Below are 72,089 nucleotides of genomic sequence, written 5' to 3' on the forward strand. Positions count from 1 at the left end.
AAGCTGAAACTTGAGTAAAAGATGTAATTTGTTTAAAGTGAATAGTCATTAATCTTTATAGATTATTAAACCAAGCAAATTACATTAGGGGTGAGTGTGTTTTGTTGATTAAGTGGCCTTTTAGAGCATAATTAGAAGTTGAAGCGGCAGCAGAATATTTATTTATGTGGCCTTTGTTAAAGTTTGGCAAATTCCATTTATTCATGGTGTTGGGAGAGAGTTGAGTTATAAGGATAGAGGGAAACTCTCTAAAATTGATAATTGTGAGTTTCATTATCCAAACTTGAGTGTTTGTCGTGTGTTTATCCTCATCTCTTGCTACATATTTTTTTTATATGTATTGAAATAACTTCATTTTTATACGTACTAAAATAATTTCTGTTATGCATATTTTTTGTATTAAAAATTTTACCTAAATATATGAAAAATTGATATATATATATATATGATAATTTTTGTATATACTATCAGTGAAAACGTAGTTTACATTAACAGTTAACAATATTGTGACACCTCATTGAATCACTTACTTTACGGATTACCGACCTTCTCTCAATTATTTCGTGCTCATAAATATCGATCCCACATACAACTCTTCCAGTTAGCAGCAATCTTCTAAGACTTTCATATGTGCTTGTCACTACTTGATGAGCATTTGACTAGAGTACTAGCATGTTTAAATTTGATTCATTATCTAATTTATTTTAACGAACACACTCAAATTTAACTCGAGCTCGCTTTTAACCTGGTTCAATTGAGTATTTGATTGATCTGCAAGCAAGTAACTTGGTTCATTTACAGCTTTATTCCCGTTTGCAAAACGTACCTGACCATAATTTCCATATAGATGTAGGAAAATGGTGCTAAGGCATAGGTGCTTAAATAGCTTAAGCGCATTAACAGCAGGATTAGCTCCTATCCATTAGAATGGAGTGAATTCCTTTCAATTATGCCATAAGTTTCAAAATTCTAAGTTAAACCCTGTTTGGCACTTGAGTTTTTTGCCAAGTTTGTCTGTTGCAAGTTCTTTAAAAACTTTAACTACAGTAATATCAAAAAATTTTTCTAAAATTTTAAACTATGCACTTCAAAATATTCAAAAATTTACATACTTCAAAAATTTTTTTAAAAACTTCTATAGTAAGTTACAGTAAAGTTTTAGACAAATATCCAAAAAAACTCACTTACCAAACGGGGCCCAAATTCATTCATAAAATACTTCATGTGATGTTTTGGTTACATAGAGCATTGAAATTATATGGACCAAGTTTTGCTGGTTGATTAATGGTAAAAATGAAAACTTGGTTAACATATGGGCTAGAGTGGCTATTTGTGGGACTTTTTTATATTAAGGAGCCTCTATCTCCATGAATCTAAGCCACTTCAATTGGCCACGTCACCGCTAAAAAAATCTTTGAAGCATATTCAAAATTCTTTTTTGTTTTGTGTATTAAGTCGGAAGAAATTTCTTTATTGGAAGGGCGAAAAGTAATTGATTATTATTCTTGGTGATCATCATTCCTCGTTCAGCTAAAAAAACGTTGTACTTAACAAAAAGTACATTTGATGAGCATAAACATCATCAGTTGTCAAGGAAAAAAGTCTTGATCTTCCGTTTTGTTGTATGATATATGTATTTGAAGAAACACGGCATCGTTTCGTGTTGGTAGATAGTAAAATGGAATAATTGTACGCGAAAATCGTTCAAAATGTCCTTCACATTTTACAAGATAACTTTTTTCGTCCCTCACTTTTAAAAGTATAATTTTAAGTCCCTTACAAATTCACAGTGACCAAATTTGGTCCCTACCTAAGTTTCCGACTAGTTTTTGGCCGGAATCCATAATGTGACTTGCATGTGATCATTTTTTAAGGGGCAAAATTGTCAAATCAAATTTTTACATAATCTGATTCATAGTCCCTCACATTTCACAAAATGAATTTTTTCGTCCCTAACATTTTACAAAATGAATTGTTCGGTTTCTCACATTTCAAAAAATGAATTTGTCCATCCTTCACATTTTTCAAAATGAATTTTTCATCTCTCATTGATTATGTGTATGAATAGCTTTTCTTCTATAAGCCCACGTATATGTGTGTTTGATTTTACCTGAATAGTACGAATAACATGTAATTTATCTCTATTGGATTTCATCTAAATATGCTAATCGTAGTTATACACATGCTATTCAATAGATATATATAGGGGTTTTAAGCTAATAATTTTGTTTGAAACCCATGTATATATTTATATGATTTCACCATTTGAACCTATCCAATATTTGTGACTTTTCTCTTTTGGTAATAATTTATTTATTGAGTTGTATAATAAGTTCATCTAATTAATGGGTCCTAACTTGAATTCTATAATTTTGCTAACAAATTTCAGTTTAAATCTGAATTTCTACTCGACACTTTTAGACCAACTGTTGAATTACTTGCCTTGTGATTGTCTTAAAATTTGAAAGTGCCAATCACTTATTTCTTTTTGTCATATTTTTCTTTTGTTTATTTTTTCTGTCCAAATTTAATTTGATATAAACACTCGATAATATTTAGGATTAAAGTCTTTTTTATTTTCAAATTTTGAATAAAAGAAAATAAATATAAGTGAAAAACTAACAATTTTTTTAAACTCATGTATATATCTATTTGATTTCACTTGAACAGTATGAATAGTATGTAATATATCTCTATTTGATTTCACATGTTATTCGTACTATTCAAGTGAAATCAAATAGATATATACATGGATTTAAAAAAAATTATTCACACATATGATCAATAAAAGATGAAAAAAATCATTTTAAAAAATGTGAAGGATGAAAAAATTCATTTTGTGAAATGTAAGGGACGAAAAAATTTATTTTATGAAATGTGAGGGATTATGAATCGAATTATATCAAATTTGATTTGACAATTTTGCCCTTAAAATATGATCATATGCAAGGCACTTGGTGCATTCCGACCAAAAACTAGTAGAAAACCTAAGTAGGGACCAAATTTGACCAATGCAAATTTGTAAGGGACGCAAAATTATATTTTTAAAAGTGAGAGACGAAAAAAGTTATTTTGCAAAATGTGAGGGACGTTTTAAACGATTTTTCCTAATTGTACAAACCTCTCTCTTGAGGTTTATGATAATTGCAGGCAACATATTTTGAGTTTGAAAAATTATAGAAACCTCCCTTGAAAATTTGTTCGGGCTCACTTTGCTGGTATAAGTGAAATGTACCTATTGATAATGTTCCTAAATTGCCTTTAAGTGATTTTCCTCATAGGCATAAAATTCCATAGTAATTTTAAACAAAAAAATATACCTTACATATCGTAAGAAAGTTATCTACCGAATTCATTCCTCTTGAATCAGAATAGAAAAAACACTCACACCTACTGATCTTAAAATTTTTTTTAAAAAAAATTCTTGGATACTAGTCGAATAAAAACCTACGTTCAGAGGAATCTAGAATTTTTTTCCCTTCCCAAATTATGACTAAATTAAATAAGATTGGACTAATGTGATTTGAGTGGTAAGGACTAGATAGAATCTATTGCTCTTGCTCTTCTACTCTCTCTCTCTCTCTCTCTAACGGTTTGGTAAATTATATCCCTCCATGAAGACATTAAATCTAGTAATTTATCAAGGTTATTATTCTTAATTTACACTATGAGGGGAGGACGGTGTAATTCTTGGAAGGTACTTTCTGTAATTGTTATAAACCTCAAAGGAGATTTGTGAAATTATCCCTACTAAAATTCCAATACGATGCTTATTAAAAAGAATAAAAATTCAAACTGGGATATACTCAAAAGTATCAATATATTTTAACATATTATTTTCATTTTATTCTTTTTTACCCGCTTTTGTTACACATGTTTTTATATGATTGCTTTAGTTAGTAACCTTATGGTTCCTCCATCGAAAGAAAATAGATTGAATGGTAACTTGTTGTACCATCAGTTAATTAACCATGATTTTGAAGATCTTACTTTAAGAATTACACTGAGAAAAAGTTAAATGTGACTCCTTTTATCCTTAATAAAAAGGTGCAAAAAATCAGAGTAATTCACCTTACAGTGTTCCATAGGCAACAATGACCAACTTATTTCTCTTGTGTATCTCACATTATTACAAGTACCATGATAAGTGAAACAATGGAATTAGATTTTATAAACGTACCTAAACCTATTTTTTTTTTTTTTTAGATTTTTTTTACACACTTATGTATTCGCAGCGCCGCATACAAGTATTTTTTTTTCCGATTTTGTCTGGCGTCTGTTATTATTTGCTTATCAGACCTTGCACTTTTCTAATCATACAGAGGCTTAATTGGAAGGCTATTTATAAACTCGAAATTGTCTTATTCTCTGGACAATTAACATTGTTCTTACTAGCAGGTGTCGACAATGTCTACTACAGAAAAGACATGATCCCATGTGAGTCTGTTGATTGCATTGCCCCATCGATCCAATCTTATTTAGTTAGTCCTAATTTGCCATAAGCTTGACAAAAAATGTTGTTACTTTAATCAAATAAAAGAAATTTTTTAAAAAATACACAATCAATCTCCCGTACTTTGTTTCTGAAAACTAATTGAATATTAAAAAAAAAAGTTTGCAGACCTAACCTCATGACATGACATATCTGTTTCTGTAATTTTTTTCCACCTGACTGGACAATAAAAACAATTGCCTATACTTATTCAATTTAAAATTTGAATGGTTATTTTACTTAAAAGGGATAATTTCAGAAACCTCTCCTTAGGTTTCTGACAATTTCATTGCTTTCCCCTGAGGTTTTAAAAATATCATTAACCTCCCTTAAAACTAACGTTCTTGTAACAAATTAGCCCAATTCAAAAAAATTGACAATACAAAAATGATTTCAAGAGTGAGAAGAATATTTCATACCAAAAGTATCCCTTAACTTATTACAAGTTGGTTGACTTAGAATCAAAAGGGAATATTAGTTAAAAATAGAAAATAAAGACTAAACTCTAGCATGAGCATAATAGAATTTATGGTCTGTTTGGTAGGACGTAAAATATTTTCTTTGAGAAAATAATTTCATTGGAAGTCTTTTTCTTGAAAAAGTTTTGTTTTCTTTCTAATTTTCATCTATTTGGTTACTTTGGAAAACATTAGTCCTCACGAGTAATTAATTCAATTCCTCACCATATCAAGAAATCCTCTCCCATCGCCGTCTCTGCCATTCCTCTCTCGTCTCCCCTACAAAAAACTTTCCTTCACCGCGTACACCACCCCTGCCATCATTCTTTGACCGAGAAGAGATTAAAGAAATAGATACATGAGTGATCAATATCAGTTTTCCAACTCAACCATAATCCAGTCATAAGACATTGAAGATGACAATGAAATAAAACCAACTCTCACAAGAATATTTTTGTCGCTAAAATTCTTTCAAAGATCTAGAAGATCTCGGATTGAAATTTCCAAAGCAAAAGCTGGACATTGTTGGTGATGTATAGAATTAGTTCATCTCTCTCCTCTGTGGCCAATCTTAAAAGACTTTCTTCCTCCTGTAAAAGTTCCTCTGAGATCTCTTCTTTCTTTATGCTGCAAATCTCCTTGTTTTGTCTCTCTAGATCCCCCCCTATTTCTGTAGATCTTAATTGTTTTTGTAAATCCAACACAGATGCAATGGGATGTGCGATAGGTTGGATTGCGTTTGTATGAGAGGAGGGAATAACATGGAATGAACAGAGGGGCGATGAAAGGATCGATGTTTTGCTGAGAGATATCGGACAATTCCACCTGAACTATTTCCTATGGCCTTTTACATCGTACGTTGATGAATGTAACTAAGGACAAAAGGGACAGGATTAGAGGGTGGAAAATAACTTCAGTAAGTTTATAAGTAAAGTTATTTTACACCCACTTATGGAAAGGATTTTACAAGAGAAATCATTTTCTCAGCGCTAAATTGAACCAAACAGCGGAGATCTTGGAAAATATTTTCTAGAAAATCTTTTCAGTAACAATGACTATTTTTCATAGAACTACATAAAATAGAAAAATCAAAGTATTGGAGAGGAAAAATTGTTAATTTGGAATCAAGATTTACACATAAAATTCCTAAACTCTTAGTATCAGAATTTGAAAGATTTGAATAGGAATTGAACAAGACAAAGTATGGCATTTTCAAGAAAAAACATCACAATAGATGGCTAATGATAAAAAGTGTAAAATATGGTAAAATATATTATGTTTTTTGAATTATTTTTTAACTTACATGGTCCATTATTTCACATGATTAACAAGAAATTTCCATCATTTGTAATTAAAAAAAAACAACAACTCTCAAGCAACATTTGGATTAATAAAAAGTGTATGATTTTAATGGAAAGGCAAATAGATCAAAGTAGAAAATTTTTTTTCTATCCATCTTCTTTGGATTATGTATACAAAGAAAAGAAAATAAACGCCAAATATTTTGGAAAAGAAAGGAAAGGATAGATTATGTACAGTTACATTTTATTGCATTTTATCCATAATAAAATCTAATTGTAAACATATTTTAATACTTTATCCTCTTTTTTTTATGTATTTTTCATATTCATCTTGTTATTCTTATGAAAAATTCATGAAATAATAATATTTTAATAGGAATTTTAATCTTCTTTAGGAGAAAGAAATTACAAGAACTACTAAAATACAGAAAAAAATTTTAAAATGTTAACAATTATTGTTATAAAATTTAATATTCAAGATTTTTAAATTTTTTATATTCCAAAGTCATGGTTAATTTAGTTCAAGTGACTCAATTGTTTCCGTCCATATAAATACATAATATTTCCTAAGTTGAATGGATAGTAAAGTCATTTGACCATCCATGAGGTAAGCATTGAGCCCCAAATCGCTTATAGGGGAGGTAAGTGATATTTTCAAAATTTTGAAGAAGGGCAGTGAAATTGTTAGAAACCTCAAGGAGGTTTCTGAAATTGTCCCTACTTAAAATTGAGATAAGTTGGTAATTCTTGAAATGAGAACAAGAAAAGAACACAAAGAAAATGCATACTTGACCCCCTAAATTAGCTACTTAAATAATGGGCTAAAAGGTGCTCGGCCTCGGAAGTTAATACCTTGGAGTTTTAGAGGACTGACTCTCCAAGACTCCAACCATTGTTGAAGCCATTGCTCACAAGTTCTATTGCTTGGGTTACCTTTATAAGGGAGAAAGTCATGACACATGCCGTCGATGCTAATCTTTACAAGTCATCCTTTTAAAGATAAAACTGAAAGTATCAAAATAAGGCATAGGTAACATGTCAACTTGACTAGTTTAATAAACTTCTTAATTGGTCCAAGACGAATCATATACCATATTCTGTTGCAATTAGTGCCCACGAATTCTATATATTTCGGGCCCACCTTAGATTGCTTGTTTATCGGGCCGATTTATCCGTTAATTTTCGTACTTAGTCTAATTAAGTGTGTGTGTGTGTTTATTTCTGTATCCGGAAAAAAACAAATCCATATTTGGTGAGGGTGTGCACGAGGGGTTGGGCTTCCATCCCACATTAGAAGATCGTGGAGTCTTCATCTTGGATTTAAGGTCCATGGGGTGTCCGTCCTGTCACCAATTGACTGGATTGAATTGCTCTGTGGGTCTCCCTTAGATTGCTTGTTTATTGGGCCGGTTTATCCGTTAACTCTCGTGCTTAATCTAATTAAGTGTGTGTGTGTTTATTTCTGTATCCGGAAAAAAAAAGAATTCTATATATTTCAATCCTCATAAATTAAGTCGTCGTTGTATTTAGCTAATCCTAACTCAGTTTTTGACACATGCTCATTCATTCACATGACTGAGTCAAAGGAAAGTTGCCGGTTCTCCACTTAGCACTACAAGATTTCAAACGGCACACAGGCCTTGAACGGGGCCGAAAATAGAATTGGCTTAAACTGAAAGATGATGATATATATATCAAAAGTAAATCAAGTGTAATCCAAAACATAACTGACTACAACTTTTTCAGGTACAAACATGACTTGACATTTGCATCCTCTGAACTGATGCGTACGACTCTTAAGCTTGAATTTGAATTCATGTTTCTGTCTAATGATTTAGGGACGACTTCGAAAACCTCCCTAGAGGTGTCTGATAATTTCAATTGGCTCCCCTAAAGTTTCAAGTATTATACTTACTTCCCCAATTTTGAGTTTTAGTACAGCAATATTAGCCCATGTATGCCATCAAAATTCATATAAAATCCTAAAATGTATTCTCATCCTCAAATTATCCTTCCACGGCTTATAAAAAAAGACAACAAATTAACTAAACAGAATTAAAAATTCATTCAAGATGTAAGATAGTTATTTGCCAAGAAAGAGTTATATATGGCATGTCACGATGATTAGGTACATTTTAGGTTTAAATACATTTTACCCCCTTACAATTAGGCGTTAGTAGCAAATCGCCTCCCATATTCATGAAACTTATGAATTGACCCCTGATGATAAAAGTCTAATGTATCTGGATAGTAAAAAAGACAATTTGCCCTCATTGTTATAATATTGTCCAATGACTATTTGTCTTTTTCTCTTTCTTCTTGTTTTTTTGCTTATTATTGTTTAAATTTCTTTGCTACTATGAAATACAAATTTTCATAATAATGTGCTAAAGAATATCTTCTAAACAATTTAATTATCATAAGAAATTAAAATGTATATATTTATTCTAAATAACACCTATTTTATTAACAAATTCTTGTCATGTATTCATTGTTACTAAAAATAATTAGTATTTTATTAACTTCTATTTTCTCTTTTTATTCATCTACTTTTATTCTTTATATTCATCAATGGTTCATTTGACACTTAATCATATACAGTTATTTTTCTATCAAATATTTAACTATCATAAATTATTACAAGAAACTAAAAAATGTATATTTAGTAATAGTGCGCTATGTAATTTCTATTTTTTATTAATAATTAGTGCATCATCAACATCTTATCAATAATTAATACACAAAAAGAAATAGTTAAAGAAAATAGAAACTAGTTCAAGTTTTGTATTAAATATGCACTTTCTCATTTCATATGATAATTTGTGATTGTTAAATATTTACATAAATAAATAAGGATAAATATATTTACCTATGAAAAGAAATTATTGACAAGAAAATAATAGAATATGTTAAACCATAAAATAAGGATTCTTAAATATTGTATTATAATCGGTGGAGTAAAAAGAAATCTAATATATAAAAGGAAAAAGGATAAAGAAGAAAGAGGAAAGAAAAAGGATCATCTAATAATGTCTAATAATGAGAGCAAAATTGAATTTTTGTTAGAGACATACATTTGCCTAATAGTCAACAAGGGAAAATTAATTTGTAGGTTTGTGAATAAAGGGGGTAATTTTCTCCTTGACCCTAGTTACAAGGGGGTAATACACGATTAAACCTACGCTTTAACCAAATCATTGAGAATTAAAATCTAAACCTTGATTATTAAAAATACTTGGTGTTAATTTAGAATTATAAATTGAACTTTAGAAAAAGTGCTTGAAATTTCAAAAGGAAAAAAGGGAAAGATATATCCCTTATGAGCAATAATGAAGTAGGCCACATTATCACACTTAGCGGTATCTAAAAAATGAGTGTCTTAATTTGATGAGTAGAATTTGGTAATTTTCGAAAGCATTTCAAAGCATGAAATGGAAAATTTTTTTCGACTTTGTTATGATTCATCTAAACAGTTTACTCTAAATAATTTTGTAAGATTGATTTATCTCATTTATACTGCATTTCTCTAGTCCTTTTTTTTTTAATTTTAGTATGCAAACATAATTTGGAAAAGCAAATGATTTTCAAACTCTTATATGATTTTTTTAATATATGGACTAATTTTGTCACACTAAAATTCAAAATAGGAGAGGTAAATGTAATATTCAAAGTCTCGGGGAAACCAAGTGAAATTGTCAAAAACCTCAAGGGGAGGTTTCTTGATATTATCCAATTGTAATGTTCATATTTAAATTTCACATTTTTGTGAATGGATTGGTTGATAAAGTATAAACATGTATGTAAGACAAGTTTAGCTTTCATTTCAATATGATTTTTGTGCATATAAATTCTTTGGAAAGAAAGAGGTGACAAGAACTTTGTTCTGTTTTCCTCATGTCACGTGTGGCGGTTGCTGAGATCATAATAAAGTTTCTTTTATTTCCCTTTTAATTCATATTTAAATTGTACTGTTCATATTTAAATTTCACATATTTGTTAATGGATTGGTTGATAAAGGATAAACATGTATGCAGGACAAGTTTAGCTTTCATTTCAATATGATTTTTGTGCATATAAATTCTTTGGAAAGAAAGAGGTGACAAGAACTTTGTTCTGTTTTCCTCATGTCACGTGTGGCGGTTGCTGAGATCATAATAAAGTTTCTTTTATTTCCCTTTTATTTCATATTTAAATTGTACTGTTCATATTTAAATTTCACATATTTGTTAATGGATTGGTTGATAAAGGATAAACATGTATGCAGGACAAGTTTAGCTTTCATTTCAATATGATTTTTGTACATATAAATTCTCTTGAAAGAAAGAGGTGACAAGCACTTTGTTCTGTTTTCCTCATGTCATGTGTGGTGGTTGCTGAGATCATAATGAAGTTTCTTTTATTTCCCTTTTAGTACCAATCCAACGACATTACATGTTTGGATTCAAAACGAACTATGGAGTCGACTTTGGTACATAAGTCAATTTTATTGACTCACAACTAGCGTACATACATGTACATATACATATATATATATATATACACACACACATAGTGTATATGTATGTATATATGCATACATGTACACATGTATGAGTATACATTTTTCTCAAACAAATGAAATAATGGAAAAAAATTTTATGCTATATTTTACCTATATCGAATTAACTCTACACATCTCATAAGTCTTGTTTTGAATGTTTTACTCAAATTATACTATTGTTGCCCTCTCAAACATGTATAAAACTTATATGTTGTGCCCTCTCTCTCTCTCTCTCTCTCTCTCTCTTTTTTTAAGGATTAGTACAATGTAAACAATAGCATCCGATAACAAAATAAATTACAATTAAAAAATAAAGATAAAAGAAAGTATAATCCCATTAGCATTTTACTTGTATTACATCAAATTGAAATAATTAGGGGTATTAATTAACATAACTTATAGAAGTTACATAGATGATAAAAATAGAGTACTAACTTTTGGGTCTTTGTATTTTTTTTTTTGAAGTATCTGGGTTTTCGGACTGATAATATCTATTGACCCAACTAATCCTCTGCGGATCGGGAGAGGCTGCCCAGCTTTTTCACCAACCGCTTTACCCGGGATTCGAACCTTTGCGGAGGTACTTCCCCAACTGGGGTACTACCACCAGCTCTAGCCCTGGGGGGGCTAACTTTAAATCTTGTAATTTGGTCCAATATATTTTCCTTTTTAATCAAATGTTTTTGTTAAATTTCTTTTGATTTGGGTATCATTTATTGGTTACTATGAAATTTTTTATTGATATTTTTATAGTTCATAGTCAATTTAATTTTTAGTATTCATTTTAGACTGTCTCTATTATTAAAAATATTTAAATGCTAGTTATCTTCTTGTAATTTTTGAACTTTGAATTTTTGTACGTTTGGTGGCTTGCCTCCTCAACTATAAGACTCTGGTTCTGTTCATATGTATAATGCATACGATGAATGATCTAAGTTTTTTCATAACAAAAGATTTTCAAAACATTTAATAAGTATCATATATAGTTACTAGAATATTCTTTAGGCAGAAGAGGTTTTGATCCTGTGATTAAAGTTGAGAGACAAAGACTTGAGGTTTTGGATTCATATTCTTCTCCTCCTTCCCGTTTTTTAAATCTTGTACTTCTTCCGTTAGGAAAAAAAATAAAAAAAAATTACTAGATTATTCATCACCGCTATCTCCAAAATAGGCTGTCCATTGGCCTGTCCCTCGTAATCCTGACGATTACTACGGTGAGCATTTTGAACTTTATCGTGATTGTAATGATAATATCGTACCAGATGTTATGTAGGGAGTCGTGATTCATATATGAGGTTAAACAAGGAGTTTCATAGTTGGCTTAGAAAAGATTATTAAACAAAAACCCTTAATCAAGAGCGTTCTTCGTGCAATTACCTGAACACAAAATAAGAAAAAAAAATTACATAGGGATATATTATGAAAGTCATGAACCACATGAGAGAGTTTGTTTTTAATTTACACTTTCGGGCTCATATTTGCATTGTACCTGTATAAAATGAACTCATTAAAGAAATGATCATTACAAATTCTAGAACTGGGTGAAACATATTATTTGATTTGATCTTTTACATGCCTATTTTATCAATCATGGAAGTGAATGTCATTCAATTTTCAAAATAGATTTAGATACATCTATATCTTTTAAACTTATAGTTTGGCTAACGAGTATCCATTCGACACTCAATAAGAAGGGATTCAAGTGTTAATTTTAGAAAAAGTATGGTTAATTTGAAAAAGCATTACAATTCAAGGGATCCAATAAATGTGAGTCTATATTTACATGGTAATTTAGACGTGTTTCAAGTGTTTTAACAAATATCCTACTGGCACTCCTCACTGGAAAAATTTTATTTATATGTAGGATTCTACATTTGCTCCGAAATGACTCGCATCTTATTATTGAACTATTTAAAACATACAATTCAAAGATTAGGTTATAATATGAACTATTTTGTTTTAGATAATGCAGAATTAAGATTCTGCGATTAGATCATCGCCATTAAGGAGTAAATGAAAATCATCCAGACACGCAGTAATTCTTGGCAAATAATTTGACGCAAACATAAGGCATATATATAACAAAAAATTTAATAATATATGCTCGGATGCTCAGGCTACAACCATGCAATTAATTACTCTTACGAAAAAAAAGAAAAAGAAAGCATGTTGTTGTTTTGTCAGAGCCGCAAGCTTTGACTTGTGGCATAATTTTTTCATTTCCTTCTCATCCCACATCGGAGCCTGCTGAAGAGAAGCCGGCTACTCGAGGCCTATAAATAGAAGGGTCCATTGAAGGATTTAATTTGCACCACTCAAGAGAGTTATATGGGCTATTAGCTTCTTGAGTCATATAGCCCATTTAGTTAAATATTTTAGGCTCTCTTGTTTTGAGTTTAGGAATATTTTCTAAACTCTTTTGTAAGTGCCTATTGGCCTAGGAACCACTTTCCTACGGCTTTTGTATTTCTTCTTCATAGTAGAAATATTGCTCCTCCCTCGCCCGTGGACGTAGGTCAATTTGACCGAACCACGTAAATCTTCTGTGTCTTTTATTTGCTTTGTTATCCGTCTTTATATGGTCGGTTTTACCGCCTAATTATTATATGGCTGGTATCTACCGCCTATCTATTATATGGTCGGTTATACCGCCTACTTTGTGCTAACTTGAATTTGTCTACTTCCTGACCCGATCCTAACAAACTGGTATCAGAGCTGGTTGTTATATTTTGCAAGACAGGTTCATCTGGTGGGGCCCGTTCATCTGGTGGGGTCCGTCCATCCTGTGGGGCCCACTAATCCTGTGGGGTTCGTTTATCCGTGGGGCCCGCTCACCTTGTGGGGTCCGTTCATTCCCGTGGGGCCCGCTTATCTCGTGGGGTCCGCTCACCCTGTGGGGCCCGCTTACGAGACTTGCATATTTGTTTGGCCAGTTTTTTTGAGACAAACTTCAGGTTACAGATTTTGTGGCAACAATGACGATAACAAAGACGGTTGTCGAGAAATTCGACAGGAATGTCAACTTCGGCATGTGGCAGCTCAAGATGGAGGCCATTCTTGTTCAAGACGGAGTTGATTTGGCAATTCAAGGAATTGAGAAAAAGCCAGAAGATGTGACAGATGCAAATTTTGCTGAGATGGATAAGAAGGCAAGATCCAGTATTATCCTAAATCTCTCCGATGAGGTATTGCGTGAGGTAGCAACGGAGACTTCGGCCAAGGCTATGTGGGATAAATTGAAAGCCTTGTATATGAAGAAGACAGTCGAGAATCGACTATATTTGAAGCAGAGTTTGTACATGCTTCGGATGTCTGAAGGTACATCTATACTCTCCCATCTTGATAAATTTGATTCCATTATTATGGATTTGGAGAATATAGATTCGAAAAATGATGTTGAAGATCAAGCCCTATTACTTTTGTGTTCCCTTCCCCAATCCTTTAAGTATTTTCGTGATACTATGATATATGGAAAGGAAACAATTTCGTATCGGGAAATTAAATCTGCATTAAAATCTAAAGAGCAGATAGATAGGGATATTACTGGGGAAACTAGTGGGAGTCAAGCTGATGGCTTGTTTGTTCGGGGTAGATCTGAAAAGAGAAACACAGAAAATAGAAATAGATCCAAATCCAGACATAAAAATGTGGTGTGCAATTATTGTAAAAAGAAGGGCCATGTTATCTCTGATTGCTTTAAATTGAAAAATAAAGAAAAGCAAAAGGGAAAATTTGTTGAGAGAAATACTGAATCCGCTGAAGCTAGTATAGCAGCTGATGAGAATGATGGAACCATTTTCTGTGCAACGGAAAATAATTTTAGGTCTAACAATGAGTGGATTTTAGATTCGGGTTGTTCATATCATATGTGTCCCAATAAGGACTGGTTTTCAACATATGAATCAACTGAAGGTGGAGTTGTCTTAATGGGCAACAACGCTGTTTGTAAAGTTGTTGGCAAAGGCACAATCCGGATTAAAATGTACGATGGTATTGTGAGGACGCTCACAAATGTTAGACATGTTCCAGATTTGAAGAAAAATCTCATCTCTTTAGGCACTCTTGAGTCTATCGGGTGCAGGTATTCAGGTGGAGACGGAGTTCTTAAAATCACTCGAGGAGCTCTTGTTGTTATGAAGGCACACAGATCTGGTACTTTGTATATTTTGCAGGGATCTACTGTGACAGGTGCTGCTGCTGTTTCAACATCATCTTTGTCAGATACTGACATCACCAAATTATGGCATATGCGTTTGGGGCATATGAGCGAAAAAGGCTTGGGCATACTGAGCAAAAGAGGACTTCTGTGTGGACAAAGTACCGGTCCATTGGAATTCTGTGAACATTGTATTTTTGGGAAGCAGAAAAGAGTCAGCTTCAGTTCACCAGCAATTCACAAGACAAAAGGTACTCTTGATTACATTCATTCAGATCTATGGGGTCCTTCTCGTGCTCCTTCTAAAGGTGGTGCCAGGTACATGTTGACTTTCATTGATGACTATTCAAGGAAAGTTTGGGTCTATTTTCTTAAACACAAAAATGATGTTTTCCTAACTTTCAAGCAATGGAAAGTTTTGATGGAGAAACAAACAGGAAAACATGTTAAGCGGTTGAGAACAGATAATGGCATGGAATTTTGTGGAGGTGAATTTAATGAATTTTGCAAAAATGAAGGAATTGTTCGGCATCACACCGTCAGGATGACGCCTCAACAAAATGGTGTGGCCGAACGTATGAACAGAACGCTTTTGGAGAGAGCAAGATGTATGATCTCCAATGCAGGGTTGACAAACGACTTTTGGGCAGAGGCGATCAATATGGCCTGTTATATTGTCAACCGTTCTCCTTCTGCATCTCTTGATTTCAAAACTCCTGAGGAAGTTTGGTCAGGTACTCCTGCTGATTACTCCAATTTAAAAGTTTTTGGGTGTCCAGCATACATGCACGTGAATGATGGAAAATTGGAGCCTAGGGCTAAAAAGTGCATTTTTCTTGGGTATGCTTCTGGGGTGAAAGGATACAGATTATGGTATCCTGATCCCAAATCCCCAAAATTTGTAATCAGTAGAGATGTTACTTTTGATGAATTGTCTATGTTATCTTCCAAGAAGGAGTCTTCTAGTCCTTGTACTATTGATAGTACACAGAAGCAAGTGGAGCTTGATATTGGCAGTTCTGGTCCTTCTCAATCCAAATCTTCTATTCAGCAAGTGCCAGTAGATGCACCTGAATCTACTGTTGAAGATAGTTCAGAAGAAGATGAGTATTCCATAGCCAGAGATAGAGCAAGGAGAGAAATTCGACCACCACAAAGATATGCAAATTTAGTTGCATATGCTTTGTCTGTTGCAGAAGAAACTGATGCAGTTGGTGAGCCTTCCACCTATTTAGAAGCAGTTTCTTGTGATGATTCTGCAAAGTGGTTGATTGCGATGAATGAAGAAATTGAATCTCTTCATCAGAATGAAACTTGGGTTCTTGTAAAGCCGCCGTCAGCTAAGAAAATTGTTGGTTGCAAGTGGGTCTTCAAGAAAAAGAAAGGTATTCCAGGGGTTGAAAATGCAAGGTATAAAGCACGATTAGTTGCAAAGGGCTATAGTCAGGTACAAGGTGTTGATTTTAATGATATATTCTCACCTGTTGTTAAACATAGCTCTATTCGTGTTTTGCTTGCTTTAGTTGCCATGTATAATTTGGAGTTAGAACAGCTCGACGTTAAGACAGCTTTCTTACATGGCGAACTTGAAGAACAAATTTATATGAGACAACCCCAGGGTTTTGAAATTGAAGGTAAGGAAGACCATGTTTGCTTGTTGAAGAAATCCTTATATGGATTGAAGCAGTCTCCAAGACAATGGTATAAAAGGTTTGATTCCTTTATGTTGGGTCATGGTTATTTGAGGAGCATGTATGATAGCTGTGTTTACTTCCGGAAGTTAAATGATGGTTCTTTCATTTATTTGCTGCTTTATATTGATGACATGCTCATTGCTGCCAAGAATTTGTCAGAAATTCACACCTTGAAACTGCAGTTAAATAGTGAATTTGAAATGAAAGATTTGGGAGCAGCTAAGAAAATTCTTGGCATGGATATCAATCGAGATCGAGGAGTAGGAAAGTTATTTTTGACCCAGAAAAATTACCTTGAGAAAGTCTTGGAGCGTTTTGGCATGAAAGATGCTAAACCAGTATCTACTCCTCTTGCTAGCCATTTTCGGCTATCTGCTGCTCAATCACCAAAATCAGATGAAGAGGAAGATTATATGGCACGGGTTCCTTATTCCAGTGCAGTCGGCAGTATTATGTATGCAATGGTTTGTACTCGTCCAGATATTGCACAAGCAGTCAGTGTTGTTAGCAGATATATGTCTTGCCCTGGTAAAACACATTGGCAGGCTGTGAAGTGGATTCTCAGATACTTGCGAGGTACTTCAAATGTATGTTTGGAGTTTGGAAGAAATAATAACACTTTGGTTGGTTTTGTAGACTCAGACTACGCTGGGGATCTTGACAGGAGAAGATCACTTTCAGGCTATGTATTTTGCATTGGCAGTTGTGCTGTTAGTTGGAAAGTTACTCTACAATCTGTCGTAGCTTTGTCTACTACTGAAGCAGAATATATGGCTGTGACCGAGGCAATCAAAGAAGCCTTGTGGTTGAAGAGTTTATTTAGCGAGTTAAGTCTATATCAAGGTGTTACTGATATTCACTGTGATAGTCAAAGTGCCATACACTTGACTAAAGATCAGATGTATCATGAGAGGACAAAACATATTGATGTGAAGTATCACTTCATTCGGGATATCGTTGCTGAGGGAAAAGTCCTTATTCAGAAAATCAATACTAAGGACAATCCAGCCGATTTGTTTACGAAACCTCTTCCAATTTACAAGTTCAAACAGTGCTTGGACTTGATTGGTGTTCGCTTGTGATTTAAGCCCATTGGGGCTTATGTGAAGAAGGTGGAGCAATTTTTACTATTGTCGATGATAGAATTCAAAATTATGCCAAGGTGGAGATTTGTTGTTTTGTCAGAGCCGCAAGCTTTGACTTGTGGCATAATTTTTTCATTTCCTTCTCATCCCACATCGGAGCCTGCTGAAGAGAAGCCGGCTACTCGAGGCCTATAAATAGAAGGGTCCATTGAAGGATTTAATTTGCACCACTCAAGAGAGTTATATGGGCTATTAGCTTCTTGAGTCATATAGCCCATTTAGTTAAATATTTTAGGCTCTCTTGTTTTGAGTTTAGGAATATTTTCTAAACTCTTTTGTAAGTGCCTATTGGCCTAGGAACCACTTTCCTACGGCTTTTGTATTTCTTCTTCATAGTAGAAATATTGCTCCTCCCTCGCCCGTGGACGTAGGTCAATTTGACCGAACCACGTAAATCTTCTGTGTCTTTTATTTGCTTTGTTATCCGTCTTTATATGGTCGGTTTTACCGCCTAATTATTATATGGCTGGTATCTACCGCCTATCTATTATATGGTCGGTTATACCGCCTACTTTGTGCTAACTTGAATTTGTCTACTTCCTGGCCCGATCCTAACACATGTGATGATAACTCTAGCCTTAAACTAGTATAATGTGTGTATGCAAGTTACCATGTTTTGTAAGATATATTCCACTTTGAACTTTTAGATTATAAACACCTTTCTACTTTAGATACTTAGCCCCTAAATTATGAAATTTATCTTATTTTAGTCCTTAAATTTCAATTCTAGACACTTTATCCTTTAAAATATGAAATCTACTCTACGGAATTGTCAAAACTAATGAAATAGTAGTCAAATGTTGTTCAAAATTTAAAGATTAGTTTAGGGTGCATTCTATACTTTGGATGGTAAAGTGTTCAAAATTGAAATTTAAGAACTAAAATAAGATGCATTTCGTACTTTAGGATGTATTGTTTCCAAATTTAAACTTTAACGACTAAAGTGGAATAACCTCTATAGTTTAAAAACACATTAAGTTATTACTAGAAGAAGAATAATTTACTTGGTGAGGCAGCCTGACGAGTCGACACATGCATGGATGTCTTCCGCTCCATTCTTCACCTTCTGCGCTCCATCAAAGGAACCTCTCTCTTGACAATGGAGGGCAGAAGGCTCCTTTTGAAGCGCTGATATCAATCGTCGTTGTCTCGTGTACTCCTTGTACATTTTAATAGAACTCAATCATTGTTCCTTTAGTCACATTTGCTATATATAAAATGCCAAAACTTCTTAGGATTTTCAGAGAAAAGCTCTAAGCAGCCGGAGTTGACCAGCAAGATAGCCTTCCTACTTCCCCTTGACCACTAGCTTCACATATCTTCCTCAAGATTTGATGGACAATTCAGTCGGTTCATGGTTCTCTGAGCTGGTAAGAATTGTGTTTTTAAGAATTGCGTTTTTCCTAATCAGTTAAATCGCTAGCTATTTGAACATTATTCACTGTTTCTTGAAGCTGAGTCAATACCATCTCTTATAGATGAAAGAAAGAATCTATCCTAAGCAGTAGTCTTTGAACTCATAAGCACCATGAATACTAACAAGTTTATACGTTCGCCTGGACTCTGATGCCATACATGCACGTAGAGGGAGAATATCATTTATTAAGAACCATGCTAATGATTTATCCGTTTGCTATTGTTGTTTATTATTTTCACTAATATATATCAATCATGCAAGGGATCGAAGATGATAATCACCACATCTTTTGTGATGTTTTAAGTAAACGTAAGCCTTAAATTTACATATTTCATATTCTCCTCAACTGTTTTTAGATTTTTGTTTCATTTTTTTTTCGAGTAAACCTAAGTGCTCTGTTAAATTCTTTCATTTTCCCGTGCAAGTAGAGAACCAGCATCTCACATACGTTTCTTTATTGACTTGTTAATTTTTGGTGGTACAAAGCATCCCTTCATCCTTAGCAAGCTGTCAATGGAAGATTAAGAAACAAAGAAACGTAAAAAGGAATAACGGCATAAGAAGTAGCCTTCATTACTTCCTCAACATGTTTTGGTTACCGGAAGAAAACAAGTTTACTTCGATATAGTTGTTGATCCTTAGAAATTTCTGATTGATGTATGGTTGATCCGTATCCTATTATTCAAATCCATTTTAAAAAGATAGATTACTCAACGGACAAATCACACACAAAATTTTAGTCTTACTTTTGTAAAATCCAATTTGCTATTGCTTAGGATGCAAAATTTAGTCTTGCAAAAGTTCAAAGGCTCCATTGATTACTGAAAAAATGATTATGGTGCATCCCATTAATTCCTATTTCAACACAGGGGATGGATGATCCACATTTCGATGAGCAATGTGATATCATGGACTTTTTCGATGAAGAGTTATCTGCTGCACTAGGAGAAGATTTGCAAAACACTTTGTCCCAAGAAGACAATACATATTCCTCCCAGGAAGTTCCATTTCCCCATTGCGGGTTTCCTGAAATTAACCTTAAAAATACATATTCCTCCACCTTAATTCCAAGAAATAGTTCCACAACCAATTTATCTGCACTTTCAGCCATGGAAGCTCCTCTAGTTAGTACTGAAATACCAACAAAGCAGAAAATTCTAAGAGCTCTACTTCGTCCATTAATCTTAATCAACCTTGCTGCTCCCCAATGGTTCTAACTTTTGGAAATTGTCAACAAGTAACACTAGGAAGTTTTAGTCCCGAGGGTGATACAATGTCTGAGGTTTTATTATCCCAAGAATCCCATATGAATCTTAAGGATGCAATTATTAAAGATACTCGAAAGAAAAAGAAAAAGAAAACTGCCCGTCGCGTGAGGCCAGCATCGCAAACTTATGATCACATAGTAGCTGAAAGAAAGCGAAGGGAGCAGATCAGCCAGCGTTTTGTGGCTCTCTCAGCCTTAGTCCCTGGCCTGAAGAAGGTATCTAGTATTTTTTTTCTTTTTATTTAACGTCTATCCCAACATTTTTGTTCCATTATCTTGATGATAGAAAAGTTTGATGAGACTTTAAAAATTGTGATGTCATGCCTCATGTCACACGCGACTAATTAAAGTAATCACTGTACTAGACAATAATATCTCGTGGGCACTGATAAAAATTTTTGCTCCAATGTCTTTTTGCCTAAAGCTAAAGAGGTCAAAGTTGAAGCGAATTTATCATTGGTCAATATAAAATGCAGAGTTTTTTGTTCTGATTCCCATTAATATAAAGGAATGTATAATGTAAGCTTGTATGTGCAATTGCTCTATCCTCAAAATAGAACCATTCAATCAAATTGGTTTAGCTAGTTTTTAGGCTACACTGCAGATGAGTTCAATTCCTATACTAACTTCGGTAGGGACGAAAAACTTTCTCATCCTATTTTCTTTACGGCTTCAGATGTTTTCCACATGGTTTGTCTGATGATGAGATCTTAATTTCTTGCAGATGGATAAAAATTCTGTTCTTGGAGATGCAATCAACTACTTAAAACATCTTCAGGAGCGAGTGCAGACGCTCGAGGAACAAGCTGCCAACCAACGCAGGGAATCTTCCGTGCTTATGAGGCGATCACAGCTCTTAATCGAAGATGAAGGATCATCAGATGAGATGGGCTGCACCGATGAGCAGATTCTACCTGAAATTGAAGCTAAAGTATGCAATAAGAATATTCTTCTGCGAATCCACTGCAAAAATCACAGAGGGTTGCTGGTAAAAATACTGTCTGAAATTGAAAAGCGCAATCTCTCTGTTGTCAATACAAATGTTGCACCTTTTGGAAGTTTGGCTCTTGATATTTCCATTATTGCTGAGGTGAGCTTTATCCAGTCTAATCTTATTAATTGGGAATACTGCGTTCTTATTTGTTTCTTTTGAACTAATGATCCCTTATAAAACTTTGTTTCAGATGGACAAAGAATTCAACCTCACAATGCAGGAACTAGTGAGAAGGCTTCGATCTGCTCTCCGGCAAGTTCAACAGTCTGATTGAATGCAGAATCATCTCCAATTCTGATGGTGTAGGACTAGGAGTGGCTGCCTGGTTTATCTAATGAAATTGCAATGGACTGAAGAGTGAAGCCCAGTGGTTAAGGACTGAAAGAATGGTCACGAAGCCAGACTAGTGACCAGAATGCCAATCATTCTTGTATTGTCAATAGGATAACTTTTGGCAACATTAGACTAAAATTTGCACCCACGAGGGTCTCGTGGGCCTTTGATTGCTTCTGTGGATTTTGTTTTCTTGTATGTTCATTATATCAATGTCCGGCATGATGAGGAGCTTTCACCTACAGTGGTATAGTATAATATACAATGGCTTGGTCCTCAAATATTCCTTCAACTGGGGACCATTATTTAGCTTGTCATTTTATGGGCATGATGAAGCCTTAACCGCTAAAGAATACTCAAATTAACACTCTACCATTTTTTTTTCTTTAAAGTGATCAAATATCTCATAAAAGCATAGTGTAGAAGTTGCATTTTGTTAGCTTTTGCAATTAATCTTTCTTTTTACAGTTAGTTTTGGGGTTAATTAAGTTCAACAGGACTTTATTACATCATTTACTATATACTTCACGTTTATGTAACCTCTATCTGACTGTTGGGAAATTTTCATCTACCATGTTTAGGACTAATTTAGGAAGAAAAGAAGTGATGAAATTCAAGTGGGTAAGCTAAGTGTACAACAGTTCGATGCACACGCTGTAATTGGTTTGTGTAACATGTGATGATCAGTTTCTTAAATGCTGCTTATGTATGCAAATTGACTAAACTATCAATCAAAAGCAAAAGGTAGTCCATCATATTGCAAACCACTGGAACCTTAAGAAAAGCAATTGAACTTCTGCAATAGATGGGACTCGTTAAAATCAGTAATTGAGGAATGTTTTAGTAAAATATTGGTGCATGAGAGTGAAGTAGCATCTGAAGAGCACGATCCAAGTGTAACTATAGAAACCTTTCGCCTTTTCCTGCATTTGTTTGAGGTTAACTACTGAAAAACCCGAGATAAGCAATTGAACACCTCCAAACAATAGGGCTAATCAAAATTAGTAATTGAGGCATGTTTAAGACAACATTAATGCGTCAGAGGTGAAATATCATTTGAACCTTGGTTCGAAGACTTGGCCGAGTCGTCTCGGTCTCGGCCCAGTCCGATACGATATCGTGACGAAAAGATACTAAAATACTTGACTCGCCGAAAAATAGGTCGAGACGTCATCACGACGGGTTGAAACAGCCCAGTCACATCGAGTCACTCCGAGTTATCCCGAGTCAAGTTGAATTCAACAAAAAACCTTTAACAAAAAAAGGATTAAAAAGGGGAAATTCGGGGACCTCTCTACCGCCTGTGTCAATCTCCTGTCAAGTATGCTAATACTGATGCTCCTTTATACAGGGAAAGAAATGCGACTGATGGGCACATCATAAAAGACTTCGTGGGGCCTTCTTTAGATTAATCATAGTGGTTTCCTATTCTATTACCAGACATAATTGGGAGAAGCACTAGGACCGCAGCTCAATTACATCGACCCTTGGAGTAAAAACTATAGCTAGATCCCAACACATGAGAAGGAGAAGTCAATATCAAAATCATTCATTGGAAAATAGAAACAAATTTGTCAAAGTACTGATCATGTGAAAAGATGCGTTTATATTATTCCAACTTGGTTCAAGTATATGTACCTTCACTTTATTTTTCTTTTCTTTCAAAGGCTATCACTTCCAACTTTCTTTTCCAAAGTTATCACTTTATTTTTCTTTCAAAACTGGCAGGCATCCAAGGTGATAGAATAAGTGAGAGGAGAAATGCCCAAAAATGAACTGGAAGACCACCCCAGTCATGGTACTCTTCTTACGAACTCTTATGCCACGGTGGGATCCGCCTGGAGTTTTGTTCTTCAAATAGGATGTCCATAATGCGGCTGCCATTCTTATATCGGTTTTGCTTGGCTTTTTCCTGCAACTTTCTGGAGCTTTGACACTTTTGTACGAAACTCTTTAAATAAAAGACTAGACTAGTAATTTTATGTGTCGGCGCAAGAGTCCACAGATTTAAAATTTTTATGCTTTCTCTCATCTCTGTTCTTATTTGCACTACAAGAATTTTGGTCATCAGTGATAACTACTTTTCGTCACAAATAATAAAAAAGTCGTCACTGATGACCATTATTGACAACATTTCAGTTGTCGCAAGGTCGTCATTGAATCTCCGTCGGTAAAAGTATACAGTGACGACTTTAAAGTCGTCAGTAAATAGAACCTTTTTTATGACAATCTATGTTGTCAGTAAAAGATGAAATTATACAGTGACGACTTTAGAGTCGTTAGTGAATGAAACTTTTTATGACAACATATGTCATCAGTAAAAGCTATAAATTTAGTGACAACACCTTCTCTTGTCAGTGATGCAAGTGATGCATGAAGGGACGATAGTGAGGGCATAGGAGAATTAGTGACGACTTTTGTTGTCGATAGTGAGGGCATAGGGGAATTAGTGACGACTTTTGTTGTCGATAGTGAGGGCATAGAGGAATTATTGACGACTTTGTTGTCAATAAACCCCTGATCAACTGTGGCAACATTCCCTTATCAATAGACAGTTTTGATTGAGTGACAATAACAATTGTCAATAAAGACATCCTGCCTAGAAAAATACTACTCATTTACAACACCTTACACATGACTTTCCTACTACAATAATATCTAAAAAATGAAAATATCAGCAATGTTTAATAAATAACAAATGTAGGCACCGTTACAATAGAATATGCCAAAATAATATATTAAATATTCAAATGTCATAAATAAGTGCAACATCATAGTACAAATAGTTTCATAAGTTTGAGTAGAACAAATACTACTCATATTAGTCAAGGCTGCACTAAAAAACATATTCCAAGTCCCAAAACATTTCCTGCGCTTCTGAAACATTTTCTAAACTTAAGACAGCACTATAACCACAGTTTTTGAGCCGACATGTAAGCCGTACTGCTAATCTTCTTCGAAACCTCCAAAATGAGCAATATATCTGCAATAAAGTAGTAAAGTTATTAGTAAAGTTATCAGGTGACAAAAGCAAAACAGTCTCTAATTGCTAAATAAACAACAAAAGTAACAAGCATTCACTAATCTGATACCACCGTAATGAATGCAGCAATTGCAGCAGAAATAGAGTGATAAGGGGGAGAGAAACTAGACTTGAGAAAGAAGAAAGAGAGATATTATTCAAAATGATTTTTCCATGTTGCCCAATCTAGATTTCTGCATTCTTATACAGCTCAAGAATAACAAAATAACTACTTGATTGTTGACTCAGCACAACAGTCTAACTAACAAGGAAGATTCCCTTTAACTACTTGAAGGAAATACATTTCGCATGTACTATACTGGTATTCTTCAGGTGAAATACTATACTAGAAATACATTAATTCTTCAAGTTGAAACTGACAATCCACTGCAGAGAGACCAAACAGTACTATACTGGTATTAAAGGCTAGACGGACACAAATTAATGGAAGGGGAGAAGATGGAGAAGGGGAGAGTATGTGTAACAGGTGAGCAAGGAGGACTAGGTAGGTAGGTGGCAGTTCTTCTCATGGCTGGTAAGACATAACAAAACTGTTTACCCCAATGAAGAAAAAGCAATCTTTAGAACTGAAGTCTGTAGAGCTGAATCGGATTCCACCCTGCATGCCATTCGGAGGATTGTAAATGGATTGGTGGTCTGTGGACAAAAAAAAATTAGTGCACAGGAGTGTGTGTAGGAGGAAAGAGTTGGTGGATTGGATTGATGATCCGAATTTGATTGCTGAAGACATCGGTGGGGTAGAAAAATCTTGTTTCTGCAAATTTTGCCTGGATGTCAAGAAATGATATGTTTTTGCTACAATGGATGGAAACAGGGAAAAACTGGGAACTGTGATAATTGCAGGCCTTATCTACTACACAAGATGCCGTGGTTGACTACCAAAGAACGAGGAGTGTTAACGGTTGTAAAGAGGAGGTTTGTCACAAATGAAGACCAATTTTGGCATTAGCAATGTTTCTTTAATCTGTCAAAATACTATCAAAGATGAATAAATCTTCTGTTTTGCTCGTCCATCACTACTATACTACCACTCTGCTATACAAGAGGAATATTCCTTTTAGAATAGTCACGTAATCAAATCAGTAATCTTACAATACAAGTCAGCGATTGATAAAATGTTCACGTAATCAAATGCAGTATTCTCCCAACCCAACACAAGTCGGAGATTGATTAAATTGTTCACTTAACACTTGGGACTGTATATCTTGTTCCGTCAAAAGTTTTTAGCTAACTCATTGGCCATGAAAAGTTTTTAGCTAACTCATTGGCCAAATGACAATAATAATCTTTTCTATTCTTTAGCCCTTCTGTGCTCCTCAAATTAATATCATGAAACAGAAACACTATTGAAGCTTTTTTTTTTTTGTGTAATGTTATTGTTTCATGATAACAAAGCTATGATAAAGCCACAAATGTACTCCCAGGATCAAAACACCATCTGATTAGAACCTTGTGTTGACAGAAGTAATTCTTAAATGTCCCTCCTCAGTCTTGATATTACAAGTTAATATTGTCACCTACCAATAACTAATTTGCAATAACTTATGTTAACTTTAAACCATAGCAGCCATTATATCTATTTAGACAAGTATATATAGTTGAAAATTGCTTACCAATCAGTTCGTTCAGATGTGCCTTCATCGTCTTACTTGTTGGCTTGCAGCTGTGCTTTCAAAGATTTAAGGAGATCTTGCATTTCACTTTGTTGGTTCTGCATTTCACTTTGCTGGTTCACAAGCTTCTCCATAAGTTGTTGTTGAGATTGGACCGTTGTTTCCAACTCAGCTGAGCGCTTCTCTGCTTGTTCTGCTCTTTTCTTAAAATCATCTATCTCTGCAAGCTTTTGGGCAATTATTCCAGCTTTGGAGGGACCACGGCCATGTACGTATCCGGTTACACGTCCAGTTACTTCAATGGAAATGTCTTCTTCAGTCCTATTTGCACCACTGGATTCAGATTCCAACTTTTTCTCCTTCATCATGCTCTGTCACAAAGGTAAATTCTGAAGTTAGACTTTCATAAGAGTTGTACAACAATATTAGAGTACCAATTCCATTTTTCTTACTAAGTTCATAGCAGATGTTTCGTCAACCATTGCATTCTTCTTCTTGCTGTAATGGGTGATGTCATAAAGTTCTATTGGTCCAACTTCCCTCCCTTCTTGTGCTTCCTGTTACAATAAGAAGTTAAATAACCTGCCTAAACAATCCAAAAGACATGTCTTCAAGATAATCAAATACCCGGTCAGCTTTATGACGAAGAAAGGATTTTGTTCCAGCTGTATGAGCAGTTTTTTGCTTTGATCTATTGATCTTGTTCCTCTCACTTATCTTCTGCACTTATCAAGTTCAGCCGTGATCAAAATTTAACACACAAAAAACATGAGAAAGAACAATAGTAAATGATCAAAAGTCGGCCTCTATACCATAAAATTTAGACTACAGAAATAGTCACAAAGGTAAATCCAATCAGATTCTTCAACATATTGTGAACGATTTGCAAGTGCTTCCTCTTTTGTACTAAATTTCTTGAAAATCTTGTGAAAATTGTATCGTCGACTTCTGTACTGTGTATTTAACTGCTTAAGAAGTGCTGGCTTAACATGTTCTCCTTCTTTTACCATTTTTCTGCTTTCCATTTGCCATATTTACGAATGACACAACTTGCCTCTGAGATGTACTGTTGTGCCCCTCCTCCAATTACTCTTCCACTAACTTCAGAGACCTGGACTTTTACCTTTTTGCCGGCCTTCTTTTCCTTGGACAGTGCAATATTGCGAGTATATCCTCTTTTCCTAGTTACATTGATACTACCTACCCAAAACATAGTACACAGTTATGAATGTGAGTGGAAAAATCTGAAATGAAATTAGCTGTGTAATATAAATTACAAGTAAATCTCATATACCGGTATCATTCTGTTGAACATCATTGCTCTCATTATTCCGGTCACTTCCACAACCAATGGACTGGTTAGATCCGACTTGTACTGAAGTAGGAGTAGTATTTTGCTGGTTAGATCCAACAATTGCAGCTCAAACCCAAACAGATTCAGCAGCCAAACCGACATTAACTTTCATAAACTCATAATCAAAATGCCATGTTGTACATACAAGAGGATAAGAGCTAACAAAGTGAAAGTTTGCAAATTCTAATTCATTCAAAAGGTCTTCACCAGTTCTGAATTTACCTATGGGAGTTCACTTAACAAGTTAACACTCACACTTGGTCGGCATTATGAAAAGGAAAACAGCAGTGAAAGTCTTGTTTCATGGTAAAGCAAGTCAAAATCTCTCAAACGGGCTCTTAAGCAAAACTCCGCAGAAACGTAAGAAAATAGTTACTTAAACAAGTGAACGAACAGGAGCACAACAGAAGGTAGCAGGCTTACTGATTGCTGTTTTAAATCGTAGCATACTCATATATGAGATTATTATCAAACAACAAACCAACCAAAAAGGAAATTCAAACCATTCCAGAAACTTCAACAATTCAAAAGATCAAAATTTTTATTGCTGCAATAGAGAATAGGGCTCTAATCTGTCTACATTGCTGCAGCAGGACAAGGAGCACCGTCCTTGTTGCAGCAACTCTCAGCTACTGGAATTGCTCGCATAACAGCGAGGGAATGGGAAAAGAGGACAGTGTGCCTTTAGTTCAAGGCTAATGACTTTCTAAACACAGCCCTGATAGTTGATATGTTCATAGTATCCCACTCCAGTTGCAAACGAAAACAAGATTATCAAATGAAACCACAACTTTAGCAATCCCAGAAAGAAAAGACTGCTGCAACAAGCCGATAACTTCGAGCTTGTCGCAGCGCATCCTTCGATTGGACTCCAAAGGCCCTAACAGACCCAGGTTATGCAAATAAGGACCAAAGATGTAGTCTTTGGCTTACCAGATTGGAGAAAGTTAAAACCTTTGGATCAAACAACAAACACAGCATCACATCAAACGCTATCTCAGCGACCGAAAGGCCAAAAAAGATTAAAAAAAAAAGTACCGGAAACAGTTGCAACAAGCAAAAGGTTTCATCTTGTTGCAGGGGTTCTAACAAAACCATTAATCACTACCACAAGTAAAGGAATGGAACATTGAAACAGGAAATTTATGTGATTTTTCTGATTTTGGCCTGTCAAAACATAAGAGGGCAACCATAAACATCCAACGAAAGACCTCATGGGTTCATCATAGACTGTACCAAGAACCTTAAAATCATAAGTATGGCAAGGCTACCTCGTCATCGTCAAACAGATAGATAAGAAGTAACATACCTGGACAGCAAAAAGGAAGCGGATTGGAAAGATCTTTAGCGGACAGAGTTGCCCTTCAACGATGATGGAAACCGATGATGGAAAGCGATGGTTTTCTCCTTCACTCGCTGCTTTCCCTTTCCTTTTGCTTAGAATTTCTCAGCCTTACTCTCGGCTCTCTCGGTTTCTCTTCTCAGTTTTTCCTTCTTGTTTCAGTCTTTTTCCTCTCAGCTCCAACACCTTGCTCCCCTGTGCTTCCTCGACATAAATAGAGGGGGCAAAAGATTGGAAAAAAAAAGGAGAAAAGCAAATGTAGTAGGGATTTGGAAAAATTGGGGAAAATGTAGTAGAATATTAGGGATTTGGAAAAATTGGGGAAAATGTATAGGAAGCTCTGTTTCAGCTCAGTGCAGAAGCTTGTTTGTGTTTCAGACCAAGTGTTCCGTTGCTTTTGTTTTCAGAATGTGTTCCACTGCTTTGGTCTTTGCTTTGCTTTGGATATTGTTTTTGTTGCGCGGCACTTTCCTATGATTTGATCAAAATTTTGACTTCACTCATTTTCCCCCCATTTGATACCAAAAATCATGTTTTTTTCTGGATTTGTAATATGGTTTGAACCATAGATTTTAATCCTATAGTATTATTCTTTATTTTTTAGCAAAAAATAAAAATTTTCATCAACATAGGTGGCAAAATTTGTTAATTTCATATAATTGAAAATGTACTTTTATAATTTGCTAACATTTTATACTAATTTCTTATAATTGCAGCACTAAAGAACATCATGTAATTCAAAATAATTAAACTCAAATTATATCGTTATAACATAGTTTCAATAAAAATAATCATTTTCCCAACATTTGAGACCAATCATCATGCTTTTTTTTTATTTTTAATTTGGTTTGAAGCATAGATTTTATTGCTATAGTATTATTCTTTATTTTTTAGTACAAAAACACAAATTTTCATCAATATAGGTGGCAAAATTTGTTAATTACATATAAGTGAAAATATACTTTTATAATTTGCAAATATTTTAGCCCTGCAATTTTTTATAATTGCAGCACTAAAGTACATCATTAATTGAAAATAACAAAAGTCAAATTCTATGGTTATAACAAACTTTCATTAAAAATAATCAAATGCTATTAATAAGACATTATTGTTAAGTCAAAATCAAAGAAAATTTAGTGATGACATAATGTTATCACTAATTTATTCAAGATTATAATGACAAGAAAAGTCGTTAGGAATTAAATTGCTAGTTTTTAATATTGTCAATTGCTAGTTTTTAATACTTTTGTGAAAATATTGATAATGGTTGACAAAATTTTGTTACGTACATTACTGCAAGTGATAAATGTACTTTTGTTTTTTTTTCAAACATTTATTTTAATGTTTAATTTTGTTTAAAACTATTATACTAGTATAGATTTGCAAGACAAAACTTAAGTTCTCAATAGTTAAAAAATTCATTACAAAGAAAACACAAAGTAGTAGTTGCAAAATGTGTATAAATTACAGATATTTTAATGTGTATAAAATACAGTTTATTTTAATGTTTAATTTTGTTTGAAACTATTTTACTAGTATAGATTTGCAAGACATAGATTTATGGGTAATTTTTTTTTTTTGCTTTCACATATTTAATTTATGTTAAATACAAAACCTACCAATTTCCCTCTCATAAAAATATTAGTGCAACACTTTTTGAATTTTACTTACAAACATTTATGTATTTAACATAAATTAAATGATTAAGAGTGAAATGCCCATAAAGAGCAGAATATTTGTTCATGTAATGAAGGAAACCCACAAAGAGTTGGTACTTTATGGGCCATTTCTTTTTTTAAAAAATTTTAATTTATATTGAAAAGATAACCTACCAGTTTTCGTTTTGTAAGAAATCAGTGTAACACTTTTTGAATTTTACTTACAAACATTTATAAATTTATCATAAATTATATGTTTGAGAGTAAAATGCCTATAAAAAGTTGGTACTTTAAATAGATAATGCTCATTTGCCCATAAACTACACTCCCTGAAGGCTATTTTGTTAATTACTTTGTAGTACTTTGTTATTCCTTTGCTAATACTACTTGGCATGTAGTACAAAGGATAAATCTGGCATAAATTTCTTATTCCATTGATAAAAAGACCTGCCTCCTTATAACTATTGTAATGAAAGATATATCTTTAGAGTTTATAACAAATTATTACTTAAGTTTGAGAAAATTATAAAATATTTATGCATAGTTTATCAAGATACCATTCGCAATTTCCTAATAAAAAAATAGGGGCTAAATTGTAAAAGCTAGGGTGCCATAATAGAAATAATAAAATTGGTGTATTACACATGGGTGTCAAATTGCAAAAGTTAGAGTGCCATAGTAGAATTAATGAAATTAGTGAATTACATATGGGGCTAAATTACAAAAGTTAGGGAGTAATAATAGAATTAAAGAAATCGGTGTATTACATATGGGGCTAAATTGTAAAAGTTAAGGTATCATAATGGAATTTTTTACAACATTTGGGGCTAAATCGCAAAAGTTAGGGTGGCACAGTAGAATTAATGAAAGTGACTTAGAAATAAGTACTTTAAACAGTGACGATTAATTCTTGTCACTAAATCTGCATCGGTAGAGTGACAGTGACGATATTAGAAGTTATCACTATATAAATCATTTTAGTGACAACTTTTTCAAGGTCGTCACTGAAGACTTAGTTCCTTTGAGCAATTATGACAACTTTCCTTGTCGTCACTAAACAACCACGTTTTGTGACGACTTTTTTCGTCACTAAAAATGTAGTCACTAATGACCATATTTCTTGCGGTGTAGTTTGTGACGAAAATAACGGGTCGTCACTAAACATTTAGTTGCTTTGATGCAATTGTGACAACTTTAGGTGTCGCGACTAAAGAAGCTCTTTTTGTGACGACTTATTGTCATCACTACAAAAATGTTGTCACTAATACCTTTTTTTTTAGTGATCAGTGACGACAACAAAAAGTCGTCAGTAAATAGGCCAAGCAATAGTGATGATGTTCTTAATGTTGTCACTATTGTGTGTTCTAAACACTCCCGCGCTCTTGCTAAATCTTGGCGGGAATTTACTAGTGACGACTAAGTCGTCACAAATAAGTTGGCTCCCTTTAGAGGTTTGTGACGAGTTAGAAAGTTGTCAATAAAGGATCCACTTTTGTGACAACTTTTTTTCGTCACAGAGAAAAGTTGTCACTGATGACCAATTTTCTTGTAGTGTTGGATGTTCTTAGGGAAACTAGATAGTACCTAACATAGGAGGAATCAACTCCGATCAAGCTTCTCTTTCCTATCAGAAATAGCTAGTCGACAACTTTAGTTGCAGCAACGGCCCTTTCATTGCCCTCCCTTGGCCTTTCCTTTGAAATAAGGACTTTTCCCGTGAGTCAGCAGGTATGAATTTATTTCTTTAAGTTTTCTATACTTATAGTAGGTATGAAATAGAAACATATTTGGATTAATTATAGCCCTTATGTAATAGGCCAAGGTTGGATTAATTATGATTGTGTCCAAAATAAAATTTAGAAATTTAGATTTATCTAGCTAATTTGTGTTGTTGAAATTTATTTTGGGCCAAACATAAGTTTAACACTTATCTCACATATAATTCAAAGTTTAGCACTTTTGCAATTATTAGTTTTAAAATTGTGGTCTATGTTATTTTGATTTTATTTGTGATGCCATTGTCTTAAATAATTAAAAGTACTTATTGTGTTTAATATGTATAAAATAGTACATTTTGCAAATTTTTTTTTGCTAGCTTTTTATTATTTTTGTTTAGCGTACTTTTTTTATATTATTAACAATTTTTAGAATATTAAATGTTTTAAAATTTGCTTCTCACTGAAACAGCGACCGATATGCTGAGACCGATGTGGAACGTTCCGAGCCGCGACCGCGACTTTGAACCATGATTTGAACAGCACGTTACAAGTGTAATTGCAGAAATTTTCCCCCTCTTCTGCACTTGCTGATAAGTCTATACTCTATAGAGCTAGATGCAATAATGGAGGCTCTTACTACAAAACAGTGGTGCTTCAGTTGCTTGTGTTTCATGCCATGACACTGGCCTTTGAAGAGGTCTTTTGTTTACTCTGTTTCTTTCTTCAGTTTTTCGTCTTTAGTTTTGAGAATAGGTACTTTTAATTAGTCTTTGTATTATTCACTCATTTGCTACTGTATCAATGTTTATAACATTTTTTAAAGATGCTCTAAGTATATTCTTAATTTTGAAATTTGTGTGGGGAACCAGGTGAGGTGTGGGTAGGGGTTGTTGTTAGACTGCAGTTTGGTGATCAAGGTACGCTCTAAATATAAATTTAGGCCTAATGTCATTAGCATCATTTGTACTAAAGTCATTGATAACAATCCTACAGATTCATCCTCACAGATGGATCAATTTAGGCCAAAAGTTTATTAAAAAATATTGGAATTTGTTCTTCAATACACTCTTTTGGAACCTAAATTTTTGGGACAATGTTAGTACTATGGCAAGTGAAGTTGACAAGTCGCAGAACACTTTTCCTGTAGCACTTTTGTGTGCTTTCATTTTGACTTGTTCAGGCTATGTCATACCTCTTCTAGCTATCACTGGGGCAATATTTGTTGATAAAAATTTATGATTAACTAGATACATGGCTTATAAATTTTGTAGCACGAATGATTTCTGGTAAATGGTTGAAAATTTGGATTGAAGTCGGAGTTGTTTTATCAGCAATTGGCTGATGCTCAGTTGAGCAAGTTGAGAGGAATAGCAAAGATTGGATTCTTGCCTAAGTTTATTAAAGTAATGTCAAAATGGTTCATGCTTAGCTGTTGATATTGTAATCAACTGCTTTTTCACTTGGTCTTTTATGTGTAAGCTACACAGATATGATATCAGCAAATTTCTTGCATGGTTTAGGGATGCTTTTGGAATTTCCATCCTTTCTTTGGTTGAGAAGAAAATTTCCAACCAGGAAACAACCTTATCAGGTTTCGCGGAAGATGCTGGCTCTTGATTGTATGCCTAATTCTATCAAGATTTTTGGTGTTTACAATGGCTATAGCCACCAAGATCGTGTATTTGGTGAGTCTTCTGATGACTGTTTGTGGGATTGCTTCATGCTTGGTATTTGTTGCTGAAGTTGTGTGAGGCAAAGAAGTGGTTCAAATTTAATGTTGGGGAAGAAATACAAGGACAAAGATATTTTTATCTTTTGAAGATTCTTGTCAATATAAGTACAGAAAAACAAGCTAATGACTTGTCTATCTCCATGAATTCACTAAGTGGGACACATGTTTCCAAAGATTTTATTACTCTTGCCATTGATTCCATGTTTTGGAAGATTTCATAATTTCGCTCTGTCTTTTCTTGCGTTACTTTAAGCATCACTAATTGTTACACTTAGAATTTGGATACCTATCATCGAACTTTTATCTCTATTACTTTTCATCCTTATGATTTCTGTTTGTTATACACCAATTTTTGATTAAAATTGTCACTTACTCAACATTACCAGTTCCCTCGCCATGCGCGAGTCTCACCCCTGGTATCTAACTAAGATTGACACAAATAATCCTAGAACTATCTAAAAATAGTAAATCTACCAGCAAAATCAAACAGAATGACGACTATTATATTTATATAGATTGAATGTACGGTTGGAAACAAAAAATAGCTATTTTTAGCAAAAGCAAAAAAAGTTCAGCGGCTAAAAGTATATGACTTGAGTAGTTTAATTGCTAATTAGGTTTCTTTTCCCTCGTCTTATTTTCATTAACCAATTAAAGCATAAGAGATTTCTCTTTCTTTTTTAATAATTTATTCCATTTCCTCGAGACATCCAATAGCTTATGGCTCCATAATTGAAATTTGAAACCCATGACCAAGTCATACCCATTTCTTCAATCCGGTAACTGAGTCACAACACTGGCCAAAATAAAGGACGGTAGAAAAGCAAAATAACTGAATAGAAAAGGACTACACAACAGCCATTGCTACCTTGTATCTTTTCGATCCATTTTGTACGCCTTGCTAGTCATCTTTGGGAGCAACCGAATTCCATTGAGGAGGTGATCATTTGCAAATGAGGGAGACAACTGAATGGCTATATTTAAGCGGCATTATGATCAGTATTGCCTGGCATAGTGGCAGAGCATATTCCCTATGAATGCCGTGCTAACTGCTAATGAACATGAATTGTTCATTAACAAATAGAGGATTATAGTCTCAAAAAATGTGAGTTTTATCTAATTCTGTTCTGGTGTTTATCCCATTGTTTAGCAATTAGTTTACAATTTCAGTTTGTCCTATCTACAAGTGATAGGCTGGCTAACATATGCCAGTATGCCACATCTCTTCTTTCTGTACGTATAATCTGAAACGTGGAAATCTTATCGTTATCATTTTTTGTAATAGACGAGACGTGTGTGATTATGTACCACGAGTGGATTGTGAAGTAGCCATCTGTAAAAGCGCCACCAGCCAGTTTTTGGAAGTTAGAATGGCTTGATTAGCTAAGTTCCATGGGTGCAGTCAGAATTCAGCAATTACCTTTTGGTTGTACTTGTGGAGTTAGTTTAGGTGTAGTTTGTGAAAATTTTTACTAAAAGAAAAAATGACCTGTTGGTGAGGTTTGAAGACCAGAGTGAATGAGTGTTATTTAGCACTTAGTAGAGAGGTTCCCTGCTCCCTTGCCCTGAGTCCCACATCGGTTAGTAAGAGTGTGCGTGAGTTCCACTTAAGTTCTATAGGTGTAGCCAGAAGTCGGCAATTGCCTATTGGTTGTACTTGTGGGGTTAGCAGTTAGCTTAGGCGTAGTTTGTAAAAATTCTTGCTAAAAGAATGGCTTGATTAGCTGGAATAGAAGAGGAGGGATCAACTGATTTCACCCAAACAAAGGAAGCAGATGGTCTCTAGAAGCATTTTGCGCAAAGTTTATGCGATAGAATCTCTATGCTGGTTTAATCCTAGCTCTTTTAATGGGTAAATTATTCATAACTCTCTTGTACTTTTGCATAATGACACATGACTTTCATAAGATTTCAAAATATCGATATAACCTCTCTTACAGTTTTGGGTAAAGTGAAAATTTGACGATAAATAATGTCATTAATTGGCATGCCAATAATGCTTTTACTTAAATACTAAATTGATTAATGGTCTAACTAATTTGTATAAAATTATAGGGGATTATGTGGATAGATACTAAACGACAAGCTTGTTAAGTGGATATTTATGCAAAATCAAAGAGGGAAGTTAAATAAATATTATAATTATAATTTCATCACACATACTTTTTGAATGCGTCTCAGCTAATCACCATAATTGGAGATGCTTTCTATCTGTTTTTCACTTTACATAAAATGACTGGGGATTATATGGATATTTTAAAACTTTAGGGAGATCATATGGTATTATAAAAAATTGTAGGGGGTTATGAGTAATTTTCCTTTTTTCAATGATTTTTTAAGGGTAAATTATATTTCATCCTCCTATGATTTAGTATTTTACCACATAAACTCTTTTATAATTTTAAAAGTTGTACAAAACTTGCTTGTAGTCTGGACTAAATGGTCAAACTGGCAAACACAGTCTTGTGTCATATAACCAATTTCAAAATCTATACATAACCTCTTTACAGTTATCTAATTATTTCCATCTTGAAACTGGGTTATTTTTGAAAATTTAAAATTTTAGTCAGCTTTGTTACAGATGGAAAATTCCTCACTTTAGTCTTTTACGACAAATAATAAGGGCGTTACATGTAATTTTGAAAATTATAAGAGAGCTATGTAGAAAGCACTATTTCATAAGAGTGTAAAGTATGATTTACCATTGTTTTAAAAACTGCGTATTATGCTCACAATTAGTGATATTTTGGTACACATATTTACTTTTGTTGGCATACTAAATCAAGTCTAAAAATAAAAGTTTATAAATTGTTATTTAGCAATATTTTGGTCAAGTCAAATTTTTAGTAGTTTCATTGGAGTCAAATTATGGTAGTTTTATTGTTTAGGAATTAGTATTTTATTAGAAAATTCTTATGGTTGTAAAACTTGTTTACCAAGTCATGTAGTTTATAAATAGGGAGTCTTATTATTGTATTAGTAGAACAGTAAAATTTGAGAGATTTGTTATTTTGGTGTGTGATTAATATATTATTGTTAGTATTATTCCTCTTCTCTCACACCTACTTGCATATGTATAAATTGGCTCCCCATCTACACTGATTTCATGAAATTTATCTCCTGTAACTTGTTGATTGATTTTTTGGATTCTATATCTAATATCAGAGACCTAGGTTCAAGAAATTGATTCTATGATGCCTGTGAATATTGAAAATTGTTCTGACTATGAGGTTAGTATTGGACATTTTTCACTCTTAGATGGAGCATAAATTGCTTTGACGAAGTCAGTTGATCGAGTTAGACCACAAAATTGGTCATGGAGTATCTAGTTGATGCCGGTTGGACCATAGGATTGGTCCGAAAATTGTTAAATTGATTGTGATTGTGAAGTTGTCAGTTGAATTGTGATTATGAAAATCATGAAATGAGTTGTCAATAAATTGATATCAAATTATGTAACAAGAATAGTCTATCCAGTTGGGTGAATTATTTTAGCGAGTCAAAAACAAGTTAAGTGAAGAGGTAAATCTATTCAGGTACATGGAATATTATAGTAGCAAACATTTTTGTAGATGAAAAATTCAAAATGATACTAATAGAATTTTACAAGAGAGGTTATTGATCATGATGGTGGTGAACTCGATCTAAGAGAAAGCTTGATTTAAAGGAGGCAATGTTGGTACACCAAATCAAGTCTAAAAACAGTATTTTCTAAATTGTTATTTAGCAGTGTTTTAGTCAAGTCAATTTTTTAGTAGTTTTGTTGGAGTCAAATTATGATAGTTTTATTATTTAGGAATTAGTATTTTATTAGAAAATTCTCATGGTTGTAAGATTTGTTTACCAAATCATATAGTCTATAAATAGGGAGTCTAATTATTGTATTAGTTGAGAAGGGTAAAATTTGAGAGCGTTATTCTTGTGGTGTATGATTAATATATTATTGTCGGTATTATTCCTATTCTCCTGCATATATTTTTATGTGTGTAAATTACCTCTCCATGCATCTACATTGGTTCTATGAAATTTATCTCATCCTACAACATTTTGATATAATTTTTTTGGGTTCTACAACTTTAATTTTTCTTTCAAATGTATTTTGTGGCTTAGTACGTAAGCATCAATATAGCAATTTGTCTTATTTTACTGGACATTCCTCTTCAGCTAAGAGGTGATAACTGCCAAAAAAATAAAAATGTGCTAAAACAGCAAAATTTGAAAATTCTGACCATTGTTAAGGATCCACTATCCATCCGTGGATCCAAGTTAACAAATTTGCACAACTCTCTGAAATGAATCCGATTCACTTTCTATGGAATCCAGGGACTGATTCTTAATCCGTGGATAGATTCTCAATAATCCATGACCGGATTCTGAATTTTAAAATTCGTCAACAATTGTGTATATATAACTCATCTCATTTTAGTATCCACAAAAGTAGTTGGCTGTGCAAAAACTGAAAGGATTATAGTTACATTACATTAGGATCTCATGTAGTTCATGGTTTCAAAACTTGCTATCTGATTTTAATTTCTTTTTACTCACATAACATATGCTCTTGGTATCTAATACCAATGCAAAATCATTCGAGTTTGGCAACAGTTTTCTATCTTTAGAATCATTAGGGTTCTGAAATTTAATTGTATTTACATTGCATGAGTTCGCATTTAAAATTCGTGATGGTGACTTGTCAAACAAAAAAAAAAATTTTGTGATAGTGACCCGACCAATTGATGTATCAGTGGCAGGGAAAGAATAAGTGAAGGATAAGCAGTGGCAGACTGTCATATTATGATATTAATGGGCACTAATATAAGAATCCAATAGCTAAATTTCAAAGAAATTACAGGCAACATCTGCATATACGTACTATATCATAGTTTCGTGACCCACGAGGTGTATTATTTTTCATCGACTAAGAGCATCACAGCTTCCTCCAAAAACAACAAAAAAAAGGGAAAAAAAAAATCCTGGGCCATGATATTGGTCTGTCTGCATCCTCCACTAGATCGACAGTCTTGCTCCAGATCTTTCTCAATTTTTTTTCACATAGGACGCCAAATCATCGGCAGTTTTATTATTAGTACAGATCAAGGCATTTTGAAACAATTTCCCTCGAAACTCAGCACTAAGCAGCCTGCTTGCCTCTCTCGTGATATTGATGAACAGACACAAGAATTCCCAACTGCTTCCATGATTATCAGGTTGAATTCTTTCTCCATCTAAAAAAGATTAATTCAAAGGATCATTGCTCGAAAATCTGTTGCAATTTTACTGAAAAATCGTTCCATGGATCAGCAGTAATTGTAATGTCAAGAGCCCAACTTCCAAATGGTGTCACACTAACAGCAAGATTGAGTTTCTCTACCTCAGAAGCAATTTTTGTCAGTACCCTTTCTATGATCTTCACAATGAACAATCAGAAAAACGTTCTTGTCTTAAAATTTAGCCTAAATTTCAATCCGTGGCTGCTCATCAGGGCCAGCCATATCATCTAAATAACCTTCATTTTCAACTAAGAGTTGTGGTTTCTTCACAAGCACCGCTGGTTCCATGGTTTGTTCCTCCAGCTTCTTTGCTCTCTCCTCAAGAATGAAAGTTTTATGCATCTGCAAGAACTTAAATGTCTCGTGAACAAGAATTCTATAAGAACTTCGGTTGCAAATTACGTGCTGAGATTTCAAAATCTATATATAGGTTGGAAAACTTGCACGCCCGATCAATTTATTTAGTGTAGTCGTCACTGTCTGCCTGATCAATTTATTTATCTAACCGATATTAGCAATCAACACAAACTTGTCTACTATGCTGGTTTTTTTTTATCCCTAGTTTAGGAAAAATTAGATAGTACCTTCTTGAGACCAGGAACTATGGTGGAAAGAGCCATGAAACTCTGGCTGAACAGCTCGTATCGCTTTCTTTCTGCTACTACGTGATCATAGTTTTGGGTTCGTAACCTTGTACGACCGCCAGGTTTCTTTGCTTTTGTTTGGACAGTAGTATTAGTGGCCTCATCAAGTTTTACAAATGAACCTTGGGATGTCAAAACCTCAGACACTGCATCATCCTCAGGGTTCAATGTTCCTAGACTCACTTGTTGAGGATTTATTCCTAGCATATTTGGATTCCCAAAAGTGAGAATCAGTGGACAAGAAGAAGCTTGATCAAAATTTGGCACATTGTGGATGCTTGACAAGTTATAGCCATTAGGCTTGTGCTGTTTGGCTGGTCTTTCAGGAACAAATAGATGAGCTACCATCACTGAACTAAGAGATCCGAAAATCTGGAGAAGGATGAATTGCCTTTTGGATACAGAACTAAGATATAGAAATAGGTGGAGAAAGATGAATTGCCTTTTGAAGACAAGAGAATATTGAAAGTAATGGACAGCTGCGGCAGATAACTCTTCATCAAAGACGTCCATTATTGATCACTAAAACTGGATCCTCCATTCCCTGTTAATTAAGACAAAGGAGAAGGTTGTATAAGCTTTTCATACGTACTTGAATTTTTCCTCCTAAGTGATCTTTGTAGCTTCTGAGATGGGTGAAACATATCCATACCTTAAAAAGCAAAAGTGGGAAATAAAGGAAAAAACAAAAGAAAGAGCAATAGAGAACAAGAGGCGTACAAGTCCAGGACATTTTTATCAGTGCTTCAAAAGGATCCCCCCTCTGCGCTCCATTGTCAGGGAAGGCCCCTCCTTCAATGGAGCGCAGAGGATGATGAATGGAGCAGAAGACATCACTCAACCATTTATACACGGTTGTACGCCTGATTCATTTAGGGTTTGAATGTGCTCAAGCTGCACGATGACTAGTTCATGAAATATTTTATTTGAAGCGTGTAAATTGAGAAAATCGTTAAATATTACTATATTCGATGAACGATTATATGCCATAAATATTCACTAAACTATTCTACGTAACTCTAGTACCACAAATCCACCAAACCTCCCCCATCCCCACCCAAAAAAAGTTTATTTTTTGGGTAAAATATCCAAAAACTCCCTGTAATGTGCTAAATATTCAATTTAACTCCCTCTAATTTGAAAATTTATACTATAACTCCCTGTGGTTTCAACTAAATTGAAATTGGATGGAAAGCATTTAATCTAACGGTTATACTTGAAATATCAATATTGCTCTTATATAAATGAACTCCCTATGATTGGTTGAATGTTCAATTTAACTCCCTCTGGTTTGAAAAATTACACTTCCTACGATTTTGACTAAATTAAAAATTGAATGGAAAGCATCTCACGTATAGCAGGGGCAATATTGATATTTCACACACAACCATTAGACTTTATGCTTTCTGTCCAATTTTCAATTTAGTCAAAATCACAAGGAATTATAATGTAGGTTTTCAAATCAGAGGGAGTTAAAATTGAATATTTGTCAAATCGCAGGGAGTTTTTTGGTATTTTATCTTTTATTTTTACTGCTTTTTGTGATATGAATGGATAAAAAGATTCTTTTTTATCTCAATTAAAAAAAACACAAACATCGGGTAATCGAAACCATTAGATAGTAGATATAACTTGAGTAAGTCCGATTACATATCTTAGTTGTACTTGTTATAGAATTTTATGCAAAATTAAAATATCATTACGATGCAAAAATTAGTGTATACAAACAAAATATTTTATGTAACTAAAGCCCATTAATATATTATAATTATACTTTGTACGGTAAAATAAGTTCATTAACTATCAACAATTGTACATCATGTAACTCTACTATCACTAATCCAACACCCCCCATTTCCACCTACCGTACTCGCATTACCCCACCTCCCTTCTGGAAGAGGGGCAAACAATCGTTCTTGACAGTTCACGGCTAAGATTTGACAAAAAAAAAATTATATGATCCAGATCTCATTTTGTATTTAATTTTTAATAACATTCATGAGATCTATAAAATTTTACTCTAAAATTACACGTTATTAAAAATAAGTTACACCATATATAAATAAAATTATACCATATATAAAATACACATAATCTTCGTCAGGAACTGCAATCGTTCCTGCCCTGGTCCCTCCCTCCCCCCCAAACCGACGCCGTAAAGCCCGAGCCCAACTTCTGGTACGAAGATTCTCATATCTGCGACCTCAGCCTTTCCTTTATTGTTTTGTTTTTTAAAATGTCGTACAGAGATTGTGGGCCTTTGACTTCTTCAACTCTCCCCTATTTTTTCAACAGTCTGTCTCATGAATACCCGATCCTTATGATATACTATTTTAAGTATTATATTTTTAAAAATATAAATTTAATTAAAAAAATAAATAAATATAAGAAAGGGTAAACAAGATTCAATAGGAAAAATATATAAATATGAAAAAATATATATAAATATTAGGGATGATAATAATTATTAATATGTATATATATATACAGTAGATTAGGTGAATGATAAGTGTATTAATGTGTCCTAAGAATACTTGCTATAAAAAATCCTTTTTTCAACCAAACATGGACAGAGTTTGTAGTACTTTCTGTCTGTGGAAGTGAAACGGGATCGCTTGAGAGAAGGGGGAAAATAAAATTAAAAAAAAAAAACAGAGAAGTTTAGTGAAGGCTCATGACATGAACCAAGCAAATTTGATGTTGGAAATTCATGATTTCCTGCCCAAATCCCTGGATTCTTGAACCAAATTACTCCTTAGTACTTAGGAATTCTAATGCCATCAAGGATTTGAGCTGAAATCCCTATGTATGCGATACTTCAAATTTTGATAAGTGCAAGTACAAGGGATAATCCCCAAACATATATAGGAAACCTATGACTGAGCCAAAGGCTATACTATGTATGTTACACAAACCAAGCCAAAACAGCCTAACTAAATTTGTGCAGTCCAATGGATTGATGAAAACCAACTCATTATAAGACCCCAATTCTTTTTCTCGCTTTTGTCACATTCTCCAACTATGCACAATACAATACATCCCGAATAAATTCTTTGCACAACCGGACAGGCCAATCTAATGTTTGAATACCACCAAGATTTGAGCTCTCCAAATGTGATAAACAGTCATAGCCAGTCAAAGTTTGCTAAGCTGATGACGAAAAGATCAATTAGACCTGGCATTGCATCTCAACCAGGCTATTTTCATTGGTCCAGCCAACAGATCAGCCATAAGCATGATAAACTCCAATATTTGCCTCGATAAAACTTCAAATCTTCTGCTTTATTTTCTCCTTCTGTGTTCCAAAGCTTTCTCTTTCCTTCTTTTGTTTTCTGAAGTACTACTCTTCCCTTTTTCTTTTCCTTTTTCCGATTTTGTCTTACTAAAAATAGGCAAGTTTCGATTGGTAACTTTTACTAATGAAAAAGTAGTATCTTTTACCCAAAAATGGTAAGTTTCATTAAAAAGGTGAAAAGTTTGTAAACAAATTGTTATAAACAGAATGATGTGTTTAGTAACGAAATCGTATGTTTTAGTTAAAAAAAAAAAAAAGAATCTTATTGCCGTAAAAGTTTGTCATTTTGCTAAAAAGGAAAGCTTTATTAGAATACTAGTCAGCTCAGCAGGTGTAGTAATACCAATTAGATTATGTGATATTAATTCTGCTGTAAGTCTTGCTAATGTAATCTACTCAAGAAGTAGTAAACTTTGCTAGCAATAGTAAGAAGCAACTTTTTTTTATCAATTACTCACTTTTTCTATTAACTGGTATCCCTTTTTTTTTTTAAAAAAAAAGGAAGGTAGTGCCGTTTTTCTATAGAGTCGTAGTCACTGTTGAAAATAGATAGATTTTGTCAACAAAGTGTTGAGAGAAAGAAAAACGCATAATTAGTGAACACTAATGTCAAGGGATGTGGTCATCACCATCGTTGAAGTGATTTTGCTCATCCTGAGAAAGTGTCCGACAATGGTACAAAAGAGACCTCACATGCTATCTCTGTTGAAGAAGTATTCAACGGCTACCTTAATTGCGTGCACTCGCAGCCAAGGCTTGGAGATTGTTAGGACGAGTCAATAATAGAAGAGGAGTTCATTATCAAAAAAAAAAAAAAATTAGAAGAAGAGTTTTGTCGTGTGGTATGAAAACGGTGATTAATTAAGCCATGATCAGTTAGCCTTTTGTTTTGTCGGAATAATAATGTTCTTATAATATAATCAATTCTATTTTATAGCGGGCTAGAGAGGAGGTTAAAGAGCCTTATAACCTAATCTATCCTATTTTACAGGGAGGTATCTATCACTTCTGCAGGTGGGATTCGAACCCCTTAACCTATAGACAAAAGAGGGATTTAATCGCTTTTTGGTGGCTACTAAGTCAAAACTCGATGGTTATAATTAGTTAGCCAATTTGAGGGTAATTCTAACATAAGTCCATTGACTAGTAATTAACACATCTAAATTCACCTAACATGACATGTATATACACTGTACATACTAATAATTATTATCTTTCTTTGAATTCATATACTTTTTCTATTTAATTTTTTCTATCATTCATTGTATTTATTTACTTTTCTTAATTAATTTTACATTTCAAAAAATATAACATCTAAAATATATCTAACGGATACCCAATGGGCACCTGTTAGATAGACCCTTAGGAAAATAATTGAAGGAAAATTCGAAAAAGCGCATTGACTAAACAAAGGGACAAAATCGATGTGTGATTAACTAGATGAATTCATAATGCAGGGGAAGTTTATATAAGGAAACTCAGTTTGTTTGGATAAGAGTTTATTTGGATGATTTATTTGAGATAATTACTGTAGTACTTTTTATGATGTGATTAGAGGTGTCAAAATGGGTAACTTGGGCGGGTTTGGGTTGGGTAAAATAGGTAATGGGTATAAGTGAATCAACCCATTTATACTCATTTAATTAAATGGGTATAAATGTGTAAGTTAAAAAATGAATTTGGTAACCTAATTACCCATTTATAACCCATTTATTTTAACTTTTTGTAAACTCATTTAAATTCATTTTTTGCAAACTAAGTTATCAATTTATACCGTTCTTTGTACCCATCATTAGTTTTAAATATTTACTTATAATGCTCAATAAGTCTAATTACCAATTTTTTTTCCATTTATACTCTATGTCACAAAATTGCATATTATTTAATAATTGAATAATAAGAATATAAAAATGTGAACTAAGTACTATAAAAGTTAATATAAAAACTTAATCCAAAAAATTTTGAACTCCTAACATATTTTTCATATGTAAATTTAAAATTTCATTTTAGAAAGATAAGAAAAGATGCTAAAACTTATCATAAATTGGTAATGCTGAAAAATGAGCAAGTTAACAAATTAAGAGAAAATAAAATAATAAGATAAAATCAACAAATAATAATAATAATGAAACAAAAATAGTTAGCATCATGATGAAAAGAAAAATCTGAAAAAAATGGGTTGGAGAAGAGAAGAGACTTGGGGGAAGAGAACTCTAAATGGGTTAATTGGATTTGATAGATTACCTAACAATACCCATTTAATAATACCCATTTAATAAATTGGTATTATTGGGTAATCCATTTATACCCATATATAAAAATTTAAGATACCCATACCCATCTATTTATGGGCGGGTATGGATAAATTTAGTTAAATGGGTTGGTTTGCCGGTAATAGATGTGATGTATGTGAGATAAAAAAGTGATTGATAAGATAAAAAGGTGGTTGGAATTTGTAAAGTAAATTATTTTACTTCAAATCTTTTTAATCCAAACACACCCTCTATTTGAACTAGAAAGGAGCTAGCTTTGACGCTTTATTACTTAGAAGATGACGTTGTAACTTATTTCAGAAAAGCAGTACAATTTCTTATTGACGTTGTAATACAGTTGTCCAAAGAAGTAAGTTTTTGTTTTTAGTGGTTAAACTAGCAAGTCAACACTGAGATAAAGTGGTCAGTTTTCTCAACAAGATTTTTCTAACGAGTAATAGTTGCACTTGCTAACAAAGTCATTTTCACCTAATTTAGCATTTAGACACTTTTTGAGAACTAACTTCACTTTTGTAATCCAAAAAAAAAAAAAAACACCTGAGATTACTCTTAATGAGTGCCAAGTTAGTACCACTAGCCAAATCCTTGGAAGCATTAATAAGGTTTTCAAACAAAGTGCATAAGAAAACATAAATTTTTGGATATTAAAAAAGTAAGCGAAAATAATTTCTATATAATTAATTACAACAACTAATTCCACTTTGAACCCTCTGATAGAAAAAAGTTAACCATTCTTATTTTCCACCCTCAATTTCAGTTTTGAATATGTTACATATCAAAGTTTCAAAATCATTACAATTTGATCTTTTCGTAAACCACATTGACAAAATTGATGAATTTTATGTGCGTGCAGACCAAGAATGCTAAGCAATAGGTCTCAAATTCACTTTTCATGCTCAACTTTTTTTCTATTTTTACTTTACACCACATATATTAATTCTTTAAGCATTATGCCCTCAATTTGGTTTTGATGCATTGTCATAGATTTTCTAAATGTGCAATAGAAATAAAAGAATTTTTACCAATACCTTGCTCCATTCAATTTCATGAAATTATTTTTTGTAGAATTTATATTTCTCTAATTACCTAAATATTAGTTAAATAACACATCACTACGTAGATATCCAAGTGTAGAATAGGGCGTGGTTTTATAAGTTTAGGTGCTATTAGAAGTAAAGGGCAATAAACTTGGTTTTGAGTAAATGTATTAAACTTATTGTTAATAATCCTAATAAAATACTATATGATAGCAGTTTGGTTTCAACTAGCTTAATCCATCACGAGTAGCATGGTTTCTTTGTTGGTTATTAGAAGCACACTAATAATGATCTTCATATATATATATATGCTAATATAACACAAGTTCTTTGTCAATTAAGCGTTCATTTGTGTCTAATTGTATGGTCAATTCATACAGCTGTAATAGATGAAAAGTTATGCAGAAAATATATGCACATAGAGTAAAAGATTCAAAATACTAATTTTATAAATTTGAGGGGACATGGTGTGCAAAATATTAGATAAAAATCTATATATACCTATTGCACAACTAAAAGTCTATAACATTACATTAAAAAATGAATTTTAGATGAAATATATCCAAATACTGGAGTTAAGGGTACAAAGTAGAAACAGGGGAGTAAGTTAGCGTGCAAAATGACATAGGTATGCCCCCGCGTGAATGGTCCAGTGGTAGTGCCTCTCACCAGTGAATCTTGAGATCACAAGTTCGAGTCTCCGCTCCACTGGATTCCTCCGTGCACTTAACGTGTTCGGGCCGGGTTGGAGCGCCGGGTCCAGGCCAATGGAGATTAGTCGGGTAAGTTTTCTTCTTGTTACAAACGCAAGTACTTCTAAATTTCATTAGCCTTATCCACTATTAGTACAAATATTAGTATTTTCTTTTAATCAACCGTACAAAAACATGAATTTGGTGGACAGAGCTGATACGTACCGGCTGCGTATGGCACCAAATTGTCTATTTATGTGACGCAGAGCACTGTCCAAAAATATATTATACCCAATTTGTTTGTTCTGATTGTTTAGACTATAAAGAATTAGGGTGGACTGGTGTTGGCTCCACAACAATAATTTATAGCCAGCCTATCAGGTCTAGTGAACTATCCTAGCTTTTCTTATTATTTGACAATTCGCAGGTCATATTCTTAACCACTTGTCCCTTTTGCTTCTCTTTCTTGCAGATTAAAAAACGTCAGGTCTAGGAGATGCCATGAGTATTTGAAGCATCTAAAGGAGAGGTAAGGACACTAGAAGACCAAGCCACGAAGAAAAACCATGGAATCTGCAGAGCTTGCGAACAAGTCAGAATTTCTAGCTGAAGGTGAGGGATCTTCAGATGAGATGGGCAGCACCAGTGATCAGCGGCCACTACCTCAAATTGAAGCCAAAGTTTGTGATAACAAAGTTCTTCTGAGACTTCACTGTGAAAATCAACGAGGAGTGCTGATAAAAATACTCTCTCAAGTAGAAAAGCTCAATCTTGCTGTTTCTAACACTAATGTCTCACAATTTGGAAAAAATCGGGCTCTTGATATAACTATTATTGCGGAGGTAAGCTAAACTATACACAGTTCAATTTCTTCAAGTTTTTTTTTTCCAAGTGAATATTAAGGGATAAATTTTTTTTTGGTGTGCAGATGGAGAAAGAATTCAACCTGACAATCAAAGAACTGGTTAGAAATCTTCAATCAGCTCTTCAGCTTGTGAACTAAGAAGCCTGGGGTTTCGTCTGGTCCTCAGGTTCAACTAGATGGATCAAAGGGCCTTACGAGTCAGCTTTCGTGGCCACTAGATCCATAAGTACGTGTTTCACGAGTGCAAATGTAAAAGAACTGTTATGTTTTCCAATATTTCATAGGTATATGACTAGTTTACTTCAAGGTGTTTTACTATGACTTCATTCAGTTCATTGTGGTTTTGTTCTGTTCGGTTCACGAAAGTTTCTATCTGATGTAGACATTATTTCTACCTTCGTAAAACATTCATTGGCATTTGTGAAAAGTATCAGGTGGCCCAAATTACTTCCACGGCCCCTTAATACAGATACGGAGATGCTTTTTGCAGTACCAATTTTAGTGTTTCACTCGTGTATAATCTGGGTTTTTTTCTATTGGTTAGAAAAAAGCATGAAATCGACAATTGAGGTCTACTCATTTTCTTCGGTGTGTTTCTCCAAATCCCAAAAATTTCCAGGTGTTTCCAGGTGTCTGATACTGCAAATGCAATGTTAATTTTGTTTACATCTCAAACTCCGATTATTTGAGCGGCTGTCTTGAAGCTCGAGAGTCGAGACTTGGAAAGATTTCAGTTATACACCCTCTTTATAACCATATTATTGCAAACGAGATCGTTAAATGTACCTTGTCAAAGTATCAATAAGCAAAAGATCCACTGCTGTTTCCTTTAAGATATACTCCATTATTCATGCACCAAAACGGAATTCAGAAGTGAAGGGGCATATCCATGGTTCGAAATCTCGGCCGAGACCGAGACGACTCGGCCGAATCGTCACCGTCTCGGCCCCTACCGATACGATACCGTGACGAAACGATACCGAAATACTTGACTCGCCGAGAAATCGGCCGAGTCGTCACCGCGACGGATTGACTCGACCGAGTGACACCGAATCACTCCGAGTTATCCCGAGTCAAGACGAGAAATCAGTCGAGTCACACCGCGACGGATTGACATGGCTGTTTCTTTTGCTATTTTTTAATTATTTTTATTTAGCATACTTTTTTATATTATTAACAATTTTTAAAATATTGAATACTTTAAAATTTGCGTCTCACCGAGACCGCGACCGATATGCCGAGACCGATGTGGAACGTTCCGGGCCGCGACCGCGATCGTAACCGTGACTTTGAACCATGGGCATATCCCTCAAACTAGTATATAAAATGAAGCATTATGCCTTGTAGTAAACAACTAATGTGATCTGAGTTTCTATCAAGGTACAAAAATAGAGCAAGAGATGCCTAATTCACCGCAAATGCTCAAACCTTCCTGGGATTTTTCACATCTTCCAAGCATACATCTTCGACAGCTAAAACATACACTCAGTCAGGAGAGAACAATAAATTCTTGAGAACTTTCGAATTTCTATGAGGTCACAAGTGCTAAACAGTAGCTGGAAAAATCATCCCTTCATCCGGCAGAAAGAAAAGAACTTTGGGGAACAATTTGGAACCATCAATAGCAGTGGACAGTCACACTATGTAACTTGTCCATACAGCAGACAAGCTCTGGCTCCCAATCATAAGCAGTAAAACAAGATGGGATAAAGATTCATTGGCTGATGATGGAAGTTTGTGTATATTGGATCAGCCTCAAAGTCCGCAGCTCTCAACACATAATGTTTTCTCCAAACAATTCTAAAATGAGGCACTAGGGTAATTAGCAGAAGCTAGCTCATGCATAGCAGGCTTAGCTGAGTATACACCTTCCTTATCTAGCCGAGTATACAGCAGAATTAGGAAGGAAGAGAGAGAGGTAGTTAATTTGTTGCTTCGATTGATTATATATATATATATATTTGCGTCATATTTGATGTATTTTCCTATTTATGTAGATATTGAAATAAAATTATGTTTTAAAAAAAAAATCCAAGCACATACACCACTAGGCAATATGGTCTCCAACCAGTAAAAGGTGTAAAGAGTTCGAGAAGAATATGCTTGCAATTATGGCCCCTTAGGCCACCAGTCGCACTAAAATGTGACGTGCTTGTCGTGCGGCAGAACCATTTGGTGCCGCCCTTTAGTTTGATCTTTGATGGCTGTGTCTGGACAAATTACCTAGGGTAAAATACAGAAAACTCCTTATGATTTGACTATTTGACACGCTACCTTTTCATTATTTAAAAACATCCACACTATCCCCTCGTGCTTTGGACTAAAGTGAAATTTGACTGGTAACTGTATGTTACCTGCAAGTGATGCATTATTATTTTTTTAATATTTTTTTATTTTATTGTCATTTTTTCTTTCAATTTTGGTGCTTTGACTTAACTATCATAGGTATTTTTACAAATTTGAGAAATTAGTGATGCACTTTTAAAATTTTCTAAAAATTATTCATACCCTCTTACTATTTTGCCCTGTCGTCTCTCTCTATTGATGTCAGTCGCCACCACCGCCCACGGCTTTGTCTCCAAAGATTCTTCCAACAACAATGCCCCCAAAATCCAAATTCACCCAAATATCCAAGAAAAAATTTCATGAATTTCATAAGCTTCCATCATAAAATTCTTGAAAAAGTAGACAAATCAGATGAGTGAAAATGGCATCCCTCTTCATTTTTCGTTTTTCGTCGCATAATCCGGTAACCGCCGGATGATCCACAAGAAAAGCGGCAGGAATCAAACATAGCTAACCAGCTTTGAAAGCCATTAAAAGAAATCAAATTCGAGGTAATTATCAGAATTTTACTAAAAGGGCATAGCTCCAGGAGCAGGCTTTTCACCGGTTGACGCTGTTGGGACCGGAATCTTCTCAATCTCGAATGGCCTTGAGATATCTAGAGGGCTTGCACAACGAATTAGAGCCCAATTTACACCTTCAAAGAAGGGATGCTGCTTAATTTCGATTGCCCCACGTTTGTATGCCAACCTATGTTGTGGCTCTTTAACTAGCAACCCTCTTATAAGATCTCTAGCTGAAAAACTGATGACAGGAGACTTTGGAAATTGAAGGGGCTGCCCGACAACGTTGAATAAGGTCGCTCGATTCCCAGTTCTGGTGGAGGCGATGATGGTGTGAAGTGGTGGAGGGGGAAGGGGAGCAGGAGAGAGGAGGAAAAAGAAAGAAAAGGTGAAAATGAAAAAAAAAAAAAAAGAATCAAAAAATGAGCAGATGCTAAGACCACCTTGCTTCGATGTTGTGACTTGTGGAGAATGTGAAATAGAGGAAGAAGGAGAGGAATAATAGAAAAGAAAAGGAAAAAAGAGGAAAGGAAAGGAAAATAAAATAAAAAGAAAAAATTTAATAATAGACAGGCTACCGGTTCACAGCAGGTCAAAAAGCGTAATTCTACTCTAGTCTAAAGCATGAGGGGGTAGTGTGGGTGTTTTTAAATAATGAGGAGGTAGCGTGTCAAATAGTCAAACCACAAGGAGGTTTTCTGTATTTTATCAAATTACCTATCAAGTTTTGGTGTTACAATCCAGTGTCCTAAGCTCTACATGAATCAGATGTATTCGATTATTTTCAATATTTATGTATTTTGTCAGGTATATTACACATGTTTCAAATTCTATATTGATATATACAGACACATGCATGCATTCATACATACATATGTCTATTCTTTTATTGAAATTAATGTGATTTAGTTTGTACGCATTTTTGGGTTAGTTCCAATAAATCTCCTCAACAATACTCTTTCTAAATCAACTTGCCCACTAAAGGTTAAATTGTACGGTTTCGAATCTTCTGTTTCCAAATTACTCTCTATCTCCTGTCTCTTCTTGTACAGCTGCCACGTATTTTTAACTTTTTGATAACCCAAATTCAAACAAGCTAATAGGTTGCATTTTTGTTATTAATTTTATGATTATTTCCCTCTTTATTTTACCAAATATTGTATTAATTGATAGATTCTGTTTATATTTGGTGTTTTGTGTTAATTATAGGGCGTTGGAGTAAAAAGTGCTAAAAAAGGGTGATTTTCTTGGAATTGATTGTCAACCGCAAGTTTCCCAATTCAAGATGAAGCCTACGTGGATTATTGACTGAAGATTAGGAAATTACCATTTTTTTTAGATATTTTATTTAGGAAACAATTGGCATTATTCTTGAAGTTACCTTTTTCAATTAGAATTCTAGTTTCGGTTGCTGAAGTGAGAGCCCAAATTTGTTAGTAATTGGTAGTCATTTAGGTTTCTTATTATCATCTTTTTTGCGGGGTTGGCTGCAATAGGGAGGATGGCCGGTTGGCCTCTCAATTCGTCTTGCTTTCATTAGTTTTAGAGGAAAACTAATTGCAACCAGATTCCACGAAGTCTGGCGGAATTTCTTCTAGATGTGTTGCTAAATCTCCATTTTCTAGTCAAGGAACAACGGAAGTTTTGGTTTATTTAAAAATTGTGAGATCGAATTAATTTTATTTATTCATTTTATTTACTGGTATTTGCATATTCTCTGATTGTATTGCTTATGGTTGTTTTATTAATTGAGTATCTTGGGCCCGGACGTTGAATTAATTTAGCAACCTAGTATCAATTGGAACATTAAATCTGTAATTATTTAATTACTCTAAAATAGTGGCAACTGGCATGATTGGATTTGCGTCAGGAGAATACGCGAACTAATCTAAAATAACTCTGGTAGTGTATTATTTGGTTAGAATAGGGCTTCTCTAATACGTAAGGCAACTGAAAAATTAAATCTTACGGGCGTACTTAGAATTATTTCTCGATTAGAGTAGTAATTAATGGGCGTACCTTAATCACCGACACAGTAAAAAAGAGTTGACTGTCATCACTTGTTTGGCAGTTATAACTTATTTATTAGTTAATAATTAGAATTACCTTTGCATCGATAATCAATTAGGAAAACCATTACCGAAATTATTTCTTGACTAGAGCTTAGTTATTATTAATTTGATTTTAATAATTTGTGATTTAATTTTTAGTTGGCTATTTATTGAACCATTTAATTATTACCAAAAAAACCCCCCTTTGTTAGTTTGAATTTCAAAAGAGACAAATAACCCCAGTCCCTATGGTTTCGACCCTACTTATCACTATCTACAAAAATTATATTTTATTTGAGTAGGTATTTATTATTGCACAGACTCGACAACTTGTCACTGCCACGTGTTTCTAACATTTTGATAACCCAAATTCAAACAAGTTGATAATAATCAGTTGACAAGTTTCCTTAAAAGCAAAACTTGCAGTTTTCTTCTTCATGTAAACTAGAGTTGAAGAAATTCTGATAGGGAACCACCGCTTGATTTATCCAAAGAAAAAATAGTTTTGAGTTATTGGAACAGTTTGATTTATTCAAAGGCAAAAAAGTTTTGAATTATCTGTTTTAATTGATTTTGAGTACATTTGTCAATTGATTATTATCGGTTTGTTTGATTTTGGATTATCAAAAAGTTAGAGACACGTGGCAGCTATACAAAGAAGGGACAGAGGAGATAAAGACTAATTTGGGGACAGAAGATTCGAAACCAAATTGTACTAATCCACTCCTTATAATATCACAATACAACTCAATTGGGTTCCCCCTCCTTTGTAGAATAGGATAACATAGACATTACCAATTAATCAAAAAAAAAAAAAAGAGGAATCGGGTAGAACAGTCCAATTTATGGCTAATTTTGTCATGTGAACCTCGCATAATTATGAGAAGTGACCAAACTATCTCCACAGCAACTAGTCAATGACATGATCAGAAACATCTATAAATGAAGTGGGAATACTATAATATTAAATAGGTAAATTAGCTCAATTCAATCTTTAGTGGGGCAAGGGGTTACTAGAATAACCCTATTCGAATAATCTTATATTTGTCATTTCAAGAGAGACTAAGTGAAATCTGGTCGGCAAATCAATCCCTACTACATTTGTCTCAAAGGGAAGTCAAGGGGCACTGGGTAAGAAGGATCGAGACGCTACTTGCAAAGCCCTAAGCCATGTTGGTGGGGTCCTTTTAGCAGCAGCTTTAGTGTTACGCTTGTGTCTAACGTGGGGCTTGTATTGAATAGAAAAGATGGAATGGGCAATTGATGTCTTTTCATTTTCTTTTGATGTGCTTTACCACCACAAGATTCCAGGTTACTCATAGTGCTGTGTCACGGTCATTGGGTGTACTTGATTCCTATTTGGATTGTAATTTTCTAGAATTTTTATAGAAAATATATCATAACGATTTAATATATATGATATAAAAAAATCTATGTTTTTAGACTCAGACCGGGAGTCGACTCGGCCGAATTCAGGAGTCAGGGATCAATGGGTTCGACCGGGGTCAAAAGGGGGTCGAACCGAATGACATCATATATACGTTGAGGGTGGTAGTTTCGGCTTGGCCTTCTCATCTCGACCCCCTCCAGGACGGCTCCCCCATCCTGCTTGTCTATGCCCCGTATCGCCCTGCCGAGATGAGTCTCGTACCGACTCTACCGGTCATCTCGAGCACCTCGGCTACCGAGGTGCTTGTCGTGAAGCCCCTGATACCTGATGGGACAACTGGGGCCAAGTCACAGTCTGATGCCTGCAAGGGGGAAAGACACTTGATGGGATCTACCTGACAGACCTGATGAGACAGGCTGACATGCCCAGTCTGTCAAGGCATGGGAAGTTGATCCCAACTGCCATTTCTCTCCGATTGTTCCCTATAAATACAAGGAGGTTACTTAGAAGGGAGGATTTTTTTTTCAGGGTTTTACAAGATATATTGTCTACAGGCTTTTTAAATAAACTCTCCCCTGATAGAAGCTAACTAGATCGTCGGAGGTAAATCGGGGGACTTTACCCCACCTCTGACACTCTGAACAGGTGACTTCCGCGAGACCGTACCCACTTCAGGAGAGTTACTCTCACACTCAGTACCGTCTGCTGAACCCGAAAATCACCTCTTTAATTGGCGACGTCCGTGGGAACCGGAAAACATCAAAGACTGAAGCCCATGCATTCTAGGAGCAGGAAGGTTCTCACTATTGGAGCTGAGCCAAGTGCTGCAGCTCAACACGAAGATGTCTCTGAAGGACAGGGGTAGCTAGAGAATCAGACCACAAACGGAGAAACCATAGCCCGAATGGCTGAGTTTGTATCTGAGAATCCTAATATTTTTGAAGAATTAGGGAGGTACTTCAAGAGGCAAGGCAAGCAAAAAGTTGAATCCTCTAAGAGAAAGTCAGATGAGTCTCCCGAACTCCCATCTGATGAGGAATCCAAGGGGAGACCTTCCATCAGGAGTACTCTGAAGTGGGTCTCCTCTAAGATCACCTTTATCTCTAAGGCATTCTCAACGGGCCTGCTGGGGAAATGAGCCGAGGAGGAACCTCGGCACTTGGGAAAGCCAGGAGTGGATTACATGATGGTTCCGCCTTTCACAGATGATATCAATGAGGAGAGGCTCCCCTCAAACTTCGAACTGCCTGCCATACCATCTTATGATGGCCAAGGTGATCCGGAGGACCACATTCATGCCTTCATCTCGGCATTCCGATTGTATTGTATTCCCGATCTAGTCATCTGCTGAGCTTTTCCAGTATTCTTGCAGGGAACAGCTCGAAAATGACTCTGAGATCTGAAACCTAGGAGCATCTCCACTCTGGGAAAATTGGTGGACAAATTTCTCCATCGCTTTATCTCTTCCAGACTGACGAAAAGGACCTCGGCTTATCTGTTAAATATACAACAGAATCCAGGGGAGTCCTCCGATCTTATGTGCAGAGGTTTCAAAATGAAAACGTGCAGATACCTGAACCTAATGAGCAGGTAACTATAGTCGCCTTCACAAATAGATTTGTTGTCAGGCTGTTCAACACCGCAATACACAAGAAATACCCCTGAACGTTTCGAGAGTTCTGGAAAAAGGTCGAAAAAGGCATACGGCCCGAAAATCTGAACCGCATGAAAAAGGAAGCTCAGGTGGCATGCTCAGGACATGATCCCCGAAAAAAGAAGGAATCAAGCCGAGGTGATGCTAGTAGTTTCCAGAGCTCTGGCCGAGACCGCCGGAGCATTTTTAATTGAATTGCCAATGGAAAGTCAGCCGTTCCAGATTCCAATCTGACCTCTCTGAAAACCAATCGTTCCCATATCCTTGCTATTATGGAGCAGAATCGTCTCGGGCGAGCCCCTCCCAGATTGGCCAGAAGAAGGGAAAAGAGGAATTCCAACCTCTACCGCGCCTATCACCGAGACATTGGGCACAAAATCGAGGATTACAATGACCTGAAGAGAGATATCGAAGAACTGATTAAATGGGGGTACTTGAAACAATTCGTCCGCAGAGAAGAAGGCAATACGAGTGACCCTCGCCGCTACCGTCAGGGCGAACCCCGTCAGGAAAGCAATCGAAGTGAACCCCGTCGAGAGAACATAAAAGGGTTCAGAAATAGCTGCCGACCCCTCGAAAATCCTAGGGAGTCGAGGAAGCCTCCCCGAGATGGATCCCCTGGCTATGAGTCAGGTTATGGGCCAAACATAGCTGGGGTCATAAACACTATTGCTGGAGGTTCGACAGGAGGAGATAGCCAAAACTTCCAGAAGATGACCTATAGACAAGTCAATTCAGATCAGGCCAAGGCGAGTTCCCGCCTTACTGAAACAATCACCTATGGCCCAAGTGATCCTATTCCGACAGCTTCTAGCAGTCATGAAGCCCTGGTGATTGAGTTGCTCACCAATAATTATCTCGTGAAAAAGGTGTACATTGACCCCGGAAGTTCTGTGAACGTCATGTACTATTGAACTTTCGAAAGTTTAAAATTGACAAGGGATCAGCTCGTACCCGTGAGGACTCCGCTAGTGGGGTTTGGGGGGCATGTTGTTCACCTGGAATGGATGATTACAATGATGGTGACCGTGGGACGACATCCTCGGTGTCGAACTGTCCTCGCCAATTTTATTGTGGTCAAAATTGATTCCCCGTATAATCTGCTCATGGGGTGACCTACCCTAAATGCGTTGCGGGCGGTGTACTCAACGTACCACTTAAACTTCAAACTCCCCATGCCAGCAGGCATAGTCGAGGTCAACAGCGATGTCTGTGCCGCTAGAGAATGCTATCTCGCCACCCTCTAGGCAGCCTCTTCGTCATCAGCCGATTTGAAAACTGAGGGTAAGAGATCTCGCATCCTCTCGATCGACTGCATAGACCCTCAACGATCCGGAAAGCTTGAAAGGTTAGAGACAGGACATGAGATCGAAGAAGTTCTTCTGGATCCTTCAAAACTCGAGCAAACCATCCGCGTCAGCGCCAGTTTGCCCGAGCCACTTAAAGGCGAAGTGGTTAACCTCCTTAAAGAGTATCAGGATGTCTTCGCTTGGACTGCTGATCAGGTCGTGGGAGTTCCCCACCACCTCATGTTACATGAGCTGAATGTTGACCCACGCACGAAACCTGTCAAGCAGAAAAGAAGACACTTCGGCCCGGAACGCGATAAAACTGTGGCTGAAGAGGTGGATAAGCTCTTGCCAGCATAGATAATTAAAGAAGTGCAATACCTCACTTGACTATCTAACCCTGTCATGGTTAAGAAGGATACTGGATGGTGGAGAATGTGTGTGGAGTTTACAGATCTGAATAAGACATGTCCGAAAGACTGTTACCCACTGCTGAAGATAGACACCTTGGTTGATTCGGCAATAAGTTACGAGATTCTTTGTTTCTTAGATACCTTCAAAGGTTATCACCAGATACGAATGAATGAAGAAGACCAGGAGAAAACGGCCTTTTTCACAGATCGAGGAATCTACTGCTACACCAACATGCCCTTCGGTTTAAAAAATACCGGAGCGACATATCAAAAACTGGTAAATCGTGTTTTTGAATCCCAGATAGGGAGGAATGTCGAGGCCTATGTTGATGACTTTCTCCTAAAAAGCAAGCATGCCTCGGCGTTCACATCTAATGTAAGAGAGGTCCTTGAGATCCTCCGAGATATGCGGATGATACTCAACCCTAAGAAGTGCATATTCAGCGTGACATCGGCAAGTTCCTGGGATATCTAGTGTCACACCGAGGTATAGAAACAAATCCCGACCAGGTGAAGGCGATTCAGGAGATGTTTTCACCCAGAAACATTCGAGCCGTCCAAAGGCTGACGGGGAGATTGGCGGCTCTCAATCGGTTCTTGTCACAATTTGCTACAAGGGTATTGCCATTCTTTAAAGTGTTGAAGAAGGCATACACGTTCTCTTGGACTGAAGAGTGCCAAAGGGCCTTCGAGCAGATGAAGGAATACCTGCATCAACTCCCCACTCTTACCTCACCTCGAGTTGGAGAAACATTGGTGGTGTTTGGATAGTGTGTTATTTGAAATATTATTTAAAATATTCAAAGTTGACTTTTGTGAATAATGGAACTTCCAAATAATCGTTTGGACAGTGAAATATTGCTTGAAATAATTGTTTGGACAACTACAACTTTTATTTTTCCTTTTTTTAACTAAAGTAATACAAGAGTCCACGATTATGAGATAAATGCTAGACATTGAAGTTCCTCTGCCATAATTCTCAACACACTAATTCTGGTTATTGACCTTTATTCCATTGACGATGGCAGCAGTTGATTAAAAACTATGCGATAGGTTGACTACTACAGAAGGTTGTCATCTATCGCCTGCGGCGCCCTTGGGCTGCATACATCTAGTCCGCCATTGCATCGCTTGCTGCTTTTCATGCTTCTACCTCCGCTCGAGAAACGTTTGGCGTCTGCGTACGTACCTTTTCTTCGAGGTCGGGTTGCACCTCTAATTGGACATTTTCATCCTCGAACCTTTGAAAATGAGCATCTCCAGGTTGGAACATTCTCAAAAAATTATGTAGCCCATAGCATACAATTACCACACTAATTTGTGTGGTCATATAAAATTCGATACTGGGCCCTTGAGGAATTTAAATCTCATTTTTAATACACTAAATGTGCGCTCTATAACGTTTCTAAGACTCGAATGTCGAGTGTCAAACAACCGCTTGTCTGGGTCTCGTTCCCGAACATTCTTGTAGGGTGGTAAGAAACCCAGAGTGTTTCTATCCGCTGCATCTACCAAGTAGTACTTCCCTATATTTCTCAAATCATGCTGGGGAGCATGGATGCAGAATTAGTAACAAGGTTTTGTGTATATTACGTGTGTGTGTGTGTGCCGAATTTTAATTAATTATTACCTGAAGGTGGAAGTGAAAAATTTGATGGCGGCATCAACGCTAATTCTAGCACTCATGCATCGTGGGCACTGCCTTCCCATCCAGTGTAGACGTAGTTGAAGTGCATGTCAAAATCGCACACTGCTAGGACATTTTGTGAGTGTATCCCGTGTCGATTGGTATATGCCATTTGCTCTCCACTTGGCGGGCAAACCGGAATATGTGTGCCATCTAGAGCTCTAACAGCATCCTGCCAATCATGAAAAATCGACTGCAAATGGTGCGATTTGCAAGGACAGCAAATTTTTCACTTTATTCAGTAGACTAAATTATAGGATTTTACCTGGAACCATGGATAGAAGTGTCTTGAGTTTGCAATTCTTGGGTGAACATTATCGTGGTCATACGGCCTTATTATTGTGGCAGCAAATCTGCATAGCCCAAGGAGAACTTTGTGCACGTTTCGATTAATTGTCTCCGTTGACCGGTTGAATCGTTCCGCTAGCATGCGCTGAGTATGATGATGACTTACCATGACTAGAGTCATTGCTAAGGCTTTCTCTATTTCGACCCTTTGTTGATAGGATCGAGACACATAACCGTAATTCTACAGTATTTCACATAATCGAAGGAAATTGTCAACTGTGATATGCATGTTTTCCACACTACGTCGGTAATGCCCATTGATCACCTCTTCAACCCACTGCCGTCCGATTAGAGAGCCGTCGTGGTGAGGTATTTTATCTCTAGTCCTGTCACGATACAACATCATTAATTCTGCTGTCAAAACCAACATTGTCTCATCCCTTTCATCTTCCTCAGCTATTGCCTCTCTCCGTCCTCTGCCCGTCCTCCTATTGTTCGCCGCCATAGTACAATTGCCTCTAGAGAAAAAGGGAGTAACTGTAAATTGCTAAATCAGAATCAAACTTGACAGATAAGGAGCAAGGGAAACAATTACCTTCAAATACTTGGTGGCAGACAGGTATCTTTATCGTCAGAAAGAACGTTAGTTTGAGCTAGTAGACGAGAGAAGCTAGAGTTTTGTGATAATTGCGAGACTTCAAGCACAAGGAGAACAAGTAATTTAAAGTGCAATAAAAATACGAGCAATACTACGCACCGACAAAACTCACATGCAAAAATGAACGTCTTTTTTAAAAAGGTTACCATCTTTTTGAAAAGCCTAATCAATTATGATCGGCTCCTGTACAATTCGGTGGACACAGCTGCCCTCTACCAAATAAGAGAGTAAACAGTTGCTATGGCAAGCAACTGAAAGTGGACTGGCATGTTGCTGGAGTTGTGTGTCAGAATACGCAGCCACTAATAGCTGCATGAATGGAGCAAACAAAAATGATGCATGGGAATTATGACAGGGGCTCATTTCACAATTCTCTTTCTCTCTGTTTCATTGTTGTTGGGGTAAGTGAAAATGTAAAAATAGTACAGGACTAGATATGGGAGAGGGGAAGGGAGGGAGGGAATAGGGGAGAGGGGAAGGTTAAAATGAAAAAAAAATAACAGTGAATTTATTTGACATACGACATTCTGGGTTCCTATGGCTCAAACTGGACACATGCAACTAAGGCACGAACTACGGTCATTCACTGGCGTTCATGCAAAAAAAGTCGAGAATGCCTCCAATGAGTCGTGGATTCTTTTGCGGCTTTAGCTAGAAAGAATAGCATTTAGCTTATCATAATTCGTGGAGTGCTGTCGGCTGGTCCCAGGTGAACAAGCAATTTCCTAAAATGGAGTGATGTCGGCTGGTCCCAAGTGAACATTCAATAGAGTGAATTTTGCTACTATCTCTATTCAGTATAAAAATAGAAAAGCGCACTTAATCTATTTAGGGAAGGTTCAAATCGAGTTTGTATATTACATAAACAGGACATGGTATAGCTGCAAGTGCCTAAAGAACTTATATATTAAGAAACTCATCTGCGGCTAATTTTTTTGTCTTTCGCTACCTTCTACCAGTAAAATTTAATCACAAGGCTTGAATGACTTCCATCCACTGTCGTAATCACTCAAATCCTGTACTAGTACCCTTACAAACCAGTAGGTTAAACAGGTGAGAAAGTAAATTTTCATCTACGAATGATGAACTTCCTGAGTAAAAATTACCAACTTTGACAATAAATAGCTCCCCTAAATGATGAAGTACAATAGCAACCAAATGGAGTGATGAACTAGAAAATGATGAACTACAAATGATGAACTTCCGCAGTAAAAATAGCTGTTAAGAGTTCACTTAGAAGAATTAGAGAGTAACTGGCTACTCTTAGAAGAATTAGAGGAGTAACTCAGAACTCTTGCATACAAACTACTTGCTAAAAAATTCTGTAAAACTGAGAGCTATGAACACTTAGCCAACAATGAAGCAATGATGAAGCAAATGCCTCCAATTATTCCATTCTGCAACTTCGTAAGAAACAGAGAGCTATGACAATTCAAGCCAACAATGAGCTTCATACGTACACCAATCTCATACTGCACATATCCATTACGCAATAAAAGTAACAATTAAGGACTAGCAACAAAATCTCACATACCAAAATGAAACAAAAATTTGACAAGCAAACTCCACCCACATATTACACATACCAGGTACAACAGCAGTTTTGTAAAAAGAAAAACAACTCCAGCGCATAGTTCTTAGCGGTTATAGGCAAGTCCTGAAGGTTGGGAAAAAAAATACAACTCCACCTAACTGGAAAAAAAAGAGCTCCACACACATCATACCAAACTTACACGAGCCAAAGTTGACAACGACTAGGGATATTATATATTCCCCTATAACAGAACCGTTGCCGGAGTGAATATCAGAAATGGATTTGAGACGGCAACCCTTCTGTTTTGGTGGAATATGCTATTTCAAATTATGCCTCACCTTTCTTCCTCATATGCCTTGCGACATATGCATATCTTCCGGTAGCATAATAGCGCATGAAGATAATCCGTTGGCCTAAATTTGTATCTTCGGTGAGATACGAGTCTATTTCTACCTTCCAATCAACGGGGATATCTATGGCTAACACAATGTCTTGACAATTATCAACTTTGTACGTCTCATCTCTGTCTATACGATCCTTTCGATCAGTGATCGCCACCTCTGTGAAGTTCCCGATCTTGCTTAAAGCGTCTTCAAGTCTATCCGCAGATGACCGGCCAGATTTTGTGCCTCTGGAACCTTCTTGCTCGCCGGAGTTACCCAAACTGGATGTTGGTCGCTTCCTACTACTGCCTCCCGGAATAGGGGAGACGTAGTACACATCCTCCCTTTCCCAAGAGGAGGTGGCTGAAGACGATTGCGACGACGATGAGGCTTTGACCTTGCCTTTCCGACTTCTCCGAGAGATGGTCTGCTCGTTTCCCAGTTGTTCAAGGGCAACTGGCTGGCCAGCAGACTGTGCTCGTGTCCCTGTAGCCTTTTCCCCAATCGTGATAGGAGTGAAACACTCGTATAAGTCGCAACTGAAGGGCTTAGAGAAGTCTTCGTACTCGCTGTATGACTGTTGGTTAAAAGACAGAAGGATAGATCATTTTTCATGTTTCTAGCTTCTATATATGCATAAGCAAAGTGATCAAGTTCGGTAGACAAAAAATGAAAAAACTAACCGAAATGAGAGCAGCCCAATGGTCCTTGTCAGCAGTGAAATTCTGGGTGTCCTCTTCCCATCCGATGCCAGTTTCGGCCTTGTAGCTGAGCCCCCTCAGTTGGCAAAAAACTTGCCATTTCTTCTTGAACCGGTAGAATCTAGATTGGCACTGGGCAGCACTGACGTCGTCTCCATGGTTTTCAAGCAAATGCTCGGCTATCTGATCATAATTTCATTCTAGCGATCTACATCGGTCCCATTTTTTTGATTTCTTGAAGGCGATATACGCATCAATAAAGTGCTCATCCATTTTAGGAGTCCACTCGAACTTACCTCCCATCTCCTTTTGTAAAATTGTAACTTCAAGTTAGTAGGCATGCAAATAAGTAATGGTAATTAAAAATATTTTGAGGTGAGGCAAATGTATACCATACGGTTTGCCTCAAAGTTACTGATGCACTCTTCAATATCATTGGAGTCAGTGGATGATTGGACTGTGCAATTGGAGGTGCAGCTGATGGGAGGAGCTAAAGACAGAAAACATGCAGAAAACTGACGTGAGTCACATAATCACACAATTCAGTAATGTTTTCAGGAGGAAAAACTGAAGTACGCCTTACACTGACTATTACACTGCTGCTGTGTCTTGAGGGGCATCTCTATCAGTCTCCGTCATGGCCTTATTCAAAACGTAGGGAAAGTTTTTTTGGAAGGCAGCTCTCAAAAGAAACGTTTAAACTTTTTCTGGGTTAATTCACGCTGATTTGTGAACTCTACAAATACAACAAATAATAGGAAATAAAGTGGCACTAAGTTGAGTCCAGCTACTACTACCATGTGTAGAATAAAAACTGCTTTGAGTGATAAACAAAGATTGTACAATAATGGCGGCCATGGTACACGAATGGATATTGTAAGGTTAGAATAAAACACCTTTTCTGCTTTCGCCTAAAAACTCACTAGTATATGGTGACAAAGGGTAAGTGCCAGCATAACAACCAAGATTTTTTCCTCCAACTCATATTGTACAGATGCGAAGCTGAACGACCATTACGGTGGGAAGTTATTGGGCTAGAAAGGATTTTTTTTCTAAAAAAATTTAAATGTTATAGGAATAGTTTAAGTCGCAGCATGGTTGTCAAATGTGTCCATAACCACAGATATTTAGCGCACATAGAGCCCCAAATTTTTCAAATCATTCTAGCACAGTAGGCCAACACTAGCCGCAAAACAAGTCCACATTCAAACAAGAAAGCAAATCCCTAAAAATTGGTCCTACTGAAATTCATGGCAAATGAGATGATGTTTCTCAAATTAATTTTGACAACGGTGGCCATTTTTGTATTTCTCCTCAATCCGAAAACCGGCCACATAGAAACCTCTCTCCAAAATCGAATCAAAATAGGTGGTTTTAAGCACAAACAGGTATAAAAAAGTGCAATAAGTGCTCAGATCATATTTGCCACAAAAAATTCCTGCTATTCATCCAGACACATACAAATCCAGATTTATGTCAAACGGTAAGTTGGGTTGAATTTTTTTACAAAAATTTCAACCCAATTGATGATACCTGATAGAAGCTCCCGGATCGAATTTTGTTGGCACTTCGAAGACGGGGGTGGAACTACACCGCTACTAATAGGGACTCACAGCCGCTTGTGTTGCCGGAAAAATGGTGGCTACTATGTGACGGGTTAAACGAAACAAAAGGAAGCAGGCGGTTAAGGAGTTCCTGGAGTTGTGCTTGAGGAAGTGGGAATAAAGAGATGAGATCGGCTTCAGATCCAGAAGCGCACAGTGGTGTTTCAGTAAATGCTAAGCAGCAAGGAAATAACCGAAGGTAAATTCAGTAGATGGGTAAAGTAATGAGGACCCAACGGCTAAAAAATCTGAATTATGAAACCCATGCGCCACGCGTCGTAATGCATGGACAGCTTGCACAGGACAAAACCCAGGCCTTGCTAACAAGACTAAGTACAAAATAACATGTGGGATTCTAAATTGTGAAAAATATTCAGTCAGTCCAAACACCATTTCTTCAAATTATTCCAACACCACTCAGATAATTCAGTCCAAACAAAACCATTATATCTCTACTTGTCCGCGGCTGAAGAGGCGGTGAACACAGTCCTAATACAAGATGATGGCACCCAGGTCCCAATATATTACGTTAGCCGAATTCTTCGCGGTCTAGAGACCCGGTACACCCGAGCCGAAAAGCTCGTGTTAGGACTAGTACATGCGGCTAGGAGATTGAAACCTTACTTTTTATCTCACCCCATACGAATCAAAACAGATCAGCCTATCAGGCAGATACTGTCCTGACTTGAAGCCTCGGGACGCCTTACCAAGTGGGCCATCGAGCTCGGGGAATACGACTTCACATATGAGCCGCAGACTGCCATTAAGGCCCAGACCCTTGCCGATTTCCTAGCAGAACTCACCTTCCCCGCGGACCAAGACACCACCTCGGAAGTGTTGGAGCCACAAAGATGGGCCTTGTATGTGGATGATTCCTCTAACAATGAGGGTAGCGGAGCCGGACTACTTCTCGAAGACCCTCACGGAGATGCATATTCATATGCTCTCCGTTTTGATTTCGTCACCTCCAATAACGAAACTGAATACGAGACTGTCATCGCGGGTAGGGGTGGGCAAAATTATCCGCTAACTCGAAAACCCGTCATATCCGATCCGATTCGATCTGAAAATTAGGATATCCGATTTTTATTATTTGATCGGATCAAAAGAGGGTCGGCTATCCGCTAAAATGCGGGGCGGATTAGGGTCACATAATTAAAAACCCGCGGGTACCCGATCTGCCCCGCATATATATATTTTTATTTTTATTTTTATTTTTATACATACACTATAAAATAATAAGTTAGAATTAAATAAGCAATTTTATTAAACAAATTGCATTACAAATATGAGAGACTATAGATTATTTACAAGATTCATTTGTAAAGGTCATGATCTTATATTTTATAGAAAAAAGTTTAATTAATGTGGAACATATATATTAAAAATTGTGCTATTTATTTCATACTTTTATTGATTTTGAATTCTTTTAATTTTTTTCCTTTATCTTATATTCTCTTCATATGCTTGTTTCTTGGTGGAAAACCTTTTTTTAGAAAAAAAAATTATTAAATCTTAGATGAATGTATAAAATATAAAATTAAATTGGTATAAATCATTTTATTTAAAAAAATTAAATGATAAACGGAGCGGGATGGGTACCCACTGATCCGACCCTATCTCAGCGGGTACCCGATAACCCGTTATCGGGTACCCGCTGATATTCGGAGCGGCTAAGGATCAGAAAATGGCTGACCTACAAGGTGCGGGTTGGGTCAGCCAAATGGTAAATGGGGCGGGTATCCGACCCGTGTCCACCCCTAATCGCGGGCTTACAGTTAGCTCGCCGACTGGGAGTTCGGCATATCACTGTTTATAGTGACTCCCAACTCGTCGTATGCCAGGTACTAGGGGAGTATGAGGCCAGAGAGGAATTCATGCAACGATACCTCTAAAGTACACCAATTGGCAGCTTATTTCGAGTCCTTTAAAATCCAGAGAATACCTCGGTTTCAGAACCGACGAGCTGATACTTTATCCAGACTTGCTTCTGCCTCATTTTCTACCCTCAACAAGACAGTTCTCGTGGAGGTTTTAGCCTAACCCGATTACATGGTGGACAAAGTCTATCCGGTGGCCCCGAGGGACACCTGGATGACCCTACTGGTCAAGTTTTTGGATCAAGGCATTCTTCCAGATGATAAGCCGAGACAAGGAGAGTGCACCGCAAGGCGGCCCGATATGCCCTCCATGACGGCCGCCTCTATAAACAATCTTATCTCGACCCATGGTTGCGATGCGTCATCCTGGAAGAGGGAGAGCGCACTTTTCAAGAGATACACGAGGGACTCTGTGGAGCTCACGTCGGTTATCGGATGCTGGTCAAGAAGACCTTGCTTATTGGATATTTTTGACCCACTCTACGACGAGATGCTTAGCTTTTGGTACTCTGTTGCCCTTCCTGTTAGCACTATGCCCTGGAGCACCACCACCCCACCAATCTTATGATCCCCATCATTTCTCCCTGGCCTTTCGAGTTGTGGAGGATAGATATTATTGGACTTTTTCCTCGGGCGGTAGGCGATTACGCCTATATAGTTGTAGTTGTCGACTACTTCACAAAGTGGGTCGAAACCGAGCCCTTGAGAAGCATAACTGGTTTGGCCATTCAAAAGTTCTTATGAAAATGTGTGGTTTGTTATTTCGGTTTGCCTCGAGTCATCATCTCGGACAATGGGAGGCAATTTGTAGATAATCCCTTCAAAGCATGGTGCGAGAGCCTGGGAATCAAACAGCACTTCACCTCGGTGGGACACCCCCAACCTAATGGACAAGCCGAGAATTTCAATCGAACGCTCCTCCATGGGTTCAAGACTAGGTTACATCACCTCGGATCCTTCTGGGTAGACGAATTCTCCAGTGTGTTGTGGTCCTATCGAACCACGCCAATGTTTGCTACTCAAGAAACACCATTCTCCTTAACCTACGGATCTGAGGCCGTAGACCCTGCTAAGTTTATTACTCCAAGTCCTTGAATGGCGGCCTTCATCGCCGAGGTGAATGACGAGGAAAGAAAAATTGATCTTGACCTAACTGAGGAAAAAAGGGATGCCTCAGGAGCCCGAATAGCCCTGTATAAGAATATCCTAGCCAATTACTACAATGCCTGGGTCAGACACCTTCGGTTCAGACCAGGAGACATGGTTCTATAGAAGAACTCCGTCAGCCGATCTGAACCACAGGGCAAGTTAAATCCGAGGTGGAAAGACCCATACCAAGTTGTAGAGGCTAGTCAGAGTGGTTATTGTAAGTTGGCCTACCGGGATGGTGCCCCGGTACCGTGAACTTGGCACGCCGAAAACCTTTGGTTGTATTATCCTTGAATTGTTAATGTTCAGTTCAGTTACTGACATCATTACTTTATGTTTAGTGTTTTACTCAATTATTTTCTAAAAAATCACTTCATGGTGTTATTAAAAAAAAATAAGGGGACAAGATAAGTAAAAGCGAAACGAAAGAGACAATTTTGGGATGGAAACAAACGATAACTTTCATTGATTATTGAAGGGGGATTACAAGTATAAAAGGCTGAGATGGGAAGCTCATCTAAGAGCCACCCACCTCGACGGAATCCGCTCCCTTTCTACTGCCGAGCTCACCTCCTCCAATAGCTCCGCCAAGCTCATCACCCGAGACCTGTTCGAAATCGGCCATTTTTCGATTAAATTCCTCTCAAACTTCGATCAAATCCCGTCCGAACTGGATGCCATTGGCCATGCGGTCGCACAGTTCCTTAGCATCATCGTTGTAGTTAGACTTGTCCTTCAGCATGTCTAGCTGCTCTGGAGTCCGGAAAGAAGTCGCATCCTGGATGGCCGTGGTATAGTCGAACATGAAGCTCGGTAAAGTCAACTCGCCAAAATCTTTCATGAAAGCCTCGGAAGAGCGGAAAGCCTCGACGGTCGTACTGCCGGCCTTCTCTATAACTTCCCGAGATGACTGCTCCTCTTCTTGTCTTCACTTCTTTTCCTCCTCGAAAGCAGTCTCCAATGAGTTGATGGTAGCCTTAAAATGCTCCATTTCGGCCACCGCATTGTCATGTTGCTTCTGGAGCTGTGCTTTTTCTTCCGCGGCCACCTTCAGCTCCTTTTCAAGCCGAGATACTTTGTCCATGAGCTCAGCAGGAGGCTGATTCTCGACCATGTTGGTATACCTCTGGATAAGCTCGGACAAGAAAGCGGAGGTAGAATCCCACGCCATTGAAGTGCTCTGCATCAGCTTTTCTGTGGTGAGTTTCTTCACGAAAGTGTGATCTCGGGGCAGACTAGAATGGACAAGGAGGTGATGGGGCAACTCGGGGATCTTTGCATCTGTCGTTGACCGAGACGTCTCACTCCAGGCACCAGCGCCAACCGAAATACCTTTTGTCCTCCCCTTCAGGCACGGATTGGACGAAGTGTCGATTCCAAAGGAAGGACCTAGTGACAGGCCCCTCTGGGGTTTGGATTTGTTTACCTCGAACCAGAGAAGGTGGAGCGGCGACTATCATACCACGGGTGGCCACCCCCTTCGCAATGGCCGAGGTCCTGAAGGTATCTTCCTAGACCATGATCAATGGAGTGGTGGTCGAAGTGCCAAGAGCGCTTTTCTTCTTTTGGACCCCCGAGGTCTGATCAGGGGCCTTGCGTTTCAATGGTCGCTTAACCACCGAAACCGCTCCTGAGGTGATCAGATCCGAAACTCTTATCACTGTACAAGGAAAAAGGATTAATAAGAATTAATTAAATGAAATGAAACAATAGGAAGTGATGAATGAAGAATACAATATTTTTGAAACCGAGTAGAGAAGTAAGGGGGCGATCCGGGGTGATCAGTGCTCGGCTAATGCCTCCATTGACGAGGACCGTCTCGGGGTAGGCCCAGCAGTTAATCCTGAGACCCGACCCGAGTAGTTTTTGAAAACCCTCCTCATCGTGCTTCCCCGGAGAATAATCCTTCGCCGAGGTGGGAGGCCTCCACCAAAAACCCCTAGAAAAATCCTCAGGCGGGATAAAAAGGAAATTGTGCTTCCACTCTTTTATAGATACATGAGCATCTACCACCAACTTCGGTACGCTCTTGCCTGGGTTCCCGAAGTAGAACCATCCTTTCTCACTCCCACTGTTATGGGTAGTATAGCAACGACGGAAGAGGTTGATGGTGGGACTCAGCCCTTATTCCCGGTAAAGCATCTCGAACCCGATGAGAATCCGGATTGAGTTCGGGACTAACTGGGTGATTTTAACACTCCAGTATCTGAGGCAGTCCCGAAAGAATCTGGTAGTAGGCATTCTCAGCCCGACTTCCAGTTGGTCCGTATAGATGGCAAATCTTTCTTTTGGGGGCCGTTCGGCAGTTTAATCCGGCCGAGGTGTGTAAATGCTGTAATCTTGGCGAAAAGGGTACTTGCTGATCACCTCGTTAGCCACAACCTAATTGATGGTGCTGTTGAATAACGGGAGTTGGCCGAAATCAACACCCAAGAGATCGGAAGGGGTAGCCGGTTCTTGTACCCTTTCATCCCGAGGTACTTCGGATCCGAGCTCATCATTGTATAATTCTTCGGATCCTTCCTGGATTTGCTCTAGCAACGCCTCGTCCCCAACGGGTACTTCGACTTCCTCCTTCTCCGGGGTGGAAGGGTTCCCTTCCTCCTCTGTCGGATCGGGCCTCTCCGCTGCTTTGAAGTTCAGCCTGACTGTCTCTCTATATGTACCGGCAGTTCGACCCATAGTGCGAAAAATAAAAGGAAGGGGTGTCACTTATTGATTATAGAAAAAAAGGGGGCTGGGATGAGCAATTAAAGCAACTTGGGTGATCTTTCTCCCATACTTCAGATGCCCGCTGTGACTTCGGAAGACTTAATATAGGGGGTGCTGTTAACTTCACGGCGAAAGGTTGATACTAATGAACGCCCCTATTTATATAAGAATAAGGGAAGGTGAAAGGACGGTGTCCCTCGAGCTTTCCCATGACGCTTCTGCTCTCCTCATTAATGACTGACCGGTATTCTGACTCCCTGTCACATGTCTTTTCACACAATCATGATGGCTGACTGCCATTTTGCCTCTCCTTACTTTATATGACATGTCAGCTATCTCCTACTCACACGAAAGCCTTAGAAGTTGACCGTTGACTTGCCACCTCCCGAGGCTTGAGGAACTTATTGAGAGTGGTAATTTTGGCTCGGCCTCCTCGTCTCGACCCCCTCCAGGACGGCTCCCCCATCCCGCTTGGCGATGCCCCGTATTGCCCTGCCTAGATGTGCCTCGTACCGACTCTGCCGGTCATCTCGAGCACCTCGGCTACCGAGGTGCTTGTCGTGAAGCCCCTGATACCTGATGGGACAACTGGGGCCAAGTCACAGTCTGATGCCTGCAAGGGGGCAAGACGCTTGATGGGACTTACCTGACAGACCTGATGAGACAAGCTGACATGGCCAGTCTGTCAAGGTATAGGAAGTTGATCCCAACCGCCATTTCTCTCCGATTGTCCCCTACAAATACAAGGAGGTTACTTAGAAGGGGGATTTTTTTTTTCTAGGGTTTTACAAGGTATATTGTCTACAAATTTTTTAAATAAACTCTCCCCTGATAGAAGCTAACTAGATCGTCGGAGGTATACCGGGAGACTTTACCCCACCTCTGGCACTCTGAACAGGTGACTTCCGCGAGACCGTACCCACTTCAGGAGAGTTACTATCGCACTCAGGTACCGTCTGTTGAACCCGAAAATCACCTCTTCATACATCATATATATATTCCTGCAAATCAAATTTACAAAATATAACTAAAGAACCCAATCATCTAAATTTATATCCAATTCATCAAACAAATCATCAAATTCATCCAAACTCACAAAATTTATAAAATAGAAATCTCATACATGTTTAATCCCTGATTAATAGCAATCCAAATTAGGTAACAAGTTCAAGTTCATAATCCCTAAGATTTCAGTCATTTCCTAACAAAAATTCTTTACTATACAGTTGCAGACAAAAGGAAAGTTCCATAAAGCAAACAGGTCTTCCATACCGAAGTCAGTCTGCCACCACCCTACATCATTTTCTTTTCACATGCACCTCAATGATGTCATTCTCCTCCATTTCAAGCCCAGCAGGGGTGGCAATAGGACTAATTTTATCTCCATCAAAACAAAAAACTAGATTCTGCAAATCAAGCTTGACCTTGTCAGCATACATCTTGAAGAGTCTCTCAAATTTATCATCCATGAAAACTCTAAATTGCTTGGTCCATCCTTGTCCTGGATCGTAATAACA

At 36.5% G+C, this 72,089-nt stretch overlaps 3 protein-coding genes and 1 pseudogene across 3 annotated transcripts; 3 read left to right on the top strand and 1 right to left on the bottom strand.

The window, feature by feature from the left end:
• The first annotated feature begins 20,461 nt into the window (after nucleotides 1–20,461).
• Nucleotides 20,462–22,106, top strand: LOC113723713 (transcription factor bHLH25-like). Its single transcript, XM_072076313.1, has 3 exons — nucleotides 20,462–20,686; nucleotides 21,195–21,560; nucleotides 21,655–22,106. Exons 1-3 carry the CDS (start codon nucleotides 20,477–20,479, stop codon nucleotides 21,736–21,738), a joined length of 660 nt encoding a protein of 219 aa, XP_071932414.1. The 5' UTR covers nucleotides 20,462–20,476; the 3' UTR covers nucleotides 21,739–22,106.
• Nucleotides 22,107–33,201: 11,095 nt separating this feature from the next.
• LOC113724615 (probable polyamine transporter At3g13620) lies at nucleotides 33,202–34,478 on the top strand (annotated as a pseudogene).
• Nucleotides 34,479–39,017: 4,539 nt separating this feature from the next.
• On the bottom strand, nucleotides 39,018–41,084 carry LOC140035415 (transcription factor bHLH18-like). The gene is made up of 3 exons (XM_072076312.1): nucleotides 40,889–41,084; nucleotides 40,109–40,712; nucleotides 39,018–39,866 (listed from the first exon to the last, which is right to left on the bottom strand). The coding sequence occupies exons 2-3, from the start codon at nucleotides 40,679–40,681 to the stop codon at nucleotides 39,708–39,710; spliced, it is 732 nt and encodes a 243-aa protein (XP_071932413.1). The 5' UTR covers nucleotides 40,682–40,712; nucleotides 40,889–41,084; the 3' UTR covers nucleotides 39,018–39,707.
• Nucleotides 41,085–47,898: 6,814 nt separating this feature from the next.
• On the top strand, nucleotides 47,899–48,826 carry LOC113727669 (transcription factor bHLH25-like). The gene is made up of 2 exons (XM_027251952.2): nucleotides 47,899–48,307; nucleotides 48,394–48,826. Exons 1-2 carry the CDS (start codon nucleotides 48,032–48,034, stop codon nucleotides 48,466–48,468), a joined length of 351 nt encoding a protein of 116 aa, XP_027107753.1. The 5' UTR covers nucleotides 47,899–48,031; the 3' UTR covers nucleotides 48,469–48,826.
• The last annotated feature ends 23,263 nt before the right edge of the window (nucleotides 48,827–72,089 follow it).

Source organism: Coffea arabica, chromosome 2c (genome assembly GCF_036785885.1).
Source record: "Coffea arabica cultivar ET-39 chromosome 2c, Coffea Arabica ET-39 HiFi, whole genome shotgun sequence".
Lineage (NCBI taxonomy): Eukaryota > Viridiplantae > Streptophyta > Magnoliopsida > Gentianales > Rubiaceae > Coffea > Coffea arabica.

Bases quoted from the DNA above. Each gene is read 5' to 3' on its own strand.
- LOC113723713 (XM_072076313.1), top strand. From the start codon at position 20,477: ATGTCTGAGGTTTTATTATCCCAAGAATCCCATATGAATCTTAAGGAT. The intron at 20,687-21,194 runs GTATCTAGTATT...AATTTCTTGCAG, and splicing joins TAGTCCCTGGCCTGAAGAAG to ATGGATAAAAATTCTGTTCT. The intron at 21,561-21,654 runs GTGAGCTTTATC...ACTTTGTTTCAG, and splicing joins ATATTTCCATTATTGCTGAG to ATGGACAAAGAATTCAACCT.
- LOC140035415 (XM_072076312.1), bottom strand. From the start codon at position 40,681: ATGGACGTCTTTGATGAAGAGTTATCTGCCGCAGCTGTCCATTACTTT. The intron at 39,867-40,108 runs GTACTATCTAAT...AAGTTCTTGCAG, and splicing joins TAGTTCCTGGTCTCAAGAAG to ATGCATAAAACTTTCATTCT.
- LOC113727669 (XM_027251952.2), top strand. From the start codon at position 48,032: ATGGAATCTGCAGAGCTTGCGAACAAGTCAGAATTTCTAGCTGAAGGT. The intron at 48,308-48,393 runs GTAAGCTAAACT...TTTGGTGTGCAG, and splicing joins ATATAACTATTATTGCGGAG to ATGGAGAAAGAATTCAACCT.